Source organism: Nicotiana sylvestris, chromosome 8, assembly GCF_000393655.2.
Source record: "Nicotiana sylvestris chromosome 8, ASM39365v2, whole genome shotgun sequence".
Lineage (NCBI taxonomy): Eukaryota > Viridiplantae > Streptophyta > Magnoliopsida > Solanales > Solanaceae > Nicotiana > Nicotiana sylvestris.
The window spans coordinates 5,694,807-5,766,507 of record NC_091064.1 but is presented as its reverse complement, the minus strand read 5'-3'; the positions used below and the strand labels follow the sequence as shown (position 1 = coordinate 5,766,507).

Here is a 71,701-nt window from a genome sequence, read left to right as displayed (position 1 = left end):
TTTTTACCCCCTCCTAAAGTCTATGAACCTCTAGTGAAGATGATCTATGCCAATCTCCGCTCTAGCAAGCCTGATAAGTTAGAATCCCTAGTTCTAGGAAAATGCATTGTTTTTAATTGTGTCATGTTTGACTCAATTTTTCAGTGTAAGTACTCTGGTTTCCCCATGCTTTTCAAAAATACCTGGCCTAAAGACTTTGAAATTACTTTTGATCAAGCTAACGCTATATAGCTGATTGTCCCTCTGATTTCCTCCCTAACTAGTTAGGTCCTAGTGATGTTAGTTTTGAAACCCGAGTTCTAGTCCACATTGTTGCAACTACTCTTCTTCCTCGCACAAGCTCATTCTTCACTTTCTCTCAACGAGGCACCTTTCGTGTCTACTGTCTAGTGTAAGCACGTGATTTTTGCCTTACGAAAACTACTCCAAAATAAAATCAAAAAATAAAATAAATTTCTTTTACTGTGTAATTTTTGAATTTGCGTGGTGTTAAATATTTGTGTTATGACCATAAATGTTTACTTTGTCATAAATAAAATGAAAAATAAAATAAAATACATGTTGCATGCATATAGGATTTAATTATGCATTTAAAAGATAATTTAAATAAAATCACAAAAATATGCAATAGTTCTATTTTAAATATTCCACTGTGTGATTGATGTTTTGTCTATGTGTTAAATAATTGTTATAGAATAATTAATATATTTTTTGCGAAGTTAGATTTATTTTATAATTAAAAATTTAAATTAGAAAAAATGAAAAAAAAACAATAATACATATACATAAAATCAGACCTGGATTAAAATCCAGGCCCAAATCGAATTAATTCCCCCCTCACAGCCCAATCCAAACCAACTTGTCCGGTCCAACTCATGAGTAAATCCAAACGACGACGTTTGGTCACACTCCATCAAGGACCGTTGGATTAAATCAATCCAACGGCTGATATCCCCTACCCTTACCCGCAACCCGTAACCCGACCCATTGACCCGATTCAGTCCGACCCCAACGTTAAACCAAACGACGTCGTTTGGTTAAGTGAGTTGATCCTGGCCCTTCATTCTATCTAATCCAACGGACAATATCAATCCACCCCACCCCTATATAAGTCTCAAGCCCTACCCCGGACCCCAAACTAAGCACCCCCCTCCTACACTATTCATCATCGTCCCCCAAACCCCCACTCCTAACCCTAGCCGCCCTAGGATCCCACCGCCTGAAACCCAGCGGCATCAACGCCGCCGGTCACCAAAATAACACCCTAGAACCCCCTGAACATCCTCTACACGAATCTGACCTTAGTTTTCGTCGAATCAGGCCCCAACTCTTCGAATCTTAAATCGAAGGTTGGCCTGAAAACCTGATCTTCTCCGATGGCTTCCAAAATAACACCACAACTTCCCCTAGATACCCTCATCACGGATCTGTTAGTTGCATGGTTCGAATCATACTGGAACTACTCGAATCTTCATTTGAAGATTCGAGTACAACCTGACCTTATCCCAACCTACTTCAAACTCACACCAGTTACCCCCTGACCTCCCTCGTGCCTAGAACATCTTTGGTTTCCCTCGAATCTAACCAGAAATGAGTAAATCCCAAATCGAACTTTCAAGAACCCTAAAAATACCAGACTTTTGGATTCTGTCCAGATTGAATAAAGATTGAGGTTTAATCGACCTTAGTCGAAGTATTTTCAGTGGAAAATACTTCGACTAAGGTCTGTTTGATTTCAAACAAAATCCAAATCCAAGTCGAGTTGAGTTCAGTTGAATTTAAAGGTTCAGAGGTAATTTCTGTTTCTTATGTGCATTCTATGTGTATTCTATGTTCGTTTCATTAGTTTGTTTAATTTTTAGTCAAATTTTTGTTATACTGTCCCCTACCCGTCAACTTGATTCTAAATGTGAATTGTTTCTGTTGATTGTGATTATGTACAATGTGTGTAATCGACTCGACTAAGTTCGTCGATTAGTTATATCATAAATCCTGCTTCTGAAAATGTTGACTGAAATAACCTGTTTTGGATGGATTATTTTGCTATAATCAGTTAATTAGTTATTGTTAATCAGTTGGTTCTTGTTTAATAAATCCATCAAATGGACGTTATATGTGTGTTGTTTTCTGAACATTAAGTTCAGAACATTGTCAATATATTGACAATGCTCCTGTTTGTTTGATCTTAGTTCAAAAGCTGAGTTCAGTTGAATTATTAGGCTGAATTCAGTATAATGTTGTTATGATATTAGGTTTAATTTCAATTTCACAAATGTTGGTTAGATACCATTGTGTTAGAAAAGTGCATTCTCAGTCAAGATTCAGTCCAGAACTTGATAGGATTGGTTATAGCTGTTTAATTCAGAAGGATAATCGATTTTGAACAATTTTTAAAATCTGTTTTTTTTTATCAGATTCTGATTTCCTTGAGGGCTGTAATTACAGAAGGATTTCAGTTTTATTTTAGAATGAAACAGTAAGGTAATGTGATAGTGTGCTTTCAATAATATGATAGTGGCTATAATTTAAGTAATAATGGGGAACAAGGGATAATGGGGCTGCTGAAAAACAGGATAAATAGCACTTAGTTTTAAATTATTCAAAAGTAGTTTTAATGGAAAAACTTTCTGATTTTTAAAGGAGAAAAGGGTCCATCCACCACTAAAAGAAAGGGGGCATACCTGTATAAATACAGGGACAGATTTAAAAGGAAGGGGATCAGTTTTCAGAAAAAGGGAGTTTGGAGAGATTTTGAAAGAAAAAAATCTGATTTATCAGTTAGACAGAAAACAGAATTTAGGAGACTTTAAGAGTTTTCAGAGAGAGAGAGAGAGACATACAGAGAAGAAATATAAAATTTGAGAAAGGAAAATCAAGCAGAAACAGAAATCTGAAAAAGGAAGATAGAAAGAAAGGAAAACAGAAATATTAAACAGAATTCTACATCGGAAGTTAGTATTGAAGCTGATTCTGTGTTTTGAAATTGAAAGCTTTTTCAGTCTACTTTGTTTTAAGTCTCAAAAATCAGAAATATTACTCTTTGTATTAAATCTATCCGGATTTGTTTGATATCATTGTTCAGTTAAAAATCTGAAATTTCTTAAAAGTACTGTCACTGTGCATTTGGGTTCCTCGGGTCTTATTATTGCTCAAATCTGTGGGAATACTGGTATTTTGCTGTTTTGTTACTGCTGCAACTGCTGAAACTTACTTCTTCTACCTCCATTTCCAGGTACATATCCTTTTAAATTCTATGTTGGAAAGAGATTCAGTATGACGGATAAATGAAGCTTGAATTGTAATAATATCTTTATTCATTTGAGCTCTTTAATTAAAAATTCAGTTTTGTTTCTGGATCAAATAAGTAGTATATGTTGATAGGATGACTGTAAGTTAAATATCTTTTATTGAAGACTGTATAAGTGTTATAACAAGGTTAATTTTCTAAATTTTCATTAAAGTATAGTTGTGATTAAGATTGTCAAGGTAGGAAACATGGCATAAAGTGGGCCATTATTTAAATTTTATGGTGTTGTTAGCTAAGTAAAGAGTAATGTAGAAATATCAAGAAAACTACATTACTAACTCTTGTTGTTAAATAAGGTTAAGATGGTATTGATGGTATATTTTTATAAAGATAATAGATGTGTGTATAAACGTTGGTGAAAGGTGATATGATATAGCTTGTTACGATGTTAAAACGTTATGAATGTTTACGACATACAGTTAGGTTGCATGTAAGGTAATTTTATTGAATTAACTTGTATAATAACTCCTTTCCTATAAACTCGATGCCTATCTACCTTCATAAAACAAATTGACCAAATAATTAGGCTTATTAGATTAAAAGCGAGTATATGAGAATGAAACGAGATGTATAAGCACCAATTGCAACACTTTATATCAATGGTAATTAGAAATAGAATTTGTTAGTTTCATATACAATTTATTCTTTGGCATACATATATATGTTGTATTTGCTAAAAATCAAATTTTTATCCTTTCGCTGAGAATTTGAATAGTCTTGGGATGAACATAATTAATACTCGGAAATTATAGTCAACGGGCAATATTTAAAAAATTGTGAATTTCTTTTAAAAGAATTTAAAGACATCCCTTGAATATGAATTTCTCAGTATTTTCATATAAAATGTGTAGATACAACAAACAATTTGTGGAAAAATCCCTAATATCATTACAAATATTTTGCGCAATTAGGGATACGTTCGCGTACCCTGATTATATTTTTAAAAGCAAAATTTGGATTATGCGTACGTGCAATTTCGGGCGAATATTTAATAAAAGGATTTTTTCAAAGGCGTTAAATTAATTTCATAAAAACCCGCGATGTGCGGTTCAATATTTAAGAAAAACAAATATTCTTGATTCAACACAATCTCGAAAAATGATTGCTTAATAAATATATTATCAAAAGTTATTGTGTACACGTACGCGTGACACAATTCCGCATTTTTTAATTTATAACACGAATATACGTACGCGTAATTCGATTCAAAGAAGGGTCCTTAATAACAATAAGTAAAAGCGATAGAAAAATCACGTAACAAAAAGTATTTAATAAAAATCAAGATAATTAAGCCAATAATAAAAACAGTTAAGCGACCGTGCTAGAACCACGGAATTCGGAAATGCCTAACACCTTCTTCCGGATTAACAGAATTCCTTACTTAGGATTTCTGGTTCGCAGAATAATAAACAGAGTCATATTCTCCTCGATTCAGGGATTAAAAATTGGTGACTTGGGACGCCTTAAAATTCCCAGGTGGCGACTCTGAAATAATTAAATCCCGTTTCGACTGTCCTTTAATTGGAGAAAACTCCCCACGCGCCCCGCGGACGCGGTAAAAAGGAGGTGCGACAGCTCTGGCGACTCTGCTGGGGAAAAAAGTGTTATTGTAACCCAGAACCATTGGTTCAGGGTTTAAAGAATTCGAGCTTAAAATATCTGTGTTAATTGGCTTTATTTACTATATGATTTTCAACTGTTTATATGCTAATATGCTAAATGTTTTTTTTTACCGCTTTAATATTATTTGAATTGTGAATATATACAACTGCTACGAAACCCCCTTCTTTCTGAGGTCTTCTGAATTTATGGTGTACACGTGCGCGTGACCCACCTTTCTGTTAGAGTCATACCAAATAAGACGGAGTTGGGACAAGTAACTAGGCCGGGCAGACTTTCGTGCTCCCGGTACGTTGCCCCCGCTTCGGCTCAAACTGTCCGTTTGGGTAAGCCAGGTTTAGAACAATCAACCTAAGGTTTTACACTTAGAATAACTCAGCCATGTACCGGATCCCTAGTAGGAACGAATATTTGCATCATATGCATTTGGCCTTGGAGACTCAACACAGGGGTTGGGTCTGTCTAGGACAGGTGAACCCAAAATAAAAAGACCATCATGATGCATCCTACTTGTTACTTGTGCATTCATTTGCCTCGAACATGCTTGTTGACCAGCTTAAATAAAATCATGGTAAGAAGAAAGGAATAAAATGGGTTGTTTTAAAAATTTCGAAAAAAATATAGTTTTAAATTTTGAAATAAAGGTATTTAATAAATAAATAAAAAAAATCGAAAATGATTTTTTTTTTAGTATAAATTTTCAAAATGAATTTTAACTTTATCAAAATTAAATTTCAGATACAAAATGAGCACCACACAAAGCCCCTCATCCACAAGTACGGAAGAATTTCTATGTCAGCTTCAAATGTGGTGGTATGATTTAGGCGAAGACGGTCAAAAATGGGTCGTCAAGCATTTGGGAAATCTCACGGACATTATGAAAGTTAAACCCCGTGATGATCTGATTGCGGCGTTAGTAACTTTCTGGGATCCTGTTCACAATGTTTTTCGTTTCTCTGACTTCGAGCTTACTCCTACATTAGAGGAGATAGCTGGCTATGTTGGTTTTGACGGAAGTTTAAGAAATCAAAGCTTGATATTCACAAAGGCTCCTTCGGTACATCGATTCTTCGGTCTTCTGAACATCAGCAGTCAAATCAGGAAAAGCAATGTCATCAATGGATGTTGTTCCTTCAACTTTTTGTATTCAAGGTTCGGAAAGTCAGATGGGTTCGAAATTCATGAGAAAGGCCTTACCAATAAGCAAAACAAAAACACTTGGCAGATTCACCGTCGCTTTGCTTTCATGGTGGCTTTTCTAGGAGTCATGGTCTTTCCAAACAAAGAGCGAACAATTGATATTCGCACCGCGAAAGTTGTGCAATTCCTCACGACCAAAGAAAATCACACCCTTGTCCCCATCATTCTATCAGATATTTATCGGGCTTTAACTTTATGTAAATCAGGAGCAAAGGTCTTCGAAGGATGCAAAATTTTGTTGCAAATGTGGGTGATGGAGCATCTCCAACAACAGCCCAAGATCATACAGTATGGGTCAAACAATGATAATTGCATCGAGAGCTATGAGGAAAGAACAAAAAATTATCAGGCTCCAGAAGGGATAGAAGCATGGGTATCTCATCTAAAGGCTTTAACGGCAAATCAAATTGAATGGACTCTGGGATGGCTCCCGATGAGGGAAGTAATACACATGTCAGCCTCAAATAGTTATCTACTACTATTGGGATTGAGAAGCATTCAGCCGTATGCACCACTGAGAGTCCTAAGGCAATTAGGGAGATATCAAATAGTTCCTGATGATGAAGATTTGAGTGTGCAAGTAATCGAATTACACCCAGAAGCCACTATTCCCGAGGCTCTACTTCAGCAGATGTGGAATGGGTGCCGATACTTGAAAAGTGATACTCAAGTCCCAGACGCTACAAAGGGTGAGATAAATCCTGGATATGCAAGGTGGTTTGAAAAACGGTCTCGCGTGGATGATGTACCAGAGCTTGAGCTAAGAAGGCCAACAAAAAGACCCCATGTTCAAAACTTCAATGATAAAATCCAAGAACGGTTGATCTGGGGAGAAAAGGAAAAAGGGTACAAAGCAACTATCCATGCCCTAAAAGAAAATCTAAGAAGCCTCAGTTTGGAGAAAGATTTGCAAGAACAAGAAGCCGAAGGCGAGAAAAAGAGTCTAGCTTGTGAGAATGAAAATCTTCATGCTCGATTCCAAAAAATGAAAAGAGTTTCTGAAACGCCAAAGAGGAGCTGGAAGGATCAAAAAACCATCGCCAATCTCTTTGAAAAAATGCAAGATTATGATTCCATTCTTGCGGAAAACGAAAGGGCATTGAGCAAAGCAAAAGAAAGGATCCAACAATTAAACGAAGAAGCCAGATCTAACAAAGAACGCCAAGATAGGCAATCCGAAAAAGACAAGGCACAATTCAAGAAGGAAAAAGACTATTGGATGCGATCAGAAGACCAGCTTCGTGCACAACTAGAAGAGGCAAGAAGATGCAACAGAGAATATCAACAAGCAGACCTCGACAGGGAAAGATCGCAAGCAAGATTAGAGCAGGCCAGACTCCGAGCTCTATTAGAATCAGCTCTAGATCGTGAAAACCGTGTCAGAGATATAGCCACCACTCGTCAGCAGCAATTGCAAGACCAAGACCAACGTCTCCAAGGTTTCAGGGCACAAATCCACGACCTGGCAGTCTTCACATCTCAAAGTTATGTAAACTGCCAAGGAATGGATTATGAAAGGTTTACAGAGCATGCGCCCACTTTTGCTCGTCATCTAGCAATGGAGTTGGAAAGGATGTATCGTACGCTGGGAGGCCATCCGGGTCAAGCCCCACATTGAGCAGATAATCCAATATTTGACAACAAAAGTGGGAAGTGGGGCACGTTGTGAGATGTTAAGAATTATATCTTTTATTTTGATTTAAGTGTGTGTTTTCAAGCCATTTTCTTAAAGTTTTCAAATGTAATTCCATCTTCGTGTAATGAATAAAAGTGATTGCCTTTGGTCCAAACTACGCAAGGTCTGATTCATGTGAGGCATGATACGTAGGCAATCTCTAAGATTCGACCACCACGATAAAAGATATATATTATAAATAAAAGTGAATAACAATAAAAATTTCAAGAAAGCTGGGACGACACAAGCAGCCGAGCAAATGCATAATAGAAAGGGATTATTTGTCTAGGAGCATTGCATCTCAACGTGTGATTATATATGTGTTAAACTCTCAAAACTAACAAGTTTGTTCATTTTCAGAATTCAAGCAGTTAGTTTCTCTAAAGAGTATACTGGCATATTATCACTATCACACAAGATCAAAAGGACCAATACCCGAAAGTATGTCTATCCCAGATGTTGACACAGGTATGGAACTAGAGGAGATGGATGTCGGGAAAATGAAAGAAGAGATGTTTAAGCTCAAGCAGCAAATGGCTGAGATGTACCAAGCATGGTCTACAGGACAGCTACCCCTATCTTACCCAAATAACCCTGCTCCATCAATGACCCAAACTCAGGATAATATCACCACTGAATTATCCCCAAACTTCCCCATTTACCAGCACTACCGAGGCACCACCTCTCAGACACCGCAGTCTCCACCTCCGAAACCCGTTCCATATTTTCCTCCACCTATGACTCCTGTTTTCGTAGCACCTCCCCTTGCTACATTCCACAAATCTCCTAGTGAGCCTACATTCCAGGCCCAGAACAACCAATATTACCCCCCGGAGCCCACCCTCAAAGCCTCTGAAATTCATTCAACCACTCCTCGTTTTGATCTCCCAACCGAAATTGACAAGCCAGCCAAAAATGCTGAGCAAGAAGAGATGTTCAGGAAGGTCAAGAGTCTAGAACAATCGTTCAGAGACATGCGAGGATTAGGTGGGCAAGTCAGTGTAGCCTACAAAGATTTGTGCTTGTTCCCAAACGTACAATTACCAGTTGGCTTCAAGATGCCCAAATTTGACTTATACAACGGGCACGGTGACCCAGTAGCCCACTTAAGGGGTTTCTGTAGCAAGATGCGAGGAGCTGGGGGAAAAGATGAATTATTAATGGCTTACTTCAGTCAAAGTCTAAGCGGATCAGCTTTGGAGTGGTATACACGCCAGGACCATGGGAGATGGTACACCTGGGATGACCTGGCGCAGGCATTCGCATACCATTTCCAATACAATCTGGAAATCATCCCAGATCGATTATCTTTGACAAAATTTGAGAAGAAACATAATGAAAGTTTCAGAGAGTATGGTTTTCGGTGGAGAGAACAGGCAGCAAGAGTGGATCCTCCTATGAAGGAGAGCGAAATGGTAGACTACTTCCTCCAAGCCTTGGAACCGACTTACTATGCCCATTTGGTTTCAGCGGTTGGGAAATCATTCAACGAAGTAGTAAAGATGGGAGGTATGGTGGAAGAAGGCCTCAAGACAAATAAAATCATGAGCTATTCAGCAATTAAGGCAACTACTCAAGCTATTCAAGGCGGGGTAGGAGGAATCGGAAGAAAGAAGAGGGAGGAAGCAGCAGTAGTTGATTCAGGAATTTGGTCGGGACCCAGAGGTTCACCGCTTTACTATAATCAACAACAACCTCACCAATCAGCTTACCACCATGATTCATCCCAACACTACTACCACCCTTCAGAGCCTCATTTTTCCATTAACCATGCTCAAGCATACAATCAGCCACCTGTTCATACCAATTGGCGTGCTCCTGTCACACCAAATACTTACCCACGAGCCTATCCCGGACCAGGTTTCAGGCCTAGGCCAGCATTCAGGGGAGAAAGGGAACAGAAAAAGAAAACTTACACTCCATTGGGAGAATCTTACACTAGTCTGTTCCACAGGCTGAGACAGCTAGACATGCTGAGACCAATACAATCCAAGCTACCCAATCCTCCTCCAAAGAATCTGGATTACACCATTAGCTGTGAATATTGCTCCGGTGCACCAGGCCATGATACGGAGAAATGCTGGCATTTGAAAAATGCAATACAAGAACTGATTGATACTAATAAAATCGAGGTTCAAAACCCCGAAGCCCCAAATATCAATAGAAATCCAATGCCAGCCCATCAAGAGGCTAATATGATAGAAATCATACAAGCTGATGGGGAGACAAAGAAGCCGTCACAAACTGTCATGATGATCAAATCTCATGAAACCAAGCCAGATAAGCAGTTAACAGAGGAGAAGCCGGTATCTAAGCAGAACAGAAATGGTGATGGACCATCTATGATAATCGATGAGGGATCATCGAGCAAAGTTGCCGCAAAACAAGAAAGGCCGAAAGTGATAGTACCAGGGGTTGCTAACAAACCCATTATATTTGTGGAAGGAGCCCGTACAGATCAGGTTATTATTACACCTGTAATTCAGCTGCCAGTCATCAACAACAAAGCCATCCCATGGAACTATGAACGGGTGACTGTAATGTACAAGGGCAAAGAAATCAAGGAAGAAGTGTGTGAGGTGCAAGGCTTGACACGTTCGGGAAGATGTTTTACTCCCGAAGAGTTGAGAAAAACTAAAAACAATCCAATGCCAACAAAGAGAGCTGTGACGGAAGAAGAGGCGGAGGAGTTTTTAAGAAAAATGAAACTCCATGATTATTCTGTTGTGGATCAATTAAAGAAGACCCCCGCTCAAATTTCATTATTGTCATTACTGATCCATTCAGAGGAACACCGTCTGGCGTTGATGAAAATCCTGAATGAAGCTCATGTTCCTGAAAAGATCTCTGTAAATCATTTGGGAAAAATAGCCAACAGAATCTTTGAGACAAACAGAATTACGTTTGCTGATGATGAATTACCTGTGGAAGGTACCGAGCACAACAGAGCTCTTTACCTCACCGTGAAATGTGAAAACTCCGTAGTAACCCGGGTATTGGTTGACAATGGGTCAAGTGCAAACATATGCCCTCTCTCCACTTTAAACAAATTAAAAATTAAAGAGGAGAGGATCCAGAAGAATAGTATCTGCGTACGGGGGTTTGACGGTGGAAGCAGAGATTCATTTGGCGACATAGTGTTGGAACTAACAATAGGGTCAGTTGAATTCACAATGGAATTCCAAGTGTTGGACATAACTGTTTCTTACAACTTGTTATTGGGTCGACTATGGATCCATGCTGCTAAAGCAGTCCCGTCAACACTACATCAGGTTGTCAAGTTTGAATGGGATCATCAAGAAGTAGTCGTGTATGGAGAAGAAAATTTAAATGCTCACAGCAGTACCATTATACCGGTCGAGGGAACAGAAAATGACCAGGGACCATGGGTATACCAAGTGACCGACACAGTGTCGATATAGAAAATTCCAGAGGGGAGACATCTTCCGAATCCAAAGATATCCTCTGCATCAGTCATGGTAGCTTATGAAATGTTAAAGAATGGCTTTATACCCGGCAAAGGTCTGAGTTTATCTTTGCAAGGAATTATACAACCAGTATCTCTCCCCGAGAACTGGGAAACGTTCGGTTTGGGGTTCATACCCACTGCCAATGACGTGATAAGGGCTAGGAAGCTGAAACACCAAGCATGGGTTCTTCTAAAACCAGTCCCACATCTGTCAAAGTCTTTTGTCAAGACTGGTGCTAAAAACCGCCCGATAACAACAATTCCTAAATCCCGGGTCAATCCTGAGAAGGAATTAATTGAAAGGTTCGAGAAATTGTTTAGTGATGTGAACATGTTGGAAAGCGGAGAAGGGTGTAGCAACGCAGAAGTTCAATTCGTTGGGCCAGAAACAAAGCTCAATAATTGGAAAGCCACTCCTCTCCCAATTCGAAAGGAGTCTTGGTAGTTTTATTTTGATTTTCTTTCAGTTTGTTTGGGTTACTTCAGGGTTGTAATCCCAAAGCTTATCTTACAGTTTGTTTGAAGTGTGCAAACCTTGTTATCTTTCATCATCTAATAAAAAGCAGTTTCCTTTTTATTATCATTCCTAATAGCTTTCTTTTCTTTTTCTTCTTTCCTGTACAGTTCCTTTTACGCTGGCTCTAGTGATATGGCATGCATGAGGAATCCTCAGCCCAGTCTTAAAAATCAATCTGGTTCCGAAATATTAATTCAAGAAATATATTGTGATTATGAATCAGAATATGATGAAGATGAGGTTTTTGAAGAGATTAGTAAAGAGTTAATTCACTTTGAGGAAAAAATCAAACCTAACTTGAGTGATACCGAGGACATCAATATAGGGGACACGAGTAATATCCGAGAAACTAAAATAAGTGTCCATCTGGAACCAAAGATCCGAGAGGAGTTAATTAAAGCACTCATAGAATTCAAAGATGTTTTTGCATGGTCGTATGACGACATGCCGGGCCTGAGCACTGATTTAGTGGTTCACAAATTGCCCACCGATCCAACGGTGCCTCCTGTCAAGCAGAGGCTGAGAAAATTCAAGCCTGACATGAGTGTGAGAATTAAGGAAGAAATCACCAAACAATTGGAAGCAAAGGTCATTCGAGTCACTCGATATCCTGTTTGGTTGGCTAATATCGTTCCTGTACCAAAGAAAGACGGCAAAATTAGAGTATGCGTCGACTATCGCAATCTCAACAAAGCAAGTCCAAAGGATAATTTCCCATTACCCAATATCCATATTTTGATCGACAATTGTGCCAAGCATGATATAGGGTCTTTCGTGGATTGTTATGCCGGGTATCATCAAATTCTAATGGATGAAGAAGATGCAGAAAAGACGGCATTCATCACACCATGGGGAACTTATTGCTACCGGGTAATGCCATTCGGTTTAAAGAACGCCGGAGCAACCTATATGAGAGCAATGACCACAGTGTTTCATGATATGATACACAAGGAGATTGAGGTATACGTGGACGATGTGATCATAAAATCAAAGCATCAGGCCGACCACGTTGGGGATTTGAGGAAGTTCTTCTTAAGACTTCGCAGGTACAACCTCAAGCTTAACCCTGCCAAGTGCGCATTTGGAGTTCCGTCTGGAAAATTGTTGGGATTCATAGTCAGTCGACGAGGCATCGAGCTAGACCCATCAAAGATCAAAGCCATCCAAGAACTGCCACCTCCAAGAAACAAAACTGAAGTAATGAGTTTGTTGGGAAGGTTAAATTACATCAGCAGGTTTATTGCTCAGCTCACAACAACCTGTGAGCCCATTTTCAAATTGTTAAAAAAGGATGCTGCGGTTAAATGGACCGATGAGTGTCAAGAGGCGTTCAATAAGATAAAAGGGTACTTGTCGAACCCACCCGTGTTGGTCCCGCCAGAGCCAGGAAGACCTTTGATTCTTTACTTGACGGTTTTGGAAAATTCATTTGGTTGTGTATTGGGGCAACATGACCTCACTGGCAGAAAAGAACAGGCCATCTACTACCTTAGCAAGAAGTTCACAGCTTATGAGGTTAAGTATACTCATCTGGAAAAGACATGTTGCGCCCTAACATGGGTAGCTCAAAAATTGAAACACTATTTGTCATCCTACACTACTTACCTCATTTCTCGGTTGGATCCATTGAAATACATTTTTCAAAAGCCTATGCCAACGGGAAGACTGGCAAAGTGGCAGATATTACTCACAGAATTCGACATCATCTATGTGACTCGAACTGCAATGAAGGCTCAAGCACTGGCCGATCATTTAGCCGAAAACCCGGTCGATGAGGAATATGAGCCGTTGAAAACTTATTTTCCTGATGAAGAAACAATGCATATCGACGAGGTGAAGCAAATTGAAAAGCCTGGCTGGAAACTTTTCTTTGATGGAGCCGCTAACATGAAAGGAGTCGGGATAGGAGCTGTAATCATTTCTGAAACAGGGCATCACTATCCTGTTACAGCTCAATTGCGATTTTATTGCACCAATAATATGGCTGAATATGAAGCTTGTATTTTGGGGTTAAGGCTAGCTGCAGACATGGGTATCCGAGAAATCTTAGTCATGGGAGATTCGGATCTTTTGGTACATCAAATTCAAGGAGAATGGGAAACCCGAGACTTGAAGCTCATCCCATACCGACAATGTCTACATGATCTTTGTCAGCGGTTTCAATCAGTGGAATTCCAACATATTCCAAGAATCCATAATGAGGTTGCCGATGCATTGGCTACCCTAGCATCAATGTTGCACCATCCGGACAAAGCTTATGTAGATCCAATACATATTCAAGTCCACGATCAGCACGCTTATTGCAATATGGTTGAAGAAGAATTTGATGGTGAACCATGGTTCCACGATATCAAGGAGTATATCAGGATGGGGATATATCCCGCACAAGCCACAGGAGATCAAAAGAGGACCATTAGGCGATTGGCAAATGGATTCTTCTTAAGCGGAGGAGTTTTGTATAAAAGAACACCAGATCTTGGATTATTGAGATGCATAGATGCCAGACAAGCTGCAGCTGCCATGTCTGAAGTACATTCAGGAGTTTGCGGACCCCACATGAGTGGATATGTGTTGGCAAAGAAAATCCTCCGAGCCGGTTACTATTGGCTTACCATGGAGCGAGATTGTATCAGTTTTGTGCGCAAGTGTCATCAATGCCAAATACACGGAGATTTGATTCATTCTCCACCATCCGAGTTGCACACAATGTCGGCACCATGGCCCTTCGTTGCCTGGGGCATGGATGTGATTGGACCAATTGAGCCGGCAGCATCCAATGGACACAGGTTCATTCTGGTGGCTATTGATTATTTTACCAAATGGGTTGAGGCCAAGACATTCAAATCAGTGACCAAGAAAGCTGTGGTCGATTTTGTCCACTCAAATATCATATGTCGATTCGGAATCCCGAAGGTGATCATCACAGATAACGGTGCTAATCTTAACAACAACTTAATGAAGGAAGTATGTCAACAGTTTAAGATTACACATCGTAACTCTACCCCATATCGGCCCAAGGCGAATGGAGCAGTAGAAGCAGCCAACAAAAACATAAAGAAGATACTTCGGAAAATGGTAGAAGGTTCAAAACAATGGCATGAAAAATTACCATTTGCATTATTGGGATACCGCACTACTGTTCGCACTTCAGTAGGAGCAACTCCTTATTTGTTGGTATATGGCACTGAAGCAGTAATTCCTGCAGAAGTTGAGATTCCTTCCCTTCGGATCATCGCCGAAGCAAAGATTGATGATGATGAATGGGTCAAAACCCGTCTGGAACAGTTAAACTTGATTGATAAAAAATGATTGACCGCAGTATGCCATGGTCAATTATATCAAAGAAGAATAGAAAGAGCATACAACAAAAAGGTGCGTCCCCGGAAGTTTGAAGTAGGTCAGCATGTGCTGAAACGTATTTTTCCACATCAGGTTGAAGCAAAAGGCAAATTTGCCCCGAATTGGCAAGGACCATTCATTGTGACCAGAGTATTATCGAATGGTGCACTATGCTTAACAGACATTGAGGGCAAATGCATAGACATGGCGATCAATTCTGACGCGGTAAAGAGATATTATGCATAAAATTCTTGAATGTTTGTATTTAGCATTATTTCGAAGATTGGAATGACAAAAGCAATTTATTCTGCTATCCAAACACTATACGCTTTGTTTTCCCCCTTTGAGCCATACTTGTTTCTTTCTTACCCTCTCTTGGAATCAATGAAAATCAAATATGAAAAAAAAAAAATCAAACCACTATTATTGTAGTGAACTACTTTTGACCTGATTCCTCAAAGAAGGATACGTAGGCGCCTCACGGCTCGGGTCATAGGGTGCACAATATACATAATGTGCACAAAAAGTTATGTCAAGCAACCCCAATCAAAAATTGGGGCAGAGAAACTGTATTGCAAATAAGAGAAAGATTCCAAGAGTTGTAATTTTTAACCCATACCAAAGCTATTTAACTTTTAATACCTTTTCCATTTCTAACCCCATACCAAAAAGACCTTTCGATCAATCTTAGAAAAATGCTGAGTCAAGCAAATAAAGATAGCTCATAACACTCTGGTACAAACAAGAAAAGAAAGTAAAAATGAGAGAGTCTTATAGGTGAAAACCCACACGGGCACCATAAGGCGACGAAAGTTGAGAGAAAAGTAAAATGAGAGAGTCTTATTGGTGAAAACCTTCGTGGGCACCATAAGGCGAAAAGGAAGTGAGAAATGAACAAATGAGGAAAGTTTATCGGTGAAAACTCTTTAAGACGTTACAAGTCCAACAGGTCTGTGAAATGAAAAATGAAGTTGGGTTATGGAAATTTTGGCAAAAACAAAAATGAGACAATTGAAAGGAGATTGATTAAAAGACTGGGTTGATTAATCCGAAATGCATACCCTGATCATTGGTGCCAGTAACTCCAATCAGATAAGTTTTTATTCTTTCTCCAACAGTCATCCAAACTTGGATTTTTCTTTTCATTCTATAATTGTCGAAATCAGCGTGTTTCGTTACTAATAATCTTACTTTTCTAAAAAAGTTTTGAGATAAGTTTTATTCCAAACAAATAAGAAGGAATGTCAAGGTATACTACCAAGATTCAAGGTTACAAAATACAGCCACGAAAGGTGGGAGATAAAAGATATGGGTATAAGAAAGGGTGAAATCGAAAGTGGATCAGCAAAGTCAGAAGGGACATATGATTACAGTTAAAAGGGTTTGAAGGAAAACATACAGAGGGGAATCCTATAGTCAAGGATCAATTACAAGAACAAAACAGTCTTTTCAACCATTCCAAAGCAATAAAGAGAGACGAAGAGAAGCCTCACCATCGGCAAGAATGCCCCAATTAACCACCCTGCTTTAAACTAACAAAGTTTTCTTTGATTTAAAACAAGGGCAAATACAATATCTGTGTCGGGAAATACCTGGTAAAGAAGAAGTCAGTCGTCCACCTGGAGAATGAGGATGAGAAAAAGAAGTCAGGCGTCCACCTGGAGAATGAGGATGAAGAATTGAAGAAGTCAGGCGTCCACCTGGAGAATGATGATGAAGAAATTGAAGAAGTCAGGCGTCCACCTGGAGAATGAGGATGAGAATTGAAGAAGTCAGACGTCCACCTGGAGAATGAGGATGAGAATTAAAGAAGTCAGGCGTCCACCTGGAGAATGAGGATAAGAAGAATTGAAGAAGTCAGGCGTCCACCTGGAGAATGAGGATGAGAAAAAGAAGTTAGGCGTCCACCTGGAGAATGAGGATGAAGAAAAGAAGAAGTCAGGCGTCCACCTGGAGAATGAGGATGAAGAAAAGAAGAAGTCAGGCGTCCACCTGGAGAATGAGGATGAGAAAAGAAGAAGTCAGGCGTCCACCTGGAGAATAAGGATAAGAAGAATTGAAGAAGTCAGGCGTCCACCTGGAGAATGAGGATGAGAAAAAGAAGTCAGGCGTCCACCTGGAGAATGAAGATGAAGAAAAGAAGAAGTCAGGCGTCCACCTGGAGAATGAGGATGAAGAAAAGAAGAAGTCAGGCGTCCACCTGGAGAATGAGGATGAGAAAAGAAGAAGTCAGGCGTCCACCTGGAGAATGAGGATAAGAAGAAATTGAAGAAGTCAGGCGTCCACCTGGAGAATGAGGACAAAGAAAAGAAGAAGTTAGGCGTCCACCTGGAGAATGAGGATGAGAATTGAAGAAGTCAGGCGTCCACCTGGAGAATGAGGATGAGAATTGAAGAAGTCAGGCGTCCACCTGGAGAATGAGGACAAAGAAAAGAAGAAGTCAGGCGTCCACCTGGAGAATGAGGATGAGAATTAAAGAAGTCAGGCGTCCACCTGGAGAATGAGGATGAAGAATTAAAGAAGTCAGGCATCCACCTGGAGAATGAGGATGAGAATTAAAGAAGTCAGGCGTCCACCTGGAGAATGAGGATGAAGAATTAAAGAAATCAGGCGTCCACCTGGAGAATGAGGATGAGAATTAAAGAAATCAGGCGTCCACCTGGAGAATGAGGATGAGAAAAAGAAGAAGTCAGGCGTCCACCTGGAGAATGAGGATGAGAAAAGAAGAAGTCAGGCGTCCACCTGGAGAATGAGGATGAGAAAAAGAAGAAGTCAGGCGTCCACCTGGAGAATGAGGATGAGAAAAAGAAGAAGTCAGGCGTCCACCTTGGAGAATGAGGATGAGAAAAAGAAGAAGTCAGGCGTCCACCTGGAGAATGAGGATGAAGAATTAAAGAAGTCAGGCGTCCACCTGGAGAATGAGGATGAGAATTGAAGAAGTCAGGCGTCCACCTGGAGAACGAGGATGAGAATTGAAGAAGTCAGGCGTCCACCTGGAGAATGAGGACAAAAAAAAGAAGAAGTCAGGCGTCCACCTGGAGAATGAGGATGAGAATTGAAGAAGTCAGGCGTCCACTTGGAGAATGAGGACAAAGAAAAGAAGAAGTCAGGCGTCCACCTGGAGAATGAGGATGAAGAATTAAAGAAGTCAGGCGTCCACCTGGAGAATGAGGATGAGAAAAAGAAGTCAGGCGTCCGCCTGGAGAATGAGGATGAAGAATTAAAGAAGTCAGGCGTCCACCTGGAGAATGAGGATGAGAAAAGAAGAAGTCAGGCGTCCACCTGGAGAATGAGGATGAAGAAAGAAAAGAAGCAGTCAAGGCACCCACCTGAAGAACGAGGGAATGAAATTGAAGTGTTGAAATCAAAAGCCCGCTCATATGAAAAAGGAGCACACTTAGAATCAATAAAGCAGAGGAGTCCAACAGAATCCCCAGCAAGAAACAACAAGAGTTCCAAAAGGAATACGGAATAAGCCAAATGCCCAAGAGTCACCAAGATATCAAGACAACAAGAAACGCAAGGGCATGATCTAGATAAGATTTTTATAATTCATGTACCATAGTCTAGTTTAGCTTTTTGTATTTCCTTTAAAGTAAGGTGTAATAAGGAGGTCAGCAAGCAGTAAAAACAGCACGAAGCAGCAGTAACATCACAGTCCCACGGTAGTCCCAGCTACCCAAAATTCCCGAACTACATTGACCTGATTCCTTTATAGCCAAGGATATGTAGGAAACCTTTGAAGCAGAGGTTCGGTCAAATATTTCTAAAAAATGCTTCCCACGGAATATTCGAACGGGCAAAAATCGCTCGTATCCGCTCACTTTATCTTTGCACGAAAACTCTTCGAGTTTCCGCACAAAGAGGGGCAGCTGTGAGCACGTGATTTTTGCCTTACGAAAACTACTCCAAAATAAAATCAAAAAATAAAATAAATTTCTTTTACTGTGTAATTTTTGAATTTGCGTGGTGTTAAATATTTGTGTTATGACCATAAATGTTTACTTTGTCATAAATAAAATGAAAAATAAAATAAAATACATGTTGCATGCATATAGGATTTAATTATGCATTTAAAAGATAATTTAAATAAAATCACAAAAATATGCAATAGTTCTATTTTAAATATTCCACTGTGTGATTGATGTTTTGTCTATGTGTTAAATAATTGTTATAGAATAATTAATATATTTTTTGCGAAGTTAGATTTATTTTATAATTAAAAATTTAAATTAGAAAAAATGAAAAAAAAACAATAATACATATACACAAAATCGGACCTGGATTAAAATCCAGGCCCAAATCGAATTAATTCCCCCTCACAGCCCAATCCAAACCAACTTGTCCGGTCCAACTCATGAGTAAATCCAAACGACGACGTTTGGTCACACTCCATCAAGGACCGTTGGATTAAATCAATCCAATGGCTGATATCCCTTACCCTTACCCGCAACCCGTAACCCGACCCATTGACCCGATTCAGTCCGACCCCAACGTTAAACCAAACGACGTCGTTTGGTTAAGTGAGTTGATCCTGGCCCTTCATTCTATCTAATCCAACGGACAATATCAATCCACCCCACCCCTATATAAGTCCCAAGCCCTACCCCGGCCCCAAACTAAGCACCCCCCTCCTACACTGTTCATCATCGTCCCCCAAACCCCCACTCCTAACCCTAGCCGCCCTAGGATCCCACCGCCTGAAACCCGGCGGCATCAACGCCGCCGGTCACCAAAATAACACCCTAGAACCCCCTGAACATCCTCTACACGAATCTGACCTTAGTTTCCTTCAAATCAGGCCCCAACTCTTCGAATCTTAAATCGAAGGTTGGCCTGAAAACCTTATCTTCTCCGATGACCTCCAAAATAACACCACAGTTTCTCCTAAATTCCCTCACCAAGGATCTGTTAGTTGCATGGTTCGAATCATACTGGAACTACTCGAATCTTCATTTGAAGATTCGAGTACAACCTGACCTTATCCCAACCTACTTCAAACTCACACCAGTTACCCCCCTGACCTCCCTCGTGCCTAGAACATCTTTGGTTTCCCTCGAATCTAACCAGAAATGAGTAAATCCCAAATCGAACTTTCAAGAACCCTAAAAATACCAGACTTTTGGATTCTGTCCAGATTGAATAAAGATTGAGGTTTAATCGACCTTAGTCGAAGTATTTTCAGTGGAAAATACTTCGACTAAGGTCTGTTTGATTTCAAACAAAATCCAAATCCAAGTCGAGTTGAGTTCAGTTGAATTTAAAGGTTCAGAGGTAATTTCTGTTTCTTATGTGCATTCTATGTGTATTCTATGTTCGTTTCATTAGTTTGTTTAATTTTTCATAATTTTCTAGTCAAATTTTGTTATACTGTCCCCTACCCGTCAACTTGATTCTAAATGTGAATTGTTTCTGTTGATTGTGATTATGTACAATGTGTGTAATCGACTCGACTAAGTTCGTCGATTAGTTATATCATAAATCCTGCTTCTGAAAATGTTGACTGAAATAACCTGTTTTGGATGGATTATTTTGCTATAATCAGTTAATTAGTTATTGTTAATCAGTTGGTTCTTGTTTAATAAATCCATCAAATGGACGTTATATGTGTGTTGTTTTCTGAACATTAAGTTCAGAACATTGTCAATATATTGACAATGCTCCTGTTTGTTTGATCTTAGTTCAAAAGCTGAGTTCAGTTGAATTATTAGGCTGAATTCAGTATAATGTTGTTATGATATTAGGTTTAATTTCAATTTCACAAATGTTGGTTAGATACCATTGTGTTAGAAAAGTGCATTCTCAGTCAAGATTCAGTCCAGAACTTGATAGGATTGATTATAGCTGTTTAATTCAGAAGGATAATCGATTCTGAACAATTTTTAAAATCTGTTTTGCAACATATTCTGATTTTAGTTTAAGGGCTGTAATTACAGAAGGATTTCAGGTTTATTTTAGAATGAAACAGTAGGGTAATGTGATAGTGTGCTTTCAATAATATGATAGTGGCTATAATTTAAGTAATAATGGGGAACAAGGGATAATGGGGCTGCTGAAAAACAGGATAAATAGCACTTAGTTTTAAATTATTCAAAAGTAGTTTTAATGGAAAAACTTTCTGATTTTTAAAGGAGAAAAGGGTCCATCCAGCACTAAAAGAAAGGGGGCATACCTGTATAAATACAGGGACAGATTTAAAAGGAAGGGGATCAGTTTTCAGAAAAAGGGAGTTTGGAGAGATTTTGAAAGAAAAAAATCTGATTTATCAGTGAGACAGAAAACAGAATTTAGGAGACTTTAAGAGTTTTCAGAGAGAGAGAGAGAGACATACAGAGAAGAAATATAAAATTTGAGAAAGGAAAATCAAGCAGAAACAGAAATCTGAAAAAGGAAGATAGAAAGAAAGGAAAACAGAAATATTAAACAGAATTCTACATCGGAAGTTAGTATTGAAGCTGATTCTGTGTTTTGAAATTGAAAGCTTTTTCAGTCTACTTTGTTTTAAGTCTCAAAAATCAGAAATATTACTCTTTGTATTAAATCTGTCCGGATTTGTTCGATATCATTGTTCAGTTAAAAATCTGAAATTTCTTAAAAGTATTGTCACTGTGCATTTGGGTTCCTCGGGTCTTATTATTGCTCAAATCTGTGGGAATACTGGTATTTTGCTGTTTTGTTACTGCTGCAACTGCTGAAACTTACTTCTTCTACCTCCATTTCCAGGTACATATCCTTTTAAATTCTATGTTGGAAAGAGATTCAGTATGACGGATAAATGAAGCTTGAATTGTAATAATATCTTTATTCATTTGAGCTCTTTAATTAAAAATTCAGTTTTGTTTCTGGATCAAATAAGTAGTATATGTTGATAGGATGACTGTAAGTTAAATATCTTTTATTGAAGACTGTATAAGTGTTGTAACAAGGTTAATTTTCTAAATTTTCATTAAAGTATAGTTGTGATTAAGATTGTCAAGGTAGGAAACATGGCATAAAGTGGGCCATTATTTAAATTTTATGGTGTTGTTAGTTAAGTAAAGAGTAATGTAGAAATATCAAGAAAACTACATTACTAACTCTTGTTGTTAAATAAGGTTAAGATGGTATTGATGGTATATTTTTATAAAGATAATAGATGTGTGTATAAACGTTGGTGAAAGGTGATATGATATAGCTTGTTACGATGTTAAAACGTTATGAATGTTTACGACATACAGTTAGGTTGCATGTAAGGTAATTTTATTGAATTAACTTGTATAATAACTCCTTTCCTATAAACTCGATGCCTATCTACCTTCATAAAACAAATTGACCAAATAATTAGGCCTATTAGATTAAAAGCGAGTATATGAGAATGAAACGAGATGTATAAGCACCAATTGCAACACTTTATATCAATGGTAATTAGAAATAGAATTTGTTAGTTTCATATACAATTTATTCTTTGGCATACATATATATGTTGTATTTGCTAAAAATCAAATTTTTATCCTTTCGCTGAGAATTTGAATAGTCTTGGGATGAACATAATTAATACTCGGAAATTATAGTCAACGGGCAATATTTAAAAAATTGTGAATTTCTTTTAAAAGAATTTAAAGACATCCCTTGAATATGAATTTCTCAGTATTTTCATATAAAATGTGTAGATACAACAAACAATTTGTGAAAAAATCCCTAATATCATTACAAATATTTTGCGCAATTAGGGATACGTTCGCGTACCTTGATTATATTTTTAAAAGCAAAATTCGGATTATGCGTACGCGCAATTTCGGGCGAATATTTAATAAAAGGATTTTTTCAAAGGCGTTAAATTAATTTCATAAAAACCTGCGATGTGCGGTTCAATATTTAAGAAAAACAAATATTCTTGATTCAACACAATCTCGAAAAATGATTGCTTAATAAATATATTATCAAAAGTTATTGTGTACACGTACGCGTGACACAATTCCGTATTTTTTTAATTTATAACACGAATATACGTATGCGTAATTCGATTCAAAGAAGGGTCCTTAATCACAATAAGTAAAAGCGGTAGAAAAATCACGTAACAAAAAGTATTTAATAAAAATCAAGATAATTAAGCCAATAATAAAAACAGTTAAGCGACCGTGCTAGAACCACGGAATTCGGAAATGCCTAACACCTTCTTCCGGATTAACAGAATTCCTTACTCAGGATTTCTGGTTCGCAGAATAATAAACAAAGTCATATTCTCCTCGATTCAGGGATTAAAAATTGGTGACTTGGGACGCCTTAAAATTCCCAGGTGGCGACTCTAAAATAATTAAATTTCGTTTCGACTGTCCTTTAATTGGAGAAAACTCCCCACGCGCCCCGCGGACGCGGTAAAAAGGAGGTGCGACATCTAGTAACCAAGCTTAAGGTCAAACTGTCTGCATGGGCCATAAATTTTATGGTTGAAAGTGCTGATGACACCACAAATCTACCATATGGTATGGTTATCACTCTTCTTTTGGAAGCCCGCAATATCTCTATCTCAGAATATCCTTTTGTCTCTGTCACCAAATCTTACAACTCTAGAGCCTTTGCCAGTATGGGGTATGTGCGTGTTAAGGGTTCCTGGGTAAAGAAACAAGAGGGAGAAATCAAGAATGTTCAATCTGATTCAAAGGTCAAAGCCACTGGTTCCCATCATACTATAAGTGATCATGATCTTGTAGAAAAATTGTTTGCCATTGACAATATGCTGGCCATCAACAAGGACCTTTTTGCTGCAACTCAATTAACTGTTGGGGACATTCATGGCCATCTCCAAAGAGACAGGGTCCGATGTTTCGAAGATAAGGGTCAAAATTCTTAAGTTGACAGAAAATACAGTCAAAGCCTTCAAAGAAGTATATGACTGGATTGATGGGGTGTCAGGTTTAGCAAATGCCAGCTTTGATCGTCTGAAGGAGGCGATTTGCAACACTTTCACTTATTTCTTGCGTTGTTAGTTGTGGATATTTTAGACAATATTTTTTTGCTGTTTTGGACTGGATAACCAGTCGTTGGATTTTTTTTTTGTTATTTTTGCGAACTCTGCATGCCTATAACTACCTATATTTGCCTAAATTGCTTGCCTATGTCTGCTTTATTTTATACATGTATATATCCCCTTGTTGCTGATGCCAAAAAGGAGGAGAAAAGGTTAATTATAGTGCATGTCAAATAGTAACACTTGTTGAGGGGGAGTCGACTGCAGCATATGAGGTTACAAACGCAACACAAACAACAACACCTTTTGTGGGGGAGTCGACTACAACAAAACAAGCACCAACTATAACATAGAAGTAAACTGCTTTTATATGTTATTTTGTCATCATCAAAAAAGGGCAATTGTTAAATATAAGTTTCAGTGATGAAAAATAACATATTACGAGGAATAAAACGAAGGACTCAAGAAACTCTATTATTCAAGTATGGAAGAAATCGAGAAAGGAAGACGTAAAAGAATTAAGGAAAAGATCTGTCAACGAAAGAAAGTAAGGAAGGATAATGATTGAAGCGACAATGATTGAAGAAAAACTCCAGAAGCAAAGCAAAGGAAAGCTATCAAAGATTAGAGACGGAAAAGGAAGAAGCAACGAAAAATCTGAAAGAAGAATTAATCAAGGATTTGATAGCAGATTGACGGAGGATGTTATAGGAAGATCCCAAATTAAAGAAAAACAAGATCGCGAATCTATACACTGGAGATTCCTCCATCAACGGAAGACTGTTAAAGCCCGGAATCAAGGGATCTAATTTTGATTTCTCAAATAACAAAAAGATTTGCTTAGCGGAGGAAAAGTCTATCCAGACCACAAGTCAAGGCAAATCAACGGAAGCTCCACCTTATTCTTGAAAAGAATCACTCAACGATTTCTTTCAAGGATCAACTCCCTGGGTCTGTAATCTCTCGAGATTCACATCAATCAAGAGTCATGAAGACCTCACGAAGTATATATACATATGTACCAATCTTGAAGCGGGCGTACTCTAAACGAACCATTGTCACTCTTTTTGTTGTACTCCAAACAAGCATTGTAGTTTTTTTAGACCCACTGTGTAATTAGCGAGAGAAAAAAAAAAGATATACACTGGTGAGACATTGTATCAAGAAGCGAGATGTGACATGGTGATTAAGCTGTTGGTGTAAAGCTACATCAACGCTCTTGTAATCGAGAAACTTCAAATATTGAAAGAGAACACCCTTGCAACCCAAGGGGACTGGACGTAGGATTCACATTGAATCCGAACCAGTATAAAAATCCTGGTGTTTTTAATTCTTGTATTTTATTTTTACTTTACTTATATTATGTTCTTACTTTTAGTCGACTAATTGATAAACTAGTCAACTGTTTTAAATACAAAAAGAAAAATCGACAATTCATCCCCTATTGTAGTTTCAATATTTACTGCTAAAAGAATCGACAATGCGTGGCCATTAAACTACTAAGCCAAACTCTTTACTAGTCAAGATAACGGCCCCCTTTCTTATTCTTTTCCTCTCTCCACGTTTTTCAGTTCTAATTTTTTGGTTGTTATCCTTAGAATATGACACAAATGTAGGACAAAAGTAGGTTTTGGTTTTAATCAGATGATAATGACCATTAAAAATGAATCTTGAATTTCACTTTCATTGATGAAAAGGCACCACCAAATAATTAAAGCATCCGAAATTCGCATGCATAGTTGCTATAGTTGTTTTTTTTGTTTCCCGCTTAGTATTCGGTATCTATTTTGGAACCCGATTTGTGCTGAAAAATCTCTTTTAAGGGATAATTCGCTCTCTACCAAGATGATTTTATACTTATAGCTCGAACATGAGATCTCTTGTTAGAGAACGACGATTTCGTACTTATAATACGAGACCACTTGTTCGAGAAAGGTGATTTTATACTCATAGTTCGAACTCAAAATTTTTAGTGGGGGAGTACATACAACACATACCACAATGTTTATTTTGATTAAAAATTGGGGTGCCCCTCGTTCACAGGTACTGCAATCTAGTAGACTAAAAACAGTACAAGGTGAGAGAGTCCACGACATAATAAGTCTGTCCAATAAGAGATAAATGTAATCAAGTACTTGTATAAAAGCAACCATATGAACAAGGTACGTACAGTCCCATATGCCACTTTCCTATCCGTTTAGGGGTCCATCTTTCCCATGTTAGTACAAGCATCCTATGAAATTTGTTTAACAATTATACTCAAGTTGTACTACACTATTAGAAGTTCTTTAAATACTAACTAAAAAAATCGACCAACTTTGATCGGTTATGACCAATTACCGACAAAAACGCTGTCAAATACGCTTGAACGGTATTTTGATGGTTGTTTTAATATACCGACCAAAGTTAGTCGGAATATTGCAAAACAAAACCGACCAAAGTTGGTCGGTATTTTAATTATGTAATCAAAAAATTCACCATCCGGGAATCGAACCGGGGTGTGTACTATGACAGGATACTATTCTACCACTAGACCATTGGTGCAGTTTGTTTTAAGATTGTCCTTTTTTTTTTAATTTATTTATACTCTTTAATTGTATTTTCGCACGAAAATAACCGACCGAAGTTGGTCGGTTTTTTAAAATGACCGGCCGAATTTACCGACCAAAGTTGGTCGATTTTTTTAATATTAATTTTTATTTTATTTTAATTGCAAAAACAGACCAAAGTTGGTCAGTTTCTTGAAAATTAAATTTCGTGGGACTCAAAAATAGTTTCCCGCATTTTTGCGCCAAAGAAAACCGGCCGACCAACTTTTGAGCCCCGCATTTTTGCTGAACTCAAAAATAGTTTCCTGTATTTTTAGCGCCAAAGTTGGTCGGTTTCGTAAAAAAATAAATTAAAAATTAAAATATTTTAAAAAACCGACCAACTTTGCTCGGTTTTTCCCCGGTTTTTGACCGGCTAAAGTTGGTCGGTTTTTCTTGGTCGGTTTTTGCCGAATTTCTAGTAGTGCTAGTTACTTACACTCTTTATATAATTGTGTTTTCACGCGATATAACTTTTAGCGATTTAGGTTTTTCTTTCCCCTTTTTTTCATCTGGATCTGAAATTTACTGACTCGACTAGTCGAGATTTGTCCGAATAGGTCCAACCTTGCTATAGCTCATGACCTGGTATATATCAGTGTAGTCGTTGGTACAGTGGTCGACCTTTTGAGTGCCTTCTTCAATATTCTTCTGAGAAGCTTTTTACGACTATAATATAAAGTAACGCGGGTTGTTCATCTTTCAAAACTTAACTACTTCTTCAAAAGCCAAAGTAATGGTGAACTGCACTCCGTTTTACGGCTGCAATACTTACTAATATTTATTATAAAGCAGGTGAAGTGCTCCTTGTTGAAAGATTTGAGAGTCCGAACCAAAAACCTCTGATTAAGAGTGAAGAATTTTCGCTCATCCTACATGCTCGCGGGTGGTTACGCCTTAGGTATAGTAATCCCTAATAAGGAACAATCGACTTGGGCTTTAATAGCATAACTGCCTGAAAGAGTATGGCCTTTTACAAGTAAAGATAGAGATGAAAATTAAGCATATTAAGATTGTTGATCCAGTTGGGATGATAGTAGGAGATCCTTTGCTTTGGTGTTATCTAATCTATCTATCAAGATCAACGCGAACAATCAAAACGTGCAGTCTGATGCACAAAGTATTTTATATTTATGCAGGATTTAGAGAAGGGCCGCACTCAAAGGGATGTGATGTAGGCAGCTCTATCCTAATGTATGCACTCGTGGCTGCTTCTGCACGGCTCGAATCCGTGCCTATAGGCCACAAGAAAACAATTTTACCGTTGATCCAAGACTCCCTTCCCCCAAACAATCAAAACAAAAGATAAAAAGTTAGAAGATTAATTAGCATATCTCTATCCAATAAGCAAGAGATCATATTCCCAAAATCCCTCAATCCAAATAAAAGACTTTTAACCTACAATGAAATAATCCTAATATTTACTACATTATACTAAGTAATATATTATCATTAAAGTTAAAGTTATCTATTAATAAGCGATCACAAGATAATATTTAAAGGGAATCTCTTCCATCCTGTGCTTCAAATCTCTGTGTCTTCCCAGTGTTCTTTTTCAGAATCCCTGTACATTCAACAATGCAGTAATATTCAGTCAAAAAATGAACAATAACAAAGTGACTAGCAAATTTAACTAAAAACTCCCAACCCTAGAAGAAAGTATCGCTTTTTTACCTCGAAACAAGTGATATTTTGTTCACGAGAATGAATCCAAGTTCACATGAGAATAAATCAATTGAGAACCAGTATATTTTGTCCAATACAGAACAGAAGAAAAAAGACTGATAAAAAGGAATTTCAAGAATCAAAAAGTTTTAAAAATCATGTACAAAGAGAACTAATAAATAACAAGTTTAACTTGTATACACTAATAATGTGAAAATAAATAAATTATATAATATCAACATAGTTCACTCCAAAATTTAGGAGAGAAGTCTTGTCGTAACCGGTAAAGTTGATGCCCTTGGCGTAACCGTAAAGTTATTGTCATGTGACCAGGAGGTTACGGGTTCGAGCCTTAAAAAAAGTCTCTTGCATAAATGCAAGGTAGTATTGCGTAATTAGGGGTGTGCATTCGAATCGGTTTATCGATAAATCGAATCGATTATTTGTTATCGATTTAACGATTTCAAAATTTTTCTTATCGAGTTATCGATTTCGATTTCGATTTTGTCCTCTTCGGTTATCGGTTTATCGATAAACCGATAAGATATACTAAATTTTTTTCCCCTTATTCTATAATACCCTTTCCTTTACCCTAAGTCCCTAACCCTATTATTTCATCTGCCACATTTAAGGAATGATCATATTTAAAGCTCAAGGGAATGAAGTTCAAATTAATGAAAAATAGAATTAGCCGTGATGATGTATTTTATTTTTTTATACCGTTGGAGTGTTGATGGCATACATTTGATCCCTTATTTTAGTTTTGTTGCATGTGTTTGTTGACACAATTTTTATGTTATAACGTCTTATTTTGGCTTCTTTTTGTCCATATTAGTTAGGCGTGTTTATAGCAATATACTTTCCGTGGAATCCCGCAAATTTTTTTATTGGTGTAATCGATAACCGAATCGATAGGTCCCAAAAATCGATAAATCGAAATCAACACCTTATTGAAACGATAATGATAAACATATGTACAAATCGATAATCGATAAGTAATTATCGATAAGGGTCAAAATCGAATCGATAAGTCGAATGCACACCCAATGCGTATAATAGACCCTCGTGGTACGGCCCTTCTCTAAACCTCGCACATATATAGATGGAGCTTAGTGCACCGGACTTCCGTTTAGTTCATTTCAAAATTTAATCTTCACTTAGCACTTTTGAAATTATGTGTTCAAATTTTAGTATTTGTTGAAGATTAATGAGTTTTCATCATGTCAAAAATACTGATAGTTTATAGGCTTCATCGGCATCTAACTTAGTAGGCGTTTATCCATGAATTCCAAAATAAATTTTTAAATTTGGAATTTTACTAAAATTTGAATTGAAGATGAAGTTGTGTCTGGTTATAATTTTTGCAACATGTTTGACTGTATTTTTTTGCAAAACCATGAAATATAATTTATACCCCATAACTTGTAAAGAATATCAAAACCGTCCCAATTTAATTATACTACTTGAAATAAACAATCAAACATGCTATTGTTTAGCAACATGGTAGTCGTCACAAGAAAATAGTTCACTATCCGCTGCAGTAGCTTCATCTGATAGTTGAGGGGAAACAAGTGGGTAGTTGTAGGTTAATAATTGATGGGGTCATTTTATAAATTTTAAAAGTATATGATAAATTTATAAAATTAAAAACTAGTGAAAATCCATTGTCAATTGAAAACCTGGTAAGAACCAATTTTTCAAATATGAAAATGCATTTTCAAGTGAATAACCAAACATTGTTTTCAATTTTTTATTTTTTTTTGGAAAAAAGCAAAAATTTTGTATGTCCAAACGGGCTCTTAATGTAATTTAACAAATTGTAACAATAATCAAATGCTTATTTTTCATATAATATTGAAAGTAGCCAAAAAGAAAAATAGAGCAAAAAGATGAGTCAAGAATTACCATGTGGTTTACAATGAGGTGGATCTTCAAAAAGTGAAAGAGAAAGTTGTTTATGAGCCAAACCAATATCAAGAATTATAAGACCAGAATTTGGATCATCAACACTAATTCCTTTAACTGGTAGCCACACAAAAAGCTCTTCTTGTGAAAGTCCATGAACTCCAGTAAGACAACCATAAGTTAAATTAGCTTTAACATAACTTTCATAAAAGGCCATAGTATCAAATTTTGTCAAACAAGGGCCATTTAAGAAAACTTCAAGAAGGCCATTTGATGAAAAATTGTAAGATTTTACTTCTTTTGGGAGAAGACCAGCTGGTAAGCCTTTGGATTTGAGGAGATCATGAATGGACATGGGTTGAGAAAGTGGAAAAGAGAAGAAAAAGAAGAAGAGTAAAAGAAATGGAAACTGATAATATTGAAGGAAAGCCATGAATGAAGGAAATTATGAGAAAGAAATTTTTGGTTTTTAAGGAAATGAGAAGGGAGTTTTGGGATATAGAAAGACTTTTTTTTTTTTTTTACTATTTTTTTTTTCTTTTTTCAAACCGGTTTTGAAAACACTTTTCGAGGGGAGAGTCTATAGAAAATAATTTATCTACCTCGCACAAGATAGGGATAATTTCTGCTTGCACTTCACCCTCCTCAAATCCTATGTGTAGAATTACACTAGGCATATTGTTGTTGTTGGTGGTGGTGGTGGTGGTGGTGTCAGTTAGAGGTGTTCATGGTTCAGTTTGAGTCGGTTTTTCCCTAAAAAAAAAAATCAAATCAAGTAAGTCGATTTTTCAGATATTGGAACCAAACCAAACCAATTGAATCAGTTTTTTATCGATTCGGTTTATATTGGTTTTTCGATTTTTTTCGATTATTTATCGAATTTTTTCTTAAATATGAGACATACACTACCAAACGCATATTCCGGCGACTACATTTTCAACGTAACACTATCAAATCAATTGCTCTTTGAGAAATCTATTACTTTCAAGATATATTGATGATAATTGAATCAAATGGTGATGAATAATTTAAGTACTCAGTTAAAGATTGATTACTTTTAACATGAAGTAAATTCTTGTACTTAGTAAAAGAAAACTACCAATCAAACTAGAATGTAAAGACAAATAATTAGATTATTATAATAGCAAAGAACTAGACTAAAAATACAAATGACTAATACGTACCATAAAATTGTAGAAACTTTATATAAAAATATACATGTATATAGGTATAATAATAAATTTAAGTAGCTACTTTTATAATCGGTTTGGTTTGGATTTTTTCGGTTTAGTTTTGATTAAAACTAAAACCAAACTAAATTTGATCAGTTTTTATAATTCAAAACCAAAACCAAACCAAACCTAAAAATATCAATTTTTTGGTGGTTTAGTTCAATTTTCGATTTGGTTCGGTTTTTCGGGTTCTTATGAACACCCCTAGTGTCAGTCTTAAATTATACGCACCTTGATTAGTTTTGGTTATCTATTATTTTTATTCGGTATAAGTATTGAGTAACTCTAGTAGAAGCGTAAAATTTATGAGTTTTGAATTTGACATCAAATTCATAATTCATTTTAATTATAAGATTCGTAATTAATTATCTACATATGTTTAATGAATGTCCGACTATAAATAAGTAAAAAATATTGTATTGTACAAACTCATAGCTAATATTATAGCTCCGTTCCTGAATTGGTTACCAAAGGAAAGGAAGAAAGTCTGTTTAAACAAGAGAGGCGAAGAGGAATTTTTTAGTAAGTTTGCATTTAGTCGTTGGGGACAAAGGGCATATGATTGATTTGACTTCATTTGTCTGTCTTTACTGCTCCCTTCATTCCAATTTATACGAACCAATTTGACTGAGCACGAAGTTTAAGAAAAAAGAGAAAACTTTTGATCTTGTGGTGTAAAATAAGACACATATATTTTGTGTGGTTATAAATCATTGTGTAAAGGTAAATTGTTTCTAAATAAGAAAAGAGATCATTCTTTTTAGCACGGACTAAAAAGGAAATAGGTTCACATAAATTCAAACGGAGGGACTAATATTTCTTTCTTTTACATGATACACTTTTTAAATTGTGTATTTTTTATTTTATACTACTAATATATCTTCTTTTGCGTGATATATATATATATATATATATATAATGTGAAATTAAAGTGGATTTGTTGTTGTTAGATATTACGGTAGTACTTATTTTTTACTATCGCTATTAATATTTTAAATTTCAAGATCGATTATTCATTGTCATATAAAGTGAGACATATGAATTGCATTATTTTGTATTATCACATCTAAGGGTGTACATAGGTAGGGTTGGTTCGAATTTTGCAATTATCAACTAAATCAATCGTGTCGGGTTATTAAATATAAAGACCAAACCAAACCAAACCAATAAAACTCGGGGTTTTCAATCTCGATTTTTCTCGGGTTTTCGGGTTATTCGAGTTTTTTTTCCAGGTTTTTTCCGTTAAAATCTTCGTAGCACAAAACATATAACTTGTTCTCAAAATATTTATTTAATTCTAGTAAGATACAACTATATAAGGTATTTTCCAAGAAAATAATACAAAATTTGAGATGTGCCATGGCATTATCCTAAAATATTCAACAATAAAGACAATAAAATTATGTAATATAAATATTGCTAATTAGAAAGCCATAATAAAAATAAACATAATCTAAAAGTACTAAGTCATGCTAAAATAAGTAGACTAATAAGAGAGTATTAATTACATGACTAAACGCTAAAGAAAAATAAAAATAGGTTATGCATTTTTATCTAAATTATTGCAAAATAAAAAATAAATATTCAATACATTGTCATTCGTAGTATTGAATTGAATGTCTTTTTTTAGCATTAGTATTGATTTGATTTTGGTTTTGGCTTTTGTTAGCATTATTTAAGTTACTAATATTAATGGCTATAAAACTTAATGGAACATTCAAAAGTTCTAAATCCAACCTTGAAATAATACCTTAGAAGATAAAATTATGAAAAAGTTTAAGAAATATTTATAAATTACATCACAATAAGTATATTTGTATATTAAATATATCTAAAATTTCTATATATGCAATGTCGGATTGGTTTGGTTTCGGTTTGACTTTCTTTAGTTAAAACCAAACCAAACCAATTATGGTCGGGGGGTTTTTCCCAACACCAAACCAAATCAAACCAAACCATAGTCGGGCTTTTTTTCCCGATTTGACTCGGATTATCGAATTGATGCGGTTTGTCGGTTTCCTTTGTACCCCTAATATAATGCTTTATGTTGGTGCATTATTACAAAGTTCAAGAAACATAAATATCTTATTATTAGTATCATGGAGCATTACAAATAGTCAACACTAATGTTATTTTGCGAAAGTGAAAACAACTAAGAGTAACTATATTTGTTTGGATTGGCTTTTAAGCTGGTCAAATCAAATTTTAAATTTTTTTTTTAATTTTTTTTGTATTTGACAAAGTTAAAAGTGCTTAAAATAAGTTATAAATGACTTAAAACAAGCCAAAAGTAATAAGTTGGGTAGCCTCAAAGGAACTTCTAATCTAATTTGAATTTGGTTTGCTATAGGTTATCAGTTACCTAGAGCAAACCATTTTCAAATTAAAGCCATTTTTGGATTAAATTTGATACAGAAAAAGAGGTTATGCTCCTACCTGATTAGAATCTAAATGTTGAACTACACAAAGAATTTTTACATTAAATTTAATTTATCTTTTAATCATCATGTTTTAAGATACTTAGTTAGAGATAATGAGATATAATTCATGGGGAGTGTAAGCCTAAATTTTTTATAATATAGGATGTATAAGTGTTTAATTTAAAAGACAATGAATGATATTTGAAATTGAGTCAAATATAGGGGGTGTTTAGTGTAATATTATCGCAGATGGTTTATAAGTCGCATTCAGGAAATGCAATTCCTAAGCCGCATACAGCTGCGATTATTTGAACTAGAAATAGAGTCGCTAATTCGGCTTTCCTTGACGGCGAAAGACGCGATCTTGCTTCTTTCCTTCTCTTTCTCCGGCGAACCAAATCGCCGTCCGTTCCTTTCTCCGGCAAAATCCAGTTGGTAAGCTCATCCCTTTCACTTGATTACTCTCTTTTCTGTATTGCTAAAACAAATTTTGAACCTTTCATTTTCACTTCTTTTTGTTAACTCTCCTGCATAAACAAAGCATCAAATCCATTTTGTATTATTAGTTTGTGAATCTTACAGTTAACATGTCTATTATTAATCGATTGTTAAAAGTTGGAATATTCATAATTATATTTATCATTCAAGTTGAAACAGTGCAATTTTGGCAAAGTCTGGAAGCTTTGAACCGCCCCAGGTCATAAAATTAAATTATTATTAGCATGGCACTAGGAATTGATTTTTGGGGGGGGGGGGGGATCCTGCAATGGCAGAGCGGTCTTATAGCATGTTTAGCTAAGCTTCTAAAATGTGCTTTTTCTGAAAGTACTTTTGAAGTGTAGGTTTGTATTTGGCTTATCAATTGGAAAAACACAATATTAGACGAGCAAAGTATAAAGAAATAAACGCACAAATAGCTCTTGGTTTGTGTCAAGGGGATTCAACATCCTTTATATACATAAAAATTAATTTTGACCTTGTAAATACAGTGTAATATTTCGATGATGAACCCCATTCCACCCCCTTTGTTCCGTCCCTGGCAGCCCGGTGCATTAAGCTCCGGCTATACGTGGGGTCCGGAGAAGGGGCATACCACATTGGGTAGCCTTGGCGGAGCCAGGATCTTATAGCATGTTTAGCTAAGCTTCTAAAATGTGCTTTTTCTGAAAGTACTTTTGAAGTGTAGGTTTGTATTTGGCTTATCAATTAGAAAAACACAATATTAGACTAGCAAAGTATAAAGAAATAAATGCACAAATAGCTCTTGGTTTGTGTAGGGATTCAACATCCTTTATATACATCAAAATTAATTTTGACCTTGTAAATACAGTATAATATTTCGATGATGAACCCCATTCCACCCCCTTTGTTCCGTCTCTGGCAGCCCGGTGCATTAAGCTCCGGCTATTCGTGGGTCCGGACAAGGGGCATACCACATTGGGTAGCCTTGCTTTGCGTTTCTACAAGAGGCTGTTTCCGCGGCTTGCATACATGACCTTCTAGTCATATGGCCGCAACTTTTACCATTGCGTCAAGGCTTCCCTTCTGGGAATTGATTGGCCAACTACTATCCGTGATTCAAACTAAGACAAACATTTGTTGCATAAGTTATCTTGTTCCAACCTTCATCAACAAGGCTTTTGTAACTTACAGAGGAGGAGTACAATCATGAAATCCTTAGTGTGGAAAAGGGTTTCTATCTTTTTTCGAATTATTTCTACTATCTCGACTTGTTGGCTTGAAAACATGCTGCTTTTATTCTCCTTTTGTTTCCTGGAAAGATCAGACTCAAAATATTCTAGAGAGCTGAGTTGTGATTTTGACTTGCCACTTGATATTGTCATTAACTGTGTCTATACATAAGCTATAGATATTAACTGTGTCTTAATTCTTGTTATACCGCTGGCATTTACCGTGTTTTAGGATCAGGCTGATGCCTAGAACCTTGCAATATCTGAAGGGGTTAATCATCTAATGCTTTCGACATCAAGCACTTGCAATTGTATAATAGGTTTTCCTAAAATGACATCTGACTACAAAGGTTGTATTCACTTTCCATCTGGTTCTTCTTTCCTTTTTCATTTGTTATGGATGGTGTGATGAATAGTTTTCTTCTTGCGTGTAATGTCTTATCTCACAGGAAAAGCTATTGTGCTTATGGGTGTTAGCGGAGCTGGAAAATCGTAAGGTTTTAAGTACCTTCTAAGTTAGTTTCTTGCTGCTTCCTGTTGTTGCATGACCCTCAGTTAACCAAAAGAGCTGTGGAGGTCATTGATTTTAAACTGTGTGGGGATTCAAGCTAGACCTTAACAAAGAACTTCAGAATGTAGAAGCAGAATACCTCTTAGTATAATTAAAAGGAAATATGACTTGGATCAGCTTTATGTATAACATGATACTCAATGGTTTACCCTTCCTAGGGAACCTTTTCTCAAAGAACTTGAAACTTATTTAAATATGTTATTCCAATTTGATAGACAGTGGAACGATTTAACTTTGAAGTTCCAATTATTCATGTTTTCAGTTTTGCTTTTAACTAATTCTTATGCATGCTGGTCAGGACAATTGGTCAGATGCTTGGAAGAGCTGTTAATGGCCGCTTTCTTGATGCCGATGATTATCACTCTGAGTCTAACAAAGGTAAGGATTATGATCATGTGTTCATAAATCTAATCATAAGCTGATCAATATAAGAACATATTCCCAAGGGTGCATTGAATGATGATTTACATGACCAAACAGAGAAGATGCGGAATGGGATCCCTCTTGCCGATGAAGATCGCGTTCCATGGCTTGAAACACTACGAGATGTGCTGAGAAGAGGCTTAGCTGACAACGAAGTGCCGATTCTGGCTTGCTCAGCTCTGCAAAAGCGGTACAGGGAAATCCTTAGATCTGCGGACCCAAATTATGAACCAGGTTCTTATGCAAGTGTTGTTAAATTCGTGTTGCTGGATGTTGGGGCTGAAGTGCTTGCCGCTCGGCTGGAAAAGAGAGCAGCTGAGGGTAAGCATTTCATGCCTGCAAAGCTCTTGCAGACCCAACTGGATTTGCTTCAGATTGATGAAGCAGAAGGGGTATTTAAGATTGATGCTACATTGGATCCTGACAACATAGTGAAAATTGTACAAACATTTGTCATCTGATAGACCCAATTAAATATGAATTATTTTTTAAAAAAAAATTGTGGTAAACAGAATCCTTATAGCAGTAATACGTATTTTGTTTATGCATTTGTGATAGCCACCAAGTCATACTTCTGAACGAAGATAAGCAAATTAGATGAAATGAAGTAACGATCTTCCCCTTCTAATAGAGTTGTGACTATAGCAAAAGCAAAGAGATGACGACACTTGAGTTCTGTTATTATTTATTCCATGGATAAGGAAAAAGCTAAGAAAGGCTTTACGACTTGTCTCTTTTGCTTGATTTCTTTTTTTTTTTCTTTTTTTCTTTTTTAATTTATCGTCCTACAGTTGAAGAGCTTATGAATCTCTAGTTTTGCTAAAGCCGATTAAGTGAAGTGTATTTTTGTTTTCAGCTTGCCATATGAAAGGTCTTAATAGAGTGTCCATGAATATAAATTCATAGTACATTTACTAGTTTATTTCCCATTTGTACTCATTTGAAATAATTTTTGCTAATGGAGTAAATTCTTTTCAGTTGGTCAACAGTCTGTTATCTACCTCTCCCTTTTATTCCACAGGACCACATGGCAGAATTAGTAGATCAATCTACTTTATACAGAATCTGTAAATAAAGAACATGTATCGATAGGAACCAGCACGCCTCTTCAAGAGACTTGATTTTATTATTTTGCTAAAATAATCCACAAAAATAGTTGTTCTTTTCTGCATTGGGAATGAAGCTACCAGTAGAAGGAATTGAAGCTAGCCATTCAATTCATGTTGTTCCATTGCCTGTGGCCAGGAACCCAATTTGGACATGTTTGACTGAAGTGGCTGGACACGACCCTCGAATTCAATAGCTCAACAAGGGGTGCAAATCTCACGCACCGAGGTGTCTTGTATTGGTCTATGGAAGCGCCTAAGCTAACACAGTAGTCCATGAGCTTGTCGAAAGTCCCAATTTCCACTATCCTGATTTCCAGAGGCCCGATGGATTTGTCAGATGCACGCCCCTGGCGGTAGACGCTGTCTAAAGATTCTTCAATAGTGAGGCAACAATCTTCAACGACTGAAGGAGGAATTGGGGTAGAGATATTTATACTGAGCTCCCAGAATAGGACATAGTGGCCGGGAATGTTTGCAGTATCAGCATAGCTGGTGTACTCGGTTACATGTGCATCAAATGGCATCAGATTGCGCACTGCATTTTCCACTGCATTTTGTAGCTCAACTTCATCAGTCTTGTCCGAATCAATGCTCAAGATTACATTTTCCCGGCAAACAAAAGTGAACTGAGGTGTGTTGTTCTTGTATCCAGCAACCCGAAGCACATCACCCACCCTGTATCTATAGAGTCCTGAAATGGCACAAATTCAAGCAAAGTTAAGCATTAGCAGACATGTCGGTCAGACAAATGGAAAAAATAAATGATTCAAGAGCATCTTATTTGGCACTTGAAAATACCAGAATATGTGGTAACAACAAGCTCGTACTCCTGGCCAATCTTGACATCAACCAAATCGACCAATTGTTGCTGTTCTTTCTCATTAGGCGACTCGGACATGGAGATAGAATTGGGGACGTCATTGCTTCTGTGAATTTGTGAGAACTCAAAATAGCCCATGGTGGGAATGAGGGTGTAAGAGACTTCACTGGACTTACAAAAGGGGTTCAAGTTGATTCCAAAGGGGCATTCTGAGGAAGCATACATGGTAGAGACAAGAGGGAGGCCGTTGCTGTAATAATCAAGGGTTGGTATATACTGTGACATGCTTCCGGTTACAATAACATCCACATACTTGGTATTAGGCCACAACCTAGTGATGATCCCTTTCCATGAATCTTTACTGCATTCAGCCTCGATGAAATCAGCCAACTCTGGGTCAGTTTTGAGGATTTTCATCACTGCCTCTCTGACTGACAGATCTGTAATTTGGGGGTTAATGGTTCCCATTCGGATATCGTTGCAAAGTAGAGACCAGTGCTTTTCTAGGAACCGAATGGCACGGATGAAGCCAGATGCAAAGTACGAGCCGAGCCGGAGGACTTCTTTGTTTTGGCAGAGGCCACAAAGCATTTGGGAATACATGCTTTGGTAAGTGTCTGGGCAGAGAATGGTTTCAGCTGGACTAGTGTAGTTTGCGTAGGGGCTAAGACGCCTGTTGCTGAAATAAGGACTCTTGTAAATACTTGTTAAAACAGGGCGAGCTGGTAATCCTCCTGGAGTCTTGGCTTCAGACTTTATGGACAAGAAATACATTCCTTTGCCCTTTTCCAAATCTGGAACAGATTGACTTATCACAGACATCATCAAGCCGTGAAGCTGTAATCTCCTCCCGAGCTCTTCCTGAATTGTTGGCATCAGTTTTCTCTCCCCTCCAGACGTCCCAGAACTGCCCAACAAAATTGTCTTTTAGCAAAAATGAAAGACAAAGGATTGACATGCAAGAAAAGAAAAGCTTAATGAGAGACAGAATGTGAATTGTGTACTTTATATTAGTACACTATTTGAGACGGGGAAGAAAAAAAGTACAAACCTTGTCAAGAATTCAGAGATGGGTTGAGAGCTGAAGATTGGAGATTTATCACCATTTGCTATACGGTTGATATCAGGCTGAATATCTTCGTAGGTAATGACAGGTATGACTTTCTTAAATGTCTCTCTATCAGTTTGACCATTGAAATTATGACGCTGCAAGTACTCAACATTAGCATTCCTCGAGAGGATTTCAGCAAGAACTCTCTTTTGGACCTCGTCAACATTGGTTGTGACCTCCTCAATGAACTGAAGAGCCTTCTTGTTGTCCTCTGCGATACTACAATCAGTGGCTTTCTTTGGGCTGTTTGGTGCCTCAGACATAGTTCTTTCCATATTAGCAGAGACCTGCAACTGTTTCACCTTAGGTTGTGTGTATCAGTGAGTCCACACAGAGACTGTGGGAAGGATGAGTCAAGATTTGTTATAAGGTGAATAAATTGTGTATTAGGTGTGTTTGGGGGTAGACCAAGGTAGAATTTTCCTTATAAAGAGGACGTTTTGGGCAAGTCAAAGCTGAGACGGATGGAATCTATTGACTATGGGTTCAACGGAACTCAGTAGTTATTTGTAAATATATCACAACTAAGGTAGAGTTTTCTTTATAAAGAGGACATTTTGGGCAAGTCAAAGCTGAGACGGATGGAATCTATTGACTATGGGTTCAGCTGAACTCAGTAGTTATTTGTAAATATATCACAACTAAGGTAGAGCTTTCTTTATAAAGAGGACGTTTTGGGCGAGTTAAAGCTGAGACAGATGGAGTCTATTGACTATGGGTTCAACTGAATTCAGTATTTACTTGTAAATGTATCACGTGCGTCCTTTCGTCAGTTTGTCTTTGATAGTTGAAAACATGTGCCACTGACCTTCAAAACACTCAACTTTAATGGCACATATAATTTGCTTTTTTTATAATTGTGACTTATGTGCACTGATTTAGATGCAAGTGGTGATATTTATATTATTGTGTATAAGGTAAGTAATTCTTGTTGACATTGTGCTGTTACTTCGGATCCAGATCTAGTCTGGATTTTTGAGCTACAATACTTGATTTATTTCCGACGATAATTACTATGTTAAACTGTGATTTTTCTATGTAGTGACAAAAATTCTAGTCCTGAGTTAATAATATTTTTTTTTTAACTAATAAGGTACTGTAATTATGGGTTTGCATGGAACATATTTTCCAGAATTAACTTTGTCTTACTGTATAACACTATTTAAAATTTAGAAATTATTTGAGAATAAGCGAAAACCGTCCTTATTTTGCCTAAGTATCACATAAAATTAGGGGGAAGTGCACAGTTAGCCACTAATTAGAGATGTCCTTACTCTTTAGCCGATGTTTAAAATGTATTTACTCTTTAGCCAATGCTTAATAAATTTTTACTCGCCCGGAATATCCCTGTGCTAGTCATAGGTGTTGTGTAAATATTAAGGACATGTTGTTCTTAACTTCATGAGTGCTGTGTAAATATTAAAGACAAAGTGTCCTGTATTTGCACCTTCCGTTGTTAAACTTTAGGACATCATGTCCTTAACTTCATATGTGCAGTGTAAATGTTCAGGACATCATGTCCTTAACTTCATGTGTGCAGTATAAATATTAAGGACATAATGTCCTTAACTTGTATTTGCACCTTCTATTATTAAACTTTAGGACCTCGTGTCCTTAACTTCATGTGTGCAGTATGTCCTTAACTTCATGTGTGCAGTGTAAATGTTAAGAACATAGTGTCCTTAACTTTATGAGTGATGTGTTAAATATTAAGGACATAGTGTCCTTAACTTCATGAATACAACAGCAAAAAATTAAGGACAAAGTGTCCTGTATTTGCACTTTCCGTTGTTAAACTTTAGGACATCATGTCCTTAACTTTATATGTGCAGTGTAAATATTAAGGACATGACGTCCTTAACTTCATGTGTGCAGTGTAAATGTTAAGGATACCATGTCCTTAATATTTACACAACATTCATGAAGAAAGGGTAAAAACGTTTTTTCGTATTAATTTTAATAGAGTAATGACTATTTTTGCCTAGCATTAAAAATACTGGATAAAAACTAAATACCGTGTTAAAAAGTGGCTATCCCACGCCATTTCTACATAAAATTACTAAGCTATTTTTTGTAACAAATATTTCACTTAACTTACCTAAATATTACAGAAAGTCACTAAATAATTTTTTGTAACAAAAAATCAATCAACTTTGCCTACATCCATGTTTTGTGACAAAATAGTGTACTTTAGTCCGACATGAACTTCCATTTTATTGGTGAAGTTCGATTTTCCACCGTGTAATCCGCTCCGGACATAAATAGCAATTTTCAAATACAACCTATACATCCTAGTTAAATGTGGCTTATAATTTAAATCCATCTTATAAAACAGAATGGTAAATGCGACTTTTAAAGTCACTTATGAATCGCAATAAGTAAATGCGACTTATAAATCGTAATGGGCAAATGCGACTTATATGCATGGCAATGCGACTTCTAACCTCAATTGCAATTCCGTCGTATAACTCTCAATGGCGAATCAAAAGGAATATCATCGAACACTTCTCTAATCCTCTCTCCCAAATTTTTTTCGGCAGTAAGAAACGTAAACGGCGGCTGAAGAAAAAGCGCCGGCGCCGGCGAATTCACATGGAAGTAGTCTTTTCAAGTAACTGTTCATCAGTTCCTAACTGAAAATCGTGGGAAGATGAAGATCACTGTAATGAAGTTTCTCTCTATTTCCTCTTTGTTTCCATTTTGTCAAATATTGTGGTGTATTAGTGATTCATGAAAATTAAATAGAATCCTTTAAGTTAAAATTCAAAAATTGTGGATTATGTTGGGCTTAATCCTAAATATGCAGTGTCTTATATAGCATACAGAACACAATTTAGAATGTTGATTGAGAATCACAATCACTAATCACTATTACTTCACAAGGTTGGACATATTATGTGAAATATTTATGGCCTCACATAGTTAAATGAGCATATTGTTTTTGCCAGTTTAAAAATTTGTCCGAAAGGCAGACATTTATTTCAGGAAAATAGAAGAGAAAGGAGATAAAAAAGTTCTAAACTGAAGCATTAATATAGATAGGTCTACCAGGTTTCACTCTTTTCCAATGCTATAATAATTTACAAAGATAGTTGTTCTTTTCTGCATAGGGAAAGAAACTACCAGTAGAAGAAATGGAAATTGGCTATTCAATTCATGTTGTTCCATTGCTTGTGGCCAGGAATCCAATTTGGACATGTTTGACTGAAGTGGCTGGACACGACCCTCGAATTCAATAGCTCAATAAGGGGTGTTAATTTCACACACCGCGGTGTCTTGTATTGGTTTATGGAAGCACCTAAACTAATGCAATAGTCCATGAGTTTGTCGAAAGTTCCAATTTCAACTATCCTGATTTCCAGAGGTCCGATGGATTTGTCAGATGCACGGCCTTGGCGGTAGACGCTGTTTAGAGATTCTTCAATGCTGAGGCAACAATTTTCGAACACTGAAGGAGAGATTGGGGTAGAGCTATTCACTCTCAGCTCCAAGAATACGACATAGTGGCCTGGGATGGTAGAAGTATCAGCATAGCTTGTGTAATCGGTTACATGTGCATCGAATGGTATCAGAACACTCGCTGCATTTTTCACTGCATTTTGTAGCTCAACTTCATCAGTCTTGTCGGAATCAATGCTCAAGATTACATTTTCCCGACAAATGAAGGTGAACTGAGGTGCATTATTCTTGTATCCAGCTACCCGAAGCACATCACCCACCCTGTATCTATAGAGTCCTGAAATGGCACAAGTTCAAGATATTTTAAGCATTAGAAGAATTGTTGGATAGATAATGGAACAAAGAGTGTGCGTCGAGCATTTTATTTGGTGTTTGAAAGTACCAGAATATGTGGTAACAACAAGCTCGTACTCCTGCCCAATCTTGACATCAACCAGATCGACTAATTGTTGTTGTTCTTTCTCATTTTGCGACTCGGACATGGAGATAGAGTCTTTGACTTCGTTATTGATTCTGTGAATTGGTAAGAACTCAAAATAACCCATGGTGGGAATGAGCGTGTAAGAAACTTCACTGGGTTTGCAAAGCGGGTTCAAGTTGATTCCAAAGGAACATTCCGATGAAGCATACGTGGTACTGACAAGAGGGAGGCTACTGCTGTAATACTCAAGGGTTGATATATATTGTGACATGGTTCCAGTGACGACAACGTCCACATACTTGGTATTAGGCCACAGCCTAGTGACAATCCCTTGCCATGAACTTTTGCTGCATTCAGCCTCAATAAAATCAGCTAACTCTGGGTCAGGTTTTAGGATTTTCATCACTGCTTCTCTCACTGCAGGATCAGTAATTTGTGCGTTAATGGTTCCAGTTCGGATATCGTTACAAAGTAGAGACCAGTGCTTCTCCAAGAATCGCATGGCACGGATGAAGGCGGATGCAAACACCGCACCTACATGTAGGACTTCTTTGTTTTGGCAGAGGCCACAAAGCATTTGGGAGTACATGCTCTGATAAGAGTCTAGGCAGAGAATAGTCTCAATTGGGCTGGTGTGGTTTAAGTTGAGGAAATGAGGCCTCTTGAAAATACTAGTTAAAGCAGGGCGAGCTAGTAATCCTCCTGGGGTCTTTGCCTCAGACTTTACGAACATGAAATACATTCCTTTGCCCTTTTCCAAATCTGGAAAAGATTGGCTCACCACAGATATCATAAGGTTGTATAGCTGTGATCTCCTCCCAAAATCTTCCTCTATTATTGGCATCAACTTTCTCTCCCCTCCGGACGTCCCAGAACTGCATATAAAAATTGCCCATTTAGCAAAATTTAAAGACAAAAGGTTCACATGGAAATACTAATGACATAGGGATGCACATCTTCTGTCGGAATAAAAGAAAAGGACTAACAACAACAACATTCCCAGTATATTCTCATATGTGGGGTCTGGGAAGGGTAGTGTGTAAGCATACTTTACCTTTACCCGCATGCCCCTACCTTATGCGGGTAAAGAGGCTGTTTCCAGAGATCCCGGGCTTAGGCATGCAGGTAAAGAGCCTGTTTCCAGAGACCCCCGGCTTAGGCAAGCACAGTTAGAACAGTAAAGCAAAAGAAAAGGACTAACCTTGTGAAGAATTCAGAGATGGGTTGGGAGCAGAGGATTGGAGATTTATCACCATTTGCTATACGGTTGATATCAGGCTGAATATCTTCATAGGTGATGACAGGTATGACTTTCTTGAACGTCTCTCTATCAGTGTGACCGTTGAGATTATGACGCTGCAAGTACTCAACATTGGCATTCCTCGAGAGGATTTCAGCAAGAACTCTCTTTTGGACCTCGTCAACGTTGGTAGTGACTTCTTCAATGAACTGAAGAACCGCCTTGTTGTCCTCTGCGATACTACAATCAGTGGATTTCTTGTTGTCCTCTCTACCAGGTATGGTTTTCTCCATAGTAATAAAGACCTGTAACTGTTTCACCTTAGGTTGTGTGTATATGGAAGTCCACACAGAGACTGTGGGAAGGCTGAATCAAGATTTGCTACAAGGTGAAGATAATGTATGTTGGGTGTGGGTATAGTCGATAAGGTACAAGTGGCTTTATATGGATAAAGCTTTGGGTTTTACGTGTAAATATATATTTTGTGTTGTCCGGCCATCTTCCGTGCACCTTGACTAGTTCCACAGTTTATCTACTATTTTCTATCAACACAGGTATCGGCTAACTCAATGCACCAAGACATATATAGATGAAAAGAAATTATCATATTTGCTCCGTTTCAATTTGTGTGAACCTATTTCCTTTTTAATCCGTGCCAAAAAGAATAATTCGTTTCCTTATTTGGAAATAATTTACCTTTACACAATGATTTATAGCTACACAAAATATATGTGACTCATTTTACACCACAAAATCAAAAGTCTTATCCATTTTCTTAAACTCCGTACTCAGTCAAATGACTTTATGTAAATTAAAAAGAAGGAAGTATAGTGTTTTTGCATCCCGTGGGAATTGAACCTGCGATTGCATTATTTTGTGTTCCCTTTTGTCCATTGTGGCTTAGATAGTTCAAAACATGTTTGACTGACATTCAGACATACAACTTTAATGCCACATATAAATATCGTTTTTAATAGTTGTGACTTGTGACTAAGGATATTTTTGGATGCTACTGTTGATGTTATTGCGATTAAAGTAAGTAGATCTGTCATATCTCTATCTAGAGACAAAAACTTTACACTCTGTTAGGATCATTCTTCCTTATCGTTTTATAATGTATTGTATCGTATCATTTTATGAATATAATATTTGGATAAATTGTATTGTTTGTTATTGTTAAATAATATTTTGCTATTTGGTTTGACTGTATCATACTGTATTCTAACTGGTAAGTTTACTAAACTACCGTTAATTGTTTAAATATTAAATTTATCAAAAATTATGTATAAAAATAATTTGAAAAAATAAAACAGAAGAAGACAAAACACCTTAAAAAAGCAGAACAAAGGAGCGAGACAGAAGAAGGCAAAACAAAGAAGTACAGATAAGTAGAATTGAGTTAAAAGTAAATTAGGAGAAAAAATAAAACATAAGGTGGCAAAACACCTTTAACGATAACGGCAAAAGTTCAAGAAAAAAAAACAAAGTAGGTTATAGGTTGAAGATTTGGAATTAAAATAGAAAAAAAGGTAAAGGGTAAAATAGAATTGTGAAGTAATAAGTTAGGGCTTAATTGGAATTAAAAATAGGAAACAATCTCACCACACCAAATCAGTTGTTTCAAAAAAGGAAACCTTTCATTGTTCTGGAACAATGGATTTAACAATACAATATAACCAATTTTAATGAAACAATCAAAACAAATATTATTTTGGGATAATAATACAATACAACGGGGAACAACCATCCAAACAAGCTGTTAATTTCTGAGTATAAATAATGGTATGCCGTATGCTCCAGTTTCTTCTAATAATTAAAAACTAGAAACAATGTTACTGCTTACAACAGGTTTCTGGTCTTGTATACCTAATTGAGCACATAGCTGTTGCAAGTTTTCAATTATTTGTCTAAAAGAAAGACATTTGTTTCAGGAAAAATCGGGACAAAAAAAAAGGCAGTTCGGTATACCACGTAAATATAAGGTTCAGGGAAGGATCGCGCTCTCTAATTCTAGTCAGTCATTGGTGAAGCATTTGAATGGTTTTGTAACAAGAAGTTTCTCGATTGCACTTTTTGATATGAATCCCAATATCGTAAATGTCATAAAAACTTCAAACTCTCATGACAAAATTAAATTTATTTAGTAGAATATTAAAAAAAATATGTATGAATTAGGCGCACGTCACGAGGTAAAATTCTGATAAACGCTAGTTATTTAAGGGAAGAAAAATGGAGGAACATATTAAAGTTGCAATTTTAATATTTCTTATCGTTCCATGCGTTTCATATGTTTCAATTTTTTTTCTTTCAAATTTCTAATGTTTAACTTATCCTCCCGACAAAACATCATTTTGTGGAAGAAAAGGTTGTATTTGAATTATGGAATTCATGCATAGGTTTATAGTCAAGTAAAAAAAAAAATTATTTTCAAATCCAAACAAGGATAGGTTAGTTAAAAGATGATATTCACTTTAATTTGGAATATGTATGTTATGAAAGGACATGATGTATATGAACAAACATAATATTTGAAATTGAGAATATGTTTATTATGAACAAACTTGACTAATTAGACAAGTGAGACTTGCTCAGTTGGTAAAAGCACCTTCACTCACGACCGTAAGGTCCTGTGTTCGAGTCATGCTGGAGGGGAATTATGAAAACATTATAGATCCTCCTAATTTGGGCTACACTTCACCCTGACCTATGTATCACGAGTTCGAGCTCTGGAATCAGCCATTCATGTTTGCATTAGGGTAGACTATTTACACCACATCCCTTTAGGTGTAACCCTTCACAAACTCTGCATGAATGCAAGAAGCTTCGTGCAATGTCGGATCTATGTGGTCTCTTGTGGGTGCTCAGGCACCCATTATCGTTGACCAGATTTAGTAAATTTGCATAGGTAATCATAAAAGTATTTAGATAAATATTGAGTGAGCACCCGCGGCTAAACTCCTTTTTTCTCTTCTTTTGAAATTTTTATCGGCGAGCACCCATGACTTTAAAATTCTGAATCCGTCACTAACTTTGTGCACTGGGTTGCACTTTTTTATATACTTCACTCATCTAAGTTTATGTGGTATTAGCTTTTCTTTTTTCTGTTTATAAACAGAATCTTAGATTTCTAAATTCGAAAAAATTTAACCGAAATTTCCTCTTTTGCTCTTAATGAAATGCCCTTAATCATATGTATATGTTATGACACATTTAAAATCAAATATTTCAACGTGTTTCTTTATTATTATTAAACTCTGTATCCAGTTAAATGATGTCACGCAAATTTAAAGGGAGAGAGTAACTAGAGTTGAAAGTGATATATATACATAGAAAAATAAATAAATTATAGATTTTGTTCTAATTTACTTAGAAAAATTCCAGAAAAATACCTCACAAAATTTACTATAAGAAGAAATTCAGATAGTATATCCTAACACCTATTTCTCTAATCTTTTCTTCTTCTAAGCTGGCCATTCTATTACTAAAAGGTTATGTTTTTTTTTCCCGGATCAATATGTTTGTGATGAAAATTTATAAGTTTTTGGAGTTTTTGTGTTTGAATAAAGATCAACTTTAAACATATATTTTATTTTGGTGATAGACTTTTATAGTTACGAAAATATTATAACACGTTAAGACTATAAATTTCAAAAGTTTTATAGCAATAAATATTATGGCATATTTAAGTCTATAAGTTTCAAACATATTTTTTTCTTAAATTTCATGTTCATTCAAAGAAAGATATCATATTTTTTATGGGTGAATCATTAAAGAAAGAGGAAAAATAAAATATTAAGTGGGAATTGCTCTCTATTCCTCTAGGTAAATAATACAATATACAACCAAGTGTATCATTTAGCCTCTTTAGAGCATGAGTGCCAGCAGATAATATTAGTTCAATTCTTAAAAATATGTACATAAAAAATACTTAATTTTGACGGAGCGACCATGGGTTCACGTTTCCCATATATTGGGCTATAAATCCGCCCATGCTCAGTACCTTCATCTCTAGTTGTTGGCACTTTATATATTAACCTCCTAAACTGTAGGTAAAAAGGTGCTCAAATTGTTAACATTCTGGCGAAGCCGGTTCAGATAAACTCCCTTCCGCTCCTCTAGCTTCATCCATAGACATCAACGAGAGAAAAGAAAAAGAAAAAGAAATCAATGGACATTAAAAGTTAGAATATGTTTTTAAAAATGTGACAGACTTAATAAATGTCCTAAAAATGTGAATGGGGAGATTTGCAAAACATGATACTTTTGCGCCGATGTTTAACTTTTGTCCCTGTTTGAGGAATTTTTGCAAGAATAACCATTTTAAGTTTAATGTGGAATTAAAAATTGGACTAAAACATCCTCCTAACTTAAAATAGTTACAGAAATGGCCAGTCTTACATTCCTACTTAGTAAACCTCTCTACTCCTATATATACACATACGACTAGTGAGAATACAACATACCCAACCCAAGTTAGGGGTGGCAAAATAGGCCCAAATCCATATAACCTGCCCAGCCCGCCCAAGTTAATGGGTTTGGGCTAGAGTGATTTTGTTGATGGGCTGATTTGGGCTAGCGCAAAATTAAATAACCCATAAATATTTACTAGCCCAAATTAACGTGAAAATTGCACGGGGCGCCCTATTTAGTCACCCCCATTTAACTTATACCTATTTTTTAAAAAAAGTTTTAACTTGCACCCAATTTTTAAACAACTTCAGCCCCTTTCTCCTTCTCCTTCCCCTCCTCCTCCTCCTCCTCCTTCTTCTTCTCCTCATCTTCTTCTTCTTCTTCTTCTTCTTCTTCTTCTTCTTCTTCTTCTTCTTCTTCTTCTTCTTTTATTAACAACTGAAAGACACTAACTATCTGAGATTTTGTGTTGTGGGTGAATGAAGCATTGGTTGGGGTGACGAAAGCTGTGAAAAAGGGACACAATACTCAGAATTCTGGCAAACACATTGGTAGAACTTTTCGTTGGTTGTATCCGAAAGAACATTTGTGGAAAATAGCAATAAGACTACTAATAACTAAAGAAATAAAGTTTATATTTCACTCTTCTTGCAAAATGTTACTTCAGCTTATATAGTGCTGAAGTTTAACAAATGAATTAAATAACTTCAGCATCTTCTGCTGAAGTTTTTGAAAAAGCTTATCCAGGACAAAAAAACTTCAGCTTATTTGGTGCTGAAATTTTTACAAATGAATTAAATAACTTCAGCATCTTATGTTGAAGTTTTTGAAAAAGCTTTATGAAAAAAATAATGAATCCATGAAAAAAATACTTCAGCTATTTTAGTGCTTAATTTTTTACAAATGAACTAAATAACTTCAGCATCTTATCCAGGATAAAAAAAACTTAAGCACTGCCTTTGCTACTTCAGGCCCGTCTACTAGAATGCTGAAGTTTTGCGTGATTGCCTTTGCTACTTCAGCCCCGTATGCTGAAGTTACGCGAAAAAGTGGGTATGTTTGCAATTTTTTTTTACAAAACGGACACAAATTAAAACGTAACCCAAAAAACGGGTATAGATGCAAATCCTCACAAATTAACCTATGATAGTGCCCAACTATAACCCATGTTAGTGCCCAAAAATTCTCTCTTCAAGCTGGACATATGTGTACCTCCACTGATGCCCAATCAAATAAAAATAGGATTAATCCCTTGTCCAAAAAAGTGAATTTTAATTTATAATCTCAAGATGAAATATAATTATTTTATACGGTCAAAACATTTGTTCTTTTTATAAATCACATTTGTGGATAAATCATACTCTTTAGAATATTTAATAATAAAATAAGAAGTAATTTTATCTTAACATTGAAAGAATAGATCTCATGTAATTATTATCTTTGAATAATTTGATTTTTAGAAAACAAAATATCAGTTGACGTGACGTCAAAATGAAAAATGGATATGAAAATTTTGTTCGGGATTGGAACTAATAACCATCATTAACCGTAATAGATAACTGAATTAGTACTATTCACAAGAATTCAACTTGCAAGTTAAATGATTCACAAAATTTTCATTTTTTTTTATCAATTACAATAATTAACAAGGTCAATACTACCAGATCTAAGAAATCGAATTAGTTGTGATTTTAGAAACAAAAAAGAGCTGCTGATGGCGTCTTACAAAAAGAAAATTCAAAATAAAAGAAAACAGATACGAAAAAAAGTAAAGATTTCTCATGACATTGGTTGTCTTACAAGAAAAACCAAAAGGATAATATATTGTAAACATAATGGGTCAAGTTGAGCGGGTTGAGTTATAATCCATTGTTTAGCCTATATTGACCCAATCTATTTCAGCCCAAGTAATATTTGGGCAAGATTAAGCAATGATGAAATTCAAAAATAGTCAGATTTATAACTGGTCGTTCAAAAATAGTCAGATTTATAACTGGTCGTTCAAAAATAGTCCAGTTTCAAAAGTAATCGAAATTTAGTCACTTTTCATGTAAGATAAATCTGAGTGAAAATATTGTTCAAAACCCGGAAAATACGCCAGTATATTATACTGAAGTTCCATCATAAGTATGCTTGAACTCCAGCATATTATACTGGAGTTCCAAGATAAGTATGCTGGAACTCCAGCATAATATGATGGAGTTCCAGGATAAGTATGCTGTATACTGGAGTTCCAGCAAGTATAATTGTCCAGTATAATATACTGGAGTTTGGAGCACCGATGCTCTAGTCTCCAGTGTATTATACTGGAGTCAGCAAAGTATACCGGTCCAGCATAATATGCTGGAGTTCATACACAGGTGCACCGAACTCCAGTATATTATGCTGGACCGGTCTCTGTTGCAGCAAAATAGTGACTATTTCATTGACTTCGTAAACGTTGGCTATTTTTGAATGACCAGTCCGAAAACTGACTATACCGTGCTATTTTTATATTTATTAGTTCAACCCATTTTAACCCGCCCAATTACAGTCCAAACAGCCCATTTGCCACCCCTAACCCAAGTAATCTAATCCTGCAACAAATACAATGCAGAATGCAAGGAACTAAAGTTTAGGATACATGTCACGATCCAAGCTTGCAACACGTATTGCCCGTTTTGTCCCAACAAATCTCATGGCCTTGTCCATTGGACTATGCCATCATCGAGCCCCAAAGAGCACGTATCATGTGAATTGTGCCTTATAGAGCTTTTTACTTTCCTCTCCCATTTCGATATGGGATTTACTAAGATGACATGTACACTATTACTTCAAAAGCTTGCCAGTGTAGAATCCTACCCGTCCTACTCGATCCGCTCTCATTGGCCCACCTTCCATCATGGGCGTCACAATATCATAAGCATTTGAATAATGATTTTATCAAAACGTTACATTCTGCTTTTTCCTAAGGCGCGACATACTTAGGAAGTGAGGAATGCAAGTCTAAACTCCAAGCTCGGGGGACCCACGGTAAAAAACTTATTCGTACCAGATGTTTACACCAAATTATATGTCGACTTAAACATGGCAATAGTAACGAAATCGGAAGAGCATCTACCTACATTTTTTTCAAGGCTTTCTACCTTTTCATATTTTATTTAATTATCTTCTTTATTTTGATAGTACGCGAGCAAGCGACGTGGCAAGATAGATGAGATTCGTTCACCTTTAACCAGAGATTTCATATTCGATATTCGAGCTCTTCAATGGAGATAGATAGAGTTTTCTGTTTAACGGATTTTTTGCGACACGAATTCAAATTAATCGGACGATACCGAAGGGCTAAAAAAGATAGGAGGAAAGGAACAAGCATCTTTTTGACTGATTATAAGATTATTTATGAATTTAAAAACCAATTTTTCCAGCTTCCCCTATTCTGAAATCAAATCAAAGAAAAAAGTGAGAAATTCGTGGTACTTCATGGCGAACAATTTAAGTAGACTTTTCCAAGAAGACACTGATGATGATTGCATTGATGCTATCTTTTTGGATTCATTTATGCTTCTCAGTAAAGCTATTTACTTGCTTTTCGAAATTAAAATGTAGATATTCCAAAGTAGTTGATGGCATTGCTAAAAGCTGTCTAACAAAAGCTATACCTATTAACTATAGTAATAGTACGATCGTCGTGGGATAAATATAATTTTTTCATATTTAATTAGAAGTTTCAGATTCGAGCCGTAAGAAAGAAGTATTAGTCGGGAGTTCTTTTCTCTTCATGGGCCTTACGCAATGTGAATCTGGATTAGTTGGGCTCCGATACTGGTACCAAATATTGGATGTGAAATTATAAAGGAAAATGACACTGTATAGTACTTGATGACAACCCTAAAAGCTGTCTAACAAAAGCTATACCTATTAACTATCATAATGCTAGTAGTACGCTCGTAGTGGAATGAATATGAATATTGGTTGAGACTGCTTTTCCGAGCCTTACACGATGCGAATCTGAATTAATCGAGACTCCGTACTGATATGGAATATACTGGATGAGAATTTTTTTAAAAATAGTAATGGCTTGTTAATATTATTAGTAAAATTCGGCAAAGTCTTTTGGATGAGATAGTTACATACTTTAATATGATATCAGAATAGAAAGGGGTATTAAATTCTAATCTCACTTTCTTCCATTTTTAAAAAGATTTTTTTTACGTGTTCGGCTTTTGAAAAAGAATTGAACTCGTATGTAAAATATATGGTAAAGACATAATTATTATATAAACAAAAGTACACTCCCTCTCTTTTTCATTTTCCAATTCTCCTATCATTTTATACTTATGCATCTTTTTTTACTTAATTGGGTGTAGCATTATCAAAGTCTACACATATAGTATGTATGTAGTGTATATTCACAAATATTAGTACTTAGAAAGTCATGATTAAACCAATTAATATTGTGGATAGAGGACCCAAAGGCTAACGGATGCCATATGCTAAGGTGGTGTAGGATTTTGTATGAAAGTTTTCTAGTAGACCTATTTATTTGTTTGGCTCCTTTAAAATAAGAACTATTTCTTGTCCCAGTTTATATGATGGTATTTGACTTAACACGGCTATAAATTGTTCCATTATACAAAAAATAAAATATTTAATGTTAAATTATTTCTAAATATAAAAAGATATCATCCTTTCGAAAACAGACACAAAAAAAAGGTGTGACATAATTAATTAGGACCACTTTGATCTTTAAAATTTTATGTTTGCTTAAAATACTTTTAATGATTAACTTACTAATAGATGAAGATATATTAAGGCAACAACATCATTAAATCGTAATCCAACGATCTTAACACTTTTAGAAAAATCGTTGTATTTTACGACTAAGTTTCTTCTACTAGCTATGGTAAGTTAATGCAAGTAGATAGATCCCCCATCCATCAACTACACTATCGACTTCACACACTTATAATGACAATATCACCAATCTTTGACATTTGTAAGGACCCTATCGCACACATGTGTCACCAGAGTCTTCATAAGAATTTTGGAGCGAGAGCCAAGGTGAACTTGGATTAACTATTGCACTAGTAAGTACACGAGAGTTCCAATTATATTAAAAGTTATTATCAGTGGCGGGTCCAGGATTTTATGGTCGTGAGTGCTCACTTCCTTTAACATAAAGTTAGTACCAATCACATAGCATAAGTGTACATCTATTCGAACTCAATACAGAAAAAAATTAATAAAAAAACTACGATTAATATTATCATTATCAAAAATGACTTCTAGTTACAAGTCAAGTAGGTATCGAACCCACGCCTCTAACTTCAGACACGCCTTTACTTCAATCTCAACACCACAACACCCATTAATCTTTTTGGTTCCTGGGTGCTTGCTAGCATCTTATATCAATGTAATGACCCAGTCAGTCGTTCCGAAAGTTAAATTCCCGTCTCCCCCATTTTTACTTCTTTATATTTTGTTCAGTTGTGTTGAGTCGTATCGGGTTGGTAGGTTTGGGTCCGTAGTATTGTTGGAGTGAAATGAGACACTTAGTCTCTTATTTAGAAAGCTAAGTTAGAAAAGTCAACCGGAAGTTGACTTATGAGTAAACGAATTCAGATTTGGATTTTTATGATTCAATTGCTTCGTTGGGTGATTTTAGACTTAGGAGTGTGTCCGGAATATAATTTGAATGTCCGTGGTAGAATTAGACTTGAATTGGCGAAGTTGGAAATTGGACTTTATTACGTGCTATATTATATGAATAGAAGTGGGCTAAGCCCATTCTCTAGGAGCTACCACATTTTCAATGGCTTAAAAGTAAAAAAAAACATTAGGTAATTAATTTCTGGGTCTTAGAAACAAAGAGGCAAAAACACACAAAGAAGAATTGTTGTGGAAAAATTATCGGCGACATCGTAAGAAGCTCTGTTGTTAACTTTCATAGTGCAGGTATTACTAAATTCTAATATATATTTCAATTGATTGTGGTTAATTACATATTTTAGCAGTATAGGGTATGGGAATAGTGAGTATGCCATAATTAATAGACATAATAACTATACAATGATGTGATTTGAAAAAGAAATAGGAAATTCTTTTTCCAAGAACCTACTGTTTTGATTCTCTAATTTGAGTGATACAATTATCGTTCCATGACAGAAGCAATTAGTATCTTTGAATTTTTGAGAAGGCCAGCGTGATGGCTTCTGAAACACCCACTGTTCGGCAATTTATGCACAATGAAAGTGCATTATTTTTTTTTGTAATCTGTCTAATATTTATGATGTGGGGAAAATGTTTGCTTACTGGTCGAAAAAGAGGAAATCAATAAATACCAAAGCAATTTTTACTATCACCAAGACGAAAGTACTTCGTTAGACAACATAATTGTATACAAATTAGTTATTAATTGGACCGGGGATTGACTTTGATTTTTGACTTGTCCTGAGATTATGAAAATTATCCAGCTAGACTAATTGGGATGTGTTATTAAATATTCTGGATAGATTCGGAGCTTTAGGAGACCGAGTCGAGGGACGAGGGCATCCCAGAGTAGGATTTTACGTTGTTGAGGTAAGTAACAATTTTAACTCTGGCTTTGAGGGTATAAACCCGGAGAATTTAATATTGTGTGACTGTTTAGAGGTGATACCCACGCTAGGTGACGGGCGTGTGGGTGTATACCTCGAGGGATGGAGACTTGGTCCGTCTCGTGAGGCTTCATGGCCATCATCTGTGTTTACGTAGTTACTTGTTGTTGAACTTGTCTACCTTCATGTTAGAGATCATGCTTAGGCTTTATTCATGCTCACATTATTTGTACTCAGTCATAGAAATTATTGTACATGTTTACCTCAGTCTCTATTATTTGCTAATATGCTGTGATACTTGATGTGGGTTGTATCCCCTTATTTGTGATGATGGTGAGGCTAGTGAGGTACATGATTGAGTAAGGCCGAGGGCATGGTTGTGAGGATATTAATACCATAGCGCGTGATTTGTCTGCGTAGCACGTGAGTTGACTGTGCGGGTCCAGGTATTGATACGATAGCGCGTGAGTTGTCCGCGTAACACATGAGTTGACCGTGCGGATCCAGATATTGATATGATGGCACGTGAGTTGTCCGTGCTTAGTGCTTGGGCTTTGAGAGCCCCTCCGGAGTCTGTACACCCCCAGTGAGCGCAAAGTGTTGAGTGTTTTGAGTTTGTTGAGTGCTGAGTGCGAGTGATGAGTGATGGAGTGACACTGCTATGAAGTTGTATTTATTTGTGCTGTTGCTACATTTATATGTTAAATTTCTTTGTGGCATTTACTGAGTTATGGAATCTACCTGTTTATTTATGTTTATTGTAAATTGTGAAAATAAATAATTGGATTGTTTTACTTAGCTCGTCACTACTGTTCAGTTCCTTAGTTATTTCTGTTACTACTGAGGTGGTTGTACTCATACTACACCCTGCACTTTATGTGCAGATCCAGGTGAGTTAGGGCGCGACGATCATTGATTTCAGGCTGACTATCTGTGGAGATTGCAAGGTAGCTGCCAGTGTCCGCAGGACCTTGTTACCTTTCTTGTCATTTCTTCTTTTAGACAGTTAGATAGTTTACATATCTTAGTTTATAATTTTAGACGCTCATGACTTAGTGACACCCCGATGTTTGGGGCTCGTTTCCGTATTTTTCTATATTATATTTAGAGTTGATCTAGTTTATGAAAATTTAAATGTTGAAATATTTTATTAAATTTTTATAATCAAATTAGTAGTAATATTTTGAGAATAGGCTTGCCTTGCAACACTACAGGCGCAATTATAAATGGTTAGATTTTGGGTCGTGACAATTAATTTTCTTATATTTTTGATATAATTATACATAGTTTATGGGGATGTCAATGGGTGCTAAAGCACCTAAAATTAGTGCATGGATCCGCCATTGGTTACTATATCTATCCAAAGAGTACAGAACATGTATTTCATTTGTCCTAATTCATGTGAAAGTGTTTGACTGGACATAACTTTAAAAATTTGTGGTTTAAAACAAACCATAAAAATTTATGTAGCTTGAAATCATGTCATTAAGGTATAGAAAGAAAAAAAATAAAATTAAATTGTTACAAAATATAAAATATATTATTCTTTTTGGATTAAATAAAAAATGTCTCATAAATTAGAGGACATTCTATAAAGGGAAGGACGAATGAGTTTTGCTTTCTATATTTGCCTTTCAATGTGACCATTCGATAAAAAGCACCAAATAAAGTATGTTTGATAGCTCCTTCACCTACACCCCTCCATTACTCCTCCAAGAATATATTAAATATCTACTCCCCTCCATTTCATAGAACAATATTTTTTTATTAGTTAGTCCGAAAAATATATATTTTTATTATTTAAAAATTTAACTTAAATTTTTTATTTTAATTTTAGTGGCATACTTTTATATGTAGTCGCAGAAATCTATTCCATCTTTACCAATTTATTTGATGCACTTTCTCGTTTCAATCTGTTTTAAAAAAATAATATATTTTTATATTTTGTTTTAGATTATAAGTTTAAAAAAATTATCTTTCTTTCGGTTGGCCAATCAAAATGTACCATATAAAATGAGTATAACTTATATGAGTGTAAAAGGGGGTGAGAATTGGAGAGGGGGCATGGGCCATAATCTTCTGATTCCACTAACATATTCCAACAAATAAACAAATGAAAAGTTAAAATTTTCAATCAAATGATCTCTAGTCCACACTCAACTTTATTCTGTGAATTCCATTATTCCTTATTTCTTTTCTTTAAAATAATATATAAAAAATTAAAGGTGGTGCCAACAATATAGTATACATTATACAAATAACAGATACAACAATTAGCTAAAAACTCCTTTATTCCAATCATTTCAACTAAATTAGCTACAAACAACAAATTCTTCTATAAACTACTAAAATAATTTTCTAATCATCAACTCTTTTTTCTACCAAATTTGTTTTATCATCTTATTCCTAAAATAGCAAACCATCTTTAATGTGTCAATTCTTCAATTATTACAATAATATATGCAACTCTCCCTGTGTGAGTTAGCTTGCACAAATTGTTGGTCCAAAGCCGGGATAAAAGAGAAGAATTGCGATAGGCTGGCAGTCAGTATACATTTTCATGACAAATTTGCGCCATCTTCGAATTGTTTAAAATTGAGGCGTATTTTTTGTATTACAAGAATATATGCAACTCTGCCTGTGTGAACTAGCTTGCACAAATTGTTGGTCCAAAGCCGGGATAAAAGAAAAGAATTGCGGTAGGCAGACAGTCAGCATACATTTTCATGATAAATCCATACCGTCTTCAAGTTATTTAAAATTGAGGCGTGTCTTTTGTATTACAAGAATATATGCAACTCCACTTGTAAAATTGTTGGTCTAAAGCCTGGACAAAAGAGGAGAATTGCGATAAGCAGACACTCAACGTACATTTTTATGATAAATCTGTACCATCTTCGAACTATTTAAAATTAAGGCGTATTTTTAGTATTACAAGAATAAAGTGGCAAAGTCACATTTAACCAAGGGGTATCAAATGAGAGCCATTCGCTAGAAATTATACTGTATTGTTAGATATTTTTATTTATTTTATGTATTTTTACTATATTTTAACTTTTTTTAATTTTTCGGTATATTTAATTTATTATATTTTGATACCCTTAATAAATATGCTGACTGCGCCGCTAGAAGAATATATACGCATTCAATGGTCCCTAATATTGGCCAAAAGCTGCATCATTTTGTTTAAAGAGTCACTCCTTTTTCCTTTCTCTTTCACCATTTCCTTTTATCCTTTTTCTTTTTCATCATCATATCATCAGCCTGGACCAAGTGTACTAGCAGCTGATAATTATACAGTATCGGTTCAATTGAATCCATCATTTTCGACATGAAGTGTTAATACAATAACAACAACAATAACAACAACGACCCAGTATAATCCCACAAGTGGGATCTGAGGAGGGTAATATGTACGCAGACCTTACCCCTACCCCAAAGGGTAGAGAGGCTATGCAAAAAATCACTAAATTAATTTCAAAAAATATTAAACTTTGAGTTTTGGCGTAAATGGCAAAGTTGTTGCCATGTGAACAGAAGGTCACGGGTTCGAACCATGGAAACAGTCTCTTGCAGAAATGCAGGGTAAGGCTGCGTACAATAGATTCTAGTGGTCCGACCCTTTCCCGGATCCCGCGCATAGCGGAAACTTAATGCACCTGGCCGCCCTCTATTAAATTTTGAACCTATAATTTCGAAAGTGCAACAGGTTTAGGGGTAAGAACCTTAGAAGCCGATCCCGTCAAATTTAAATTCTGAATTAGCCTCTGAATGTTGTAATTATCGGAATGTTCCACCAAATGTAGGTGTCCAGAAATCTACTGTTGTTTCATGAGTTACTGGGAAAGTGCTTGAAACTGGTACCAAACATAATCCTCGACTTCTAAGATCTTGGTTTTGTCCTTCTGCATCCTCGGATTTATTACTACTCTGCAGAATATCAGTGTACATATTATTGGCAGCTGCTATATATATTCTAAACCCTAAACCCTGAACCTTAAGAAATTATGTAATTTTTTTTATACATACGAATATTCTTTAATCTATAATAACATATTATTATAAAAACTACGTATAGATAAGGAAAAATGACACTGTATAGCTGCTGTAAATATAATAGTCAAAAAAATGTATAAAATTTATATATATACACATACATACATTCTGTATGCTATACACAAAAATTATACAAATTTTACATACTTTTTCGGCTATCAAATGTGAATAGTTTCTGGCGCGGGCTAAAAGTGATAATACCCCTGTAGATAACCTAATTGTGTATACATATTTTACATTATAGTAAGTGCATAGAACTTTTTCCATAAAATGTGAATCATCTAATCTAACACAACTTTATCAATGATTTTTCGAAAATTTTACCAAAACTTAGCTTTTTTTCAAATATTAAATAAAAATAAAATCCAAAAAATTCTCAGTGTGAACCACAATGAAGTAACAGGTAATTTTCAGTACCTGTTGATGTTGCATTGCAGATGATCCACTTTTCATGTAAGGGGCGCCTAATGCCTGTAATTTTAAATTAAAAAAAGAAAAAGAAACGGATAAGAAACTGTAATATTGTCAGCTTTGAGCCAAATCAGTACGGTTTTCTTCAAAAGGGTTAAATTATTAAGAATGTCGTTACACCTTTTATGTAATTTTCCTTTCTTTTTAGCTACAAATTGTTCATATAATCAACTTAAATAAATAAGACAAGGTTCTTCTGAAACTTACACCAATTTGATCATGGAGGAACTTTATGTATTCAATTGCTTCAGAGAGTACAGAAGCTGTATCAGTCTGGAAAAAAAAAATAAAAGAATAAGAAAAAATTAAAATGATTGAAAAATATTTTTTTTGTTTTTGTTTTTTCTATGAATTCAGAGAAGTAGTGATTCTCAGTGTACCTTTCCAAAAGGTGAGACTAATTGTTGAAGTGCAGTGATTCTGTCTCCCATCTTCTCTTTTCTCACCTAAAAATGAATTAAAAAAGCTATATATCAAAAAAAAATATTCCGGTGCAATTCACATAGAGCCCGGGAAAGGCGGCACTCTAAGGGGTGTGATATAGACATCCTACTCTAATGCAAGCATTAAGTGATGTTTTCACGACTCGAACCCGTAATGTATAGGCCACATAGAAACAACTTTATCATTGCTCCAAGGTGTCCCTTCTAAGAAAGTCATATATATTCTAAAATTAAATATTTCCTCGTCCGTCAGTTCCAATTTATATTACGATTTGAGTGGACACAGAGTTTAAGATAACTGACGAACATACCTTAAAAGCTGGCGAAGGAGATGGAGTTTCATCCCGTGGTCTTTTATTTGTTGTTTCGCTGCTAGTTTTCTTTGACATTTTATTTATATCCCTAACCTCTCCCATATTCTGTTGCAATGAGAGAATTAACATCAATACATGTATGTATTCAATCTACCAAAAGAAAATCAAAACCCTAGATATGACATGCAAATTAAATGGTTACAACTATGAAATCATGCAGCTCTTTTCAGAATGAATTCTTCATAAATAATGAATTGTGGTGAACCTAGAGTAGCTGAATTCACTACTTTAGATTCGCATAACTAAGACACATAAAAAAAAAACTTAAAATGTAAAGACATAATAAATAATACGTATTTTGAACTTGTTGACTCTAAATTCTGAATTCATTTTGGTAATGAAATATTACTGTTGAGACATAACATACTTAGTTACTTACGTATAAGTGTACTCTCTCTAATAGTTTAAACATTCAGACAAGAAGTTTATGCAATTGAACATGACATAGAGCGGACAAGACGTCCTGTGTTCAAATCTCACTTCCAACAATAATAATAACAACAAACCCAGAATAAATTCACAAGTGGGGTCTGGGGAGAGTAGAGTGTATGCAGACATTACCCTACCTCGAAGGTAGAGATGCTGTTTCCGATAGACTCACAAGCTCTAGCCCATGAAAAAGGTGAGGCGGGATATTGAGACGTTACATTACTTAAACTTTAAGATGAGATGATCAAATAATTCGATAATTACCTTTGCTTTCTCATCAATTGTTGGAATGGGAAGTTGAGGATGCAAATTAGAAGGAAAAAGAGTTGAAGGGACATCATTCATGGCAGCTGCACTGGCATTCCAAAAAGGAGTATTATTTGAGAAATGCAGCTGACTGTGAGGAGGCGGCGGCGGCATCGATGGCTGCAGCGGCTGCTGTTCCGGCGGAGATGTTCGGAGAAACTGAGGAAATTTAGACCATGAAGAAGTTGTAGATGAATGCATCACATGATTATCATGAGCTGCTGATTCTTGGCTTAAACCATAATTATTTGATGGATTAATATTATAAACAAAATTCATTTGTTTATAATCATCCACTGATGAAGAATTCTCAGAATTTCCTGAATATATTTTCTGTCTATTCCAATGATGATCTTGTTGAGAATTAGATGCTTCTAGCTGATAATTATTTGTATTTGAATTTAAATCTCCTTGTTGAAGTATAGAAGAAAAACCACTCTCAGCTTTTTCACCCCTCCTGAAAATAAAAAATAAAAACAAAAAAACAAAAAAACAAAAACTTTAATTTGTTAGAAAAACGGAGCGTTAAAAATTACTAAAATTTCAATAAATATTAAATTTTGAATCGCAACCGATAAATTTAATGATAAGCACATAAAGGAACCACCAAAAGATATAGGGGGCATGAAAAATTCCTTGGTATGGAGCGTTTCGCCCCGAATGAGGCTCTACACAGTGCGAATCTCGATATAATTGAGCTCCAATACGAGTACCGAACACCGAATGAAAAACCAAAAGAAAAGAAAAATAAACTCATAAAGATACGAAACTCATATATCAAGTTCAAATTTTGAATTCGCCTGTCGGTGAAAGCTCGTATTACTTACAATAAAGATTGGTTCCAATCATGTGGTTGAGAAGTTAGACCTAAACCCATCATTTGAAAATTATTTTCTGCAGATAAAACACCTCCACCTCCGCCTCCACTACCGCCTCTGCCACTGCTGCTGCCGCAGCCGGAAGATTCAGACAATACTGAACCAGAATCCAAGAAAGTCCTAGGTTTGATGTCCACTTGAGTTTCTGTATTTTGCCAATTACTATAGTTGCTTGACATGTTACTTACTGTAGTAGAAGCTGCAGTAGGCGCACTATTCCTCGATATTGACGTATTATCCCACCAATTTCCATTACCTAGTTGAAATTCTTCAGCCATAGTAAGGACGTTTTCAATACCGATAGCAGTTTTCCTCCCGTATTGTCAAGTCTGAAAATCCTTTTTGCGATTTTCAAGAAGTGACAAAAAAAAAGTGTAGGATTGGTACGAATCGATTTAGAAAAGTAGAGAAAAATTCTTCGCTCAGTCTTGCAAAGACTATATTAGTTAGCTTGTTCGTTTTCAGACTGCTGCTGCTCGAACCATTACTATCAGCTCAAGTGAGAAAGAATAAGATCGGCTCAAGATAAGAGCTCGAAAAAAGAAAGAAAAGTAGAGTTTATAAATTGAGATGACTCCTTGTTTTTTTTCTATTCTCTATTTGGTATTAAATTCAAGATTCTTATTCTGGAAAATTCTCTTTGCTTTACACTTGGGGTTTGGTTTATGGTTTTGTGGTTTAATTTTTGGCTATGTTTATAAAAGATTTGAAATGGATTTGTTTTGATTTATGTTGCTATTTATAGTATATATCGAAGTATATATAGGAAACTAAACTATTTGAAAATAGTGAGACTTTGAGAAATGACCAACATTTTGATTGACCTTTTTCAAGAGTGATTAGACAAATGGAAAGGGTCAATTTGTAAGGAAATTATATTGAATTCTATCCTTAGCCAAACATTGATTAATTACTTTCTTGTTTTTTTAATTTCTTTTTGCCTTTTTACTAGTTTTATCTTTTATAGGAGTAGTCAATAGAAGTCTTGGCTTTTCCCCCACTTTGACTCTATTATTTTCTTCAAAGTAGGAATATATTTCAGTTTTGCTTTTGTGGCCAAAAAGAAAAAATGAATTCCAAATAGACTTTGTACAGACGTCTAAAAAGGGCAACCGGTGACCTAAGCTACCATTGTGCGCGAGGTTCAAGGAAGGGCCAGACCATAAGGATCTATTGTACGCAGCCTTACCCTGTATTTTTGCAAGAGACTTTTTCCACGACTCAAACCCATGACCTCCTAGTCAAATGGTAGCAACTTTACCAGTTACGCCAAGACTCCCTTTCTTTGTACAGATGTCTACCATTGATAATTGAAGACGAGCTTACACGTCATACCCACATAATCTTTATTTGATGTTACATAATTTACATTGACTGTTGTGGCGAGATGAATGAGATTCTTCCACTCTTAATAAAAAACTTTTTGGGTTCGAGTTCTGAAAATAGATAAACCCATGATAGCAAGCACTTTCCCTTTAAATAAATATTACACTATGAAAAATCTAAATTAATCGGGACAGTACATTCCGGATACTAGATGGTTATACCAAAAAATAATAATAAGAAAAATATTAACTCAAAATCTTGAGCTACATTTTATTAAACCTCAATTAAACTAGTGATAATGCTCAAATTTGGTTCTGTACTATCTGAAACTGCACATTAAGTTTTCCTCCATTTACACTTTTGGTTTAATATTACTCTTGCCGTTACGAAAAGAAAAAAATCTTATTTAATTTGTCCTAGACACTTAAGGGCCGGAACTCCAATTTGAGAGTAATTTTAAATCATAGTATAAAGTTGAGGCTTATATATTTAAACCTTTTTCCTAGTAGAATTTGAGTAAAAATAGCACGGGCTAGCTAGTTTTCAGACTGGTCATTTAAAAATAGCTAGCGTTTGCAAAGTCATTGAAAAATAGCCACTATTTTGCTGCAACACGGAAAGTTCCAGCATAATATGCTGGAATTCCAGTATATTATACTGGAGTATTTTTCCAGATTTTGAACAGTGTTTTCGTTCATATTTATCTTTACATGGAAAGTGGCTAAATTTCGATTACTTTTGAAACTGTGACTATTTTTGAATGACCACTTGTAAATCTGGCTATTTTTAAATTTCTCCGAGAATTTGAACATTAGATTCTATCCATTTCACGTCGAAGCTCCATTAATAATATAATAAGGGTAATACGAGAATTAACCAAAAATATAATTTGGACATAGAAAAATTAAAAAGTTTCGAATAACATAAGGACATATTTGGACATTTCCCATTAAACTAAAACCAGGCTGCTCTTCCACTAAAAATTCTTGTTTATGCCAGTTAATTAATAATTATTAACAGAAGACCATACATGTGTCGAATTTGTTCAAGATAAGAAGGGGAAAAGATAAATTAAGAAATGCCACACTTTTTTCATTATGTTCTCCTTTTTTTAAAATTACTCTCCCTCTTCTCCTTTTTAAATGCCTCTTAAAGTTTTGAACATTCATTAATACAATTAAAGAATAATATATTGCAACTATTAATTAATGTGTTAATAATAAATTAAAGCTGTGGTGGTTCAAGAAAAGGATTTATGTTTTGCTTCCTTTTTACCCTTTTGGAGATAGTGGTAGAAGTCAATGTTAAATATCTTTTGCCACTAAACTTAGTTCATAAAAGCCATCATCTAATTCTTGTACTAGCTCCCTTAGTCCTCAAGTTGGTTGACAATAAATCTGGCATCATCAAAGCAGGGGCGGAGCTAGAACTTCGGTTAGGTTCGGTTGAACTCAATAGTTCTGATTCAAATTTTGTATTTGTTTTAAAATATTCGTTGAATATATATAAATTATTAATTTCGAATCTAATAATTTAAAAGGATATAAATCCGAACTCATAATTAAGCTTCAAATTTTTGTTCCGTCTCTACCTCAAAGGTACCGTCCAAATTAAAGAATGTTATTTTTTTTCATTTATAAAGCAAACTTGCACTTTTAAACTACACTACAAATTACATGTCGGCTCTAGCTAAAATGTGTTCAATAGCGGAGGTGGATCGCGGATCTAAAATTTATATATAATGCAGCTATAAATTAAGACCTACGAGTGAGACCTAAGAGGTTATTTGGTTATCGGAATCACTAATCCCAGTATAAAATTTAATTATATTTATCTCGTGTTTAGCTATTGATATTAGCTACAATATTATAAATTTTATGCCAAAGTCTTATTATTCTCCACAACTATAATTCCGAGATTATAATCTCAAAATATCCTTGTTCTGAGCCATGCATCCCTAAAGAAATAGTGTACATATTTTGACTTAAGGGTTTGAAAATATTTGCAAGTCAAAGGAGTTGACCCCACACGGTGGCACGCGTGTGATATAATGGGCCCCATATTGAGACCTAAGAGTCAGAGCCTGGTAACGACTCCAACATTCTTTTTCTAACATTTCATAATTTTTCAATTTTTTGGACTCACTTCACCTAATAATTAGCGCTTCCTCCGATTCAAAATAAGTAATTTTTTTAATTTTTTTGTGGTCTAAAATAAGTAATTTTTCTAAATTTCAAGAATAAATTAATTATTTTTTTCCTACATTGCCCTTGGAGTAAATAATGTTAGAGCATGTGTTAGGAGTGTTTATGTGAAGGGATAGTAAAGGTTAATATGGTCAATTTCATTACTAATTAATATTAAAAAGTGAATTTCTTAATATGTGTGAAACAACCAGAATCACTTATTTTGGACTAGAGGGAGTAGTGTTTAATTGGACAATATTTTCTGATTGAAGTAAAAAAAAAATAGAGAGTATTTGCAGTTAAAATTTTAAAAAATAGTTTTCGAATAAATTATATTCAAAAACAAACAACACAAGTTTTTTATCACCTCCAAATTTGCCACATATAAAACTTGGTACTCCTTCCGTCTCAATTTATATGGTAAAGTTCGGATTTTGAGAATCAAACGAATTTTTTTAAATCATAATTTTTTCGCATAATTTTGAATGGTTAACTATTGTGACTTATAATACTTTTTGCGTTATTTTCAAATATATTAATTTTTGTTTCAGAAAACTTAAAGAACTAAGTCCGCATTCACGATAAAAATTAAGAAGCTCCAAAATTGATTGCGAACACGAGATGAGAAACCAAAAATATAAAAGACATGTCATATACATTATGCATCTTCCACTTCTTTTTCCATCAAAATTTCATCTGAATATTTTCTAATTAAATCGAAATAGTTAACATAGATATCACTAACTCTCGTCTCAAAAATACTTATCTACGCTACTTAAAAGTTTACATCGAATTAATATTTAACTACAAGAGCTACAAATAAGGATGTATATATCACTAACCATATTAAGTGATAATAGTTCATATATAAGACATATGTCTTATATCCCTTTGATTGGTATAGATTTTTTCTTTCCAACTTTCTTTTTAATATTAATTAAAATGAAGTTGAGGACTAGCTCAATTGGTGAGTTCTCTGCCTTCTAAATTGCCGTCCCCCTCCCTCTCCTAGTGTAATTAAAAAATAATAATAACAATTAAATCATTTCTTGCTTATTGTTATTGTAAATAGATGAGAATGGATTGTGGCTTGTATAGCCAATGGTGGCGACGCTATTAAATTATCAGGCACTCAAGTCACATTTGTTTTTGTTTATTTAAAAAGGGTTTAAAAAATGTGGGTTAATTAGAAAGAACCTTAATCTATGATTGAGTGAGCTTTCCGTGCAGTATTAAATTAATAATAATAGTAACATTTATTTTTAATAATTACACATATAAATGTATCTAGTGATACTCCATGTTCACCAGAAAAAGAAAAAAATAATTCTAGAACTCCACTTAGCCTGAATTATCCAATCACTTTGAAGCAAACGAGGTTCTCCATTGGTAAAATGGTTAAGATATAATGACTATATATATTGATTGGTTGATTCTGACCGTGAATGAATTTTTTTGTTGTTGTTTTCCTTCCGATTTTAGTACCTGCTTTGGGAGTAGATTAATTCGTGGTCGTCCTGAAAAGTCCCCTTTTGTATAGGATAAAATATATTATGTTAAGTGAGTGTATAAGGGAGTGACACGTGGAGCCGAAGACAAAGAATAGCTAAAATCGAAGACAACTATTTTATTTATTATCGAAGAGAATGATGCTCATAAAGATGAAATAAATGCCTACCACCTGATAACATTTAATGGAGAATATTCTATAGTATTTAATACACTACCCGTTATAAAGAATTTGTCATTCATGCTCGCCGTTACACATTCTTCAATGACCCTCATAATTGACATTAAAGAATGACATGATTCTATGACCTTGTTCACTAGGTGCAACTATAAATAGTAAGTTATATTATCATTTGAACGATACGAATTTTCTGGCAAACTTATACTATAATCTATTCAAAGCTTTATACACTTTTATCTTCTTGTTTTTTGATTTTATTGCTGTTGTGCCCAAAAGCCCTCTCCCGGAACTACTGTTTTTGCTATTTCATCTTCATCTCAAGGCTAAGTATTGCATATTTATTCAATTCTTCTATTATTTTATGATCAAACTAATTTACTTGTCTAAAAACTACGTATAAATTCAACTGTACCATTTTACGGGTAAACAATTTGGCGCCCACCGTGGGGTCTAGACAGTCGTGTAATTAAGTTGGTCCTTGCCTCTTTTACTAACGTGTTTTGATTATTTTTTCTTAGCGAAAAATTCATAGAAAATGCCAGATAATAGTGTTAACAACACACACAATCTTGAGGCCCAAGGAAACCAGCCTCAACATGAAGATTCAATCAGTGATACCTTCAATTAGGGGAACTATGCCATGCCGGTCCATGACAGATGGTACCCGTGATATGTTTGGGAGGCGACTCCCGATGATGCTGAAGAGGAACATGTCGTTGAAGCGGTAAGGATCCTGCAGGAGCAACAAGAAGTCATTCTAGGATATCTCACACGATAGGATAAGGTTATGACATAACTAAAGCAGGCATTATCGAGTGATTCCAATAATACGAACAGACGAGGTCCAGTTTCTCCCGGTACTCCTGCAAATCAAACAACTAAGAGGGTCGAAAACAACACCCCGAGGGGCGAGGTCGGCTTCGATATGGTCGGGGGGAAGGGGAGCGGATCCGATCACAACAACGAGAGCGATCACTTCAAAAGCGAACTCTTACGGTTTATAAGGTAAGTGAATGCCCGCATGGACCAAATCCTGGGTGCACCACTGGTGCTGAAATGACCGGACTCAAAAAAGTATACCCAGCTGCCATACAAATCGAGCGCGACACCAAAATTGATCCCGAAGCGGTTTAAAATGCCTGAGGTGCCAAAATATGATGGGACTTTAGACCCTCAGGAGCATATTAACACCTATACAACGGCGGTGAAGGGGAACGAGTTATCTCCCAATGAAATCGAATATGTTTTGATAAAGAAATTCGGAGAGACTCTCGCGAGGGGAGCCTTGACATGGTATTCGCTGTTGCCCGAGCATTCCATAGATTCCTTTGAGTTGCTCGCAAATTCTTTCATTAAGGCCCATGCCGGGGCCAGAAAGGTGCAGGCCCGAAAGGCCGGCATATTCAGAGTTGCACAAGGAGAGTCAGAGTTGCTCTAGGAATTTGTCACACAGTTCCAAAAGGAAAGAATGTTTCTCCCTGCTGTTCCGGATGAATAGGCGGCTGAAACATTCACCAAGGGCTTGAATCCGAGAAGTTGTGATGCTTCTCGAAAATTGAAGGAAAGCTTGCTCGAGTTCCAAGCGACGACTTGGGCGGATGTTCACAACCGGTACGAGTCCAAGATAAGGATTGGGGATAATCAGCTTGGCTTTCCTTCATTGGTTAAAGGTCGGGAGAAGAATAAAGAGAAATCAAAATACGATTTCAACATAGATAGATGATCTTCGAGGGGCCAGTTTTTGCCTTATGAACGGGCTAGAGGACGCGACAGAGGTTTCTGGATGACAAACAGGTTCTCTATTGATAGAAGAACTGATTGCGGCCAAAACAACAAATATCTACAGGACAAGGAAGCTTCAAGTTCTCAAGATCCTTCATATCCCAGACTTTCAGAATACAACTTCAACATCAGCATAGTAGAGCTGGTACCGGCTATGGGAAACATTGAAGAAACACGATTTTCAAAGCCGATGAGGTTCGATCCCAGCCATAGGGATCCTAATTTGTGGTGCGAATACCACAGGATGAACGACCACCAAACTGGGGACTGCCGACATCTACGCAAAGAGGTGGCGACACTACTAAAAAATGGCGATCTCAGGGAATTTCTAAGTGACCGGGCCAAAAATAATTACGGGCACAACTATGATAACACAGATCCCTCAAAAACAGGAGAAGACCCGTCCTCCCCCCTCCCCTACCCATGCCAAATGATCAATATGATTTTCGGGGGGAACGAGATTAATGGTGTTACCTTCTCGGCAGCAAAAAAGGCGAAGGTAACAGTAGCTCACGGCAAGAGGCTCCGGGAAATCGCTAAGAATGACATCACTTTCTTAGAGGAAGATGCAAATGGATTATTGCTACCGCACAATGACGCATTGGTAATTTCTTTAAATGTATTAGATTTTAAAATCAAATGTGTTCTGGTGGATTCGTGAAGTTCGGCCAATATCATAAAATGGAGGGTATTGGAGCAGGCTAAACTTACCGGAAGCTCTTTGCCGGGTTCAACCTTGAAAACGTGACAACTTCAGGAGAGATCATGCTGCCCACAAATGCCGAAGGGGTGATGAAGACAACCATTTTCGAGGTCAAGGATGGTGATATGGTTTACAACATTATTTTGGGAAGACCGTGGTTGCATGAGATGAAAGACGTACCATCAACGTATCATCAGTTACTGAAATTTCCAACTCCCGAGGGGATTAAACAGATAAAAAGCGTCCAACCAGCAGCAAGGGAGATGAATGCAATTTCAGTCTCCAATAGCAAAGGGAAGGAGCATGCGGCATAAAACTTACATGAACCGGCGCCTGCTCCTGAATCAATTGAAGTTAACCAGGGGAAGAAGTGTCGGAATCTTATCATGTGCCAAGATATTTCCAGGTACCAGAAGATACGGACACAACGAAGTCCACAATGGAAGATCTTGAGCAGGTCGAATTGTTTGAAAAGTTCTTGGAGAGGAAATTCCACTTGGGGACAGGATTGCACCCCAAGCTCAAGTCTAGATTTATTGAATTTCTTATGTTTTATGCCGATTGTTTTGAGTGGTTTCATGCGGATATGTCAGGTATCCCAATGAAAGTGGATGTACACAAGCTAAGATTGGATCCCAATATTCCTCTAGCAAGACAAAAGAAACGTCATATTACCGAGGCCAGAAATAAATTCGTCAAAGAAGAGGTAACTCGCTTACTTGATATCGGTTCTATTCAAGAGATAAAGTATCCAGACTAGCTAGCTAACTTAGCAGTAGTTCCTAAGAAAAACAATAAATTTTGTATGTGCGTAGACTATAAGGACTTAAATAAATTGTGCCCAAAGTACTCGTTCCTGCTACCAAACATCGGTCAAATAATTGATGCAACGACCGGGCACGAGTTAATAAATTTCCTCGATGCTTACTCTAGGTACAACCAAATTAAGATGAACCCGGAGGATCAGGAAAAGACTTTGTTCATAATGAATTTCGGTACATATTGCTATAATGTGATGCCCTTCGGGCTAAAGAACACCACAACCACTTAGCAGCGGCTCGTAAACAAGATGTTTGAAAAACAGATAGGGAAAACCATAGAAGTTTATGTAGAAGATATTCTTGTTAAGTCTTTGAATGCAAGTGACCATCTTAAGCACTTTCAAGAAACTTTTGACATCCTAGGGAAGCATAATATAAAGTTTAATCCCGAGAAGTGCGCGTTTGGGGTCAGCTCTAGCAAATTCCTAGGATTTGGTGTCACAAAGGGGGATGAGGTAAACCTTGATAAAATAAAAGCCATCGAAGACATCCTGGACCAGCTGTCAAGCATAAAAGAGG

At 36.0% G+C, this 71,701-nt stretch overlaps 5 protein-coding genes across 6 annotated transcripts; 1 reads left to right on the top strand and 4 right to left on the bottom strand.

Annotated features, from left to right (window-relative positions):
• Positions 1 to 27,973: 27,973 nt before the first annotated feature.
• On the bottom strand, positions 27,974 to 30,705 carry LOC104238312 (uncharacterized). Its single transcript, XM_009792637.2, has 2 exons — positions 30,233 to 30,705; positions 27,974 to 28,226 (listed from the first exon to the last, which is right to left on the bottom strand). Exons 1-2 carry the CDS (start codon positions 30,663 to 30,665, stop codon positions 28,159 to 28,161), a joined length of 501 nt encoding a protein of 166 aa, XP_009790939.1. The 5' UTR covers positions 30,666 to 30,705; the 3' UTR covers positions 27,974 to 28,158.
• Positions 30,706 to 34,181: 3,476 nt separating this feature from the next.
• Positions 34,182 to 37,117, top strand: LOC104238314 (gluconokinase). Its single transcript, XM_009792639.2, has 5 exons — positions 34,182 to 34,319; positions 35,808 to 35,925; positions 36,025 to 36,067; positions 36,445 to 36,524; positions 36,627 to 37,117. Exons 2-5 carry the CDS (start codon positions 35,859 to 35,861, stop codon positions 37,028 to 37,030), a joined length of 594 nt encoding a protein of 197 aa, XP_009790941.1. The 5' UTR covers positions 34,182 to 34,319; positions 35,808 to 35,858; the 3' UTR covers positions 37,031 to 37,117.
• Positions 37,118 to 37,652: 535 nt separating this feature from the next.
• LOC104238313 (indole-3-acetic acid-amido synthetase GH3.6-like) lies at positions 37,653 to 39,872 on the bottom strand. The gene is made up of 3 exons (XM_009792638.2): positions 39,550 to 39,872; positions 38,477 to 39,405; positions 37,653 to 38,369 (listed from the first exon to the last, which is right to left on the bottom strand). Exons 1-3 carry the CDS (start codon positions 39,870 to 39,872, stop codon positions 37,783 to 37,785), a joined length of 1,839 nt encoding a protein of 612 aa, XP_009790940.2. The 3' UTR covers positions 37,653 to 37,782.
• A 2,741-nt stretch (positions 39,873 to 42,613) lies between these two features.
• On the bottom strand, positions 42,614 to 45,762 carry LOC104238315 (indole-3-acetic acid-amido synthetase GH3.6-like). The gene is made up of 3 exons (XM_009792641.2): positions 44,691 to 45,762; positions 43,451 to 44,364; positions 42,614 to 43,345 (listed from the first exon to the last, which is right to left on the bottom strand). The coding sequence occupies exons 1-3, from the start codon at positions 45,020 to 45,022 to the stop codon at positions 42,759 to 42,761; spliced, it is 1,833 nt and encodes a 610-aa protein (XP_009790943.1). The 5' UTR covers positions 45,023 to 45,762; the 3' UTR covers positions 42,614 to 42,758.
• A 12,239-nt stretch (positions 45,763 to 58,001) lies between these two features.
• Positions 58,002 to 63,409, bottom strand: LOC104238316 (transcription factor bHLH123-like). Of its 2 annotated transcripts, XR_713852.2 has the most exons (8): positions 62,624 to 63,409; positions 61,755 to 62,253; positions 60,999 to 61,106; positions 60,625 to 60,690; positions 60,452 to 60,517; positions 60,191 to 60,244; positions 59,443 to 59,647; positions 58,002 to 58,544 (listed from the first exon to the last, which is right to left on the bottom strand). XR_713852.2 is itself a non-coding variant. In XM_009792642.2 (7 exons), exons 1-7 carry the CDS (start codon positions 62,950 to 62,952, stop codon positions 59,498 to 59,500), a joined length of 1,272 nt encoding a protein of 423 aa, XP_009790944.1. In that variant the 5' UTR covers positions 62,953 to 63,409; the 3' UTR covers positions 59,020 to 59,497. The 2 variants fall into 2 exon arrangements, 1 of the variants encoding a protein (XP_009790944.1); XM_009792642.2 differs by lacking the exon at positions 58,002 to 58,544 and having other exon boundaries at positions 59,020 to 59,647.
• Between the last annotated feature and the right edge of the window lie 8,292 nt (positions 63,410 to 71,701).

What these genes read in the sequence shown, in the direction of transcription:
- LOC104238312 (XM_009792637.2), bottom strand. Translation starts at nt 30,665, where the DNA reads ATGGCTTTCCTTCAATATTATCAGTTTCCATTTCTTTTACTCTTCTTC. An exon ending in ACCTCATTGTAAACCACATG is followed by an intron (nt 28,227 to 30,232) that starts GTAATTCTTGAC and finishes TTGAATGTACAG; the next exon opens with GGATTCTGAAAAAGAACACT.
- LOC104238314 (XM_009792639.2), top strand. Translation starts at nt 35,859, where the DNA reads ATGCTTTCGACATCAAGCACTTGCAATTGTATAATAGGTTTTCCTAAA. An exon ending in AATGACATCTGACTACAAAG is followed by an intron (nt 35,926 to 36,024) that starts GTTGTATTCACT and finishes CTTATCTCACAG; the next exon opens with GAAAAGCTATTGTGCTTATG. An exon ending in GTTAGCGGAGCTGGAAAATC is followed by an intron (nt 36,068 to 36,444) that starts GTAAGGTTTTAA and finishes CATGCTGGTCAG; the next exon opens with GACAATTGGTCAGATGCTTG.
- LOC104238313 (XM_009792638.2), bottom strand. Translation starts at nt 39,872, where the DNA reads ATGTCTGAGGCACCAAACAGCCCAAAGAAAGCCACTGATTGTAGTATC. An exon ending in ATCTCTGAATTCTTGACAAG is followed by an intron (nt 39,406 to 39,549) that starts GTTTGTACTTTT and finishes TTTGTTGGGCAG; the next exon opens with TTCTGGGACGTCTGGAGGGG. An exon ending in TGTTGTTACCACATATTCTG is followed by an intron (nt 38,370 to 38,476) that starts GTATTTTCAAGT and finishes GTGCCATTTCAG; the next exon opens with GACTCTATAGATACAGGGTG.
- LOC104238315 (XM_009792641.2), bottom strand. Translation starts at nt 45,022, where the DNA reads ATGGAGAAAACCATACCTGGTAGAGAGGACAACAAGAAATCCACTGAT. An exon ending in ATCTCTGAATTCTTCACAAG is followed by an intron (nt 44,365 to 44,690) that starts GTTAGTCCTTTT and finishes TTTTATATGCAG; the next exon opens with TTCTGGGACGTCCGGAGGGG. An exon ending in TGTTGTTACCACATATTCTG is followed by an intron (nt 43,346 to 43,450) that starts GTACTTTCAAAC and finishes GTGCCATTTCAG; the next exon opens with GACTCTATAGATACAGGGTG.
- LOC104238316 (XM_009792642.2), bottom strand. Translation starts at nt 62,952, where the DNA reads ATGGCTGAAGAATTTCAACTAGGTAATGGAAATTGGTGGGATAATACG. An exon ending in GATTGGAACCAATCTTTATT is followed by an intron (nt 62,254 to 62,623) that starts GTAAGTAATACG and finishes TTTTATTTTCAG; the next exon opens with GAGGGGTGAAAAAGCTGAGA. An exon ending in TAGTCTCACCTTTTGGAAAG is followed by an intron (nt 60,518 to 60,624) that starts GTACACTGAGAA and finishes TTTTTTTTCCAG; the next exon opens with ACTGATACAGCTTCTGTACT.